General features: G+C 49.5%; 1 protein-coding gene and 2 long non-coding RNA genes across 8 annotated transcripts; 1 reads left to right on the top strand and 2 right to left on the bottom strand.

Annotated features, from left to right (window-relative positions):
• The first annotated feature begins 7,880 nt into the window (after window positions 1-7,880).
• LOC146767238 (uncharacterized) lies at window positions 7,881-9,523 on the top strand. The gene is made up of 3 exons (XR_014955342.1): window positions 7,881-8,396; window positions 8,475-8,917; window positions 8,998-9,523. It is a non-coding gene; the product is annotated as an uncharacterized LOC146767238 (long non-coding RNA).
• Window positions 9,524-27,499: 17,976 nt separating this feature from the next.
• Window positions 27,500-32,844, bottom strand: LOC146767239 (uncharacterized). Its single transcript, XR_014955343.1, has 2 exons — window positions 32,713-32,844; window positions 27,500-32,597 (listed from the first exon to the last, which is right to left on the bottom strand). It is a non-coding gene; the product is annotated as an uncharacterized LOC146767239 (long non-coding RNA).
• A 4,493-nt stretch (window positions 32,845-37,337) lies between these two features.
• LOC146767240 (UBX domain-containing protein 1-like) lies at window positions 37,338-42,061 on the bottom strand. 6 transcript variants are annotated; one of them, XM_085579753.1, is made up of 6 exons: window positions 41,950-42,061; window positions 41,652-41,705; window positions 41,109-41,228; window positions 40,251-40,383; window positions 38,856-39,169; window positions 37,338-37,605 (listed from the first exon to the last, which is right to left on the bottom strand). In XM_085579753.1, the coding sequence occupies exons 1-4, from the start codon at window positions 42,000-42,002 to the stop codon at window positions 40,374-40,376; spliced, it is 237 nt and encodes a 78-aa protein (XP_085435879.1). In that variant the 5' UTR covers window positions 42,003-42,061; the 3' UTR covers window positions 37,338-37,605; window positions 38,856-39,169; window positions 40,251-40,373. The 6 variants fall into 6 exon arrangements, 3 of the variants coding, with proteins under 3 accessions (XP_085435879.1, XP_085435878.1, XP_085435877.1); XM_085579752.1 differs by having other exon boundaries at window positions 38,856-40,017; XR_014955345.1 differs by lacking the exon at window positions 41,109-41,228 and having other exon boundaries at window positions 39,758-40,383; window positions 41,950-42,049.
• Between the last annotated feature and the right edge of the window lie 28,159 nt (window positions 42,062-70,220).

The following is a 70,220-nucleotide window of genomic DNA, read 5'->3' on the forward strand; positions in this document are numbered from 1 at the left end:
TGCCACCATAAAACCCTAACCACAACCACCTTGCCTTGCTCAGAAATCACAACCTTCAGACCAGCATCATGGCACCTTACCCACTGGCCCTCCACTGGCACCTTCCCAAAGCATTCCAGTACATTCCAGTAGTACTCTGCATTTTCAGTGGGCATCCTGTCAGACCCTCACCCTTACCCTAAAAATGCACCAAGGAATCCTAAAATAGCCATTAGAGCGGTATAACAATTCTCTAAAAGACATCAGAGAAAGCCTTCAAAATTCCCCTAAATATTCCTAATAGCCCTGCAAAAAAAAACACTCAAGGAAGCCTGCTCAGCCTCCAAACCCCTTCCTGTTGCTCTCTAGCCCACAGATGTCATCCCTACCTTTTAGCAGCGGGTCCTGTTGTCCTCTGAGGGTTCTGGCGTTGTCCTGCTGCCAGGGTCGCTGCCCTGTCCCACTGGGAGGCTTCCGGTGTGGTCTCGCTGTCAGGCTTGCTGTGCTGTGCTGCTGTTGTTGGGGGTGAAAAGGGAAAAGGCTGCTTAGGGTGAGGTATGGGTGGCATGACGGGTGCCGCACCTGTACCCTAACTTGCCTCCTAAGCTGTACCCTGTAGCCCTGATCTCCACTGGACTGTCCAGCCCTCAAGGCCTCACCCTTTACCCCTGACCCCTCCCTCTGCCCCTCAGCCCTCAGGCTCTGGCGGTCAACCTCGAGTCCCCCCTTGCCCCTCAAGCCCCCTCTCAGCTGCCCCTCAGCTCCTGTGTGCCACCCTTAATCCCTCTCCTCTGCCCCTCAGCCCCCAGCTTCTCTGTGTCACCCTCCAGCTGCCCCTGCCCCCCTCAGCATCTCTCTGTGTCACCCACTGTCCCCTCCCCTGTTCCCCCCTCAGGCCCAGCCTCTGTCACACTCAAGCCCCCACAGTGCCCCTCAAGCTGCCCCTCAGCCTCTATGCCATGAAAAGACCATAAAAACCCATAAAAATGCCCTAAAAAACCCCTCAACTTCAAAATGTCTTAAAACCTTCACAAAAGCATAAAAATAGCCCGAGAACGCCCTTAAAATACAATAAAAACACCCTACTTTAAAACACCCCAAAAATCCCCCAAAGAACCTTTAAAAAAAAAAAAATCCCTAAATATTCCTAAGAGCTTTCAGAACAGCTTCATAATCCTTAAAACACATCAATAAGACCCTAAAAACCAGCGCAGCGAGGGAGGCTGGAAGATGCGAAGCCGCGCTCCCGGCCCCGGGCGCAGCGCGGCTCCGGCAGGAAAGCGGCTCCTCCGGCAAGCAGAGGCGGCGCCGCGCCGGGAGACCCCCGCCCGCTGCCCCCGGCCTGGCGGGGCCGGCACCGCGCCCGGGGGGCCCCGGCGGCGCCCGAGCCCCGCGCCCGGAGCGGCGGCACCGGCCGGCACCGGCCCTGCCCGCGCCGCCTCCCCCGCCCGCCGGCCCGGCCAAAGCTCCGCTCGGCTCCGCACGGCTCGCACCGGCACAGCTCCGGCGGGCCCGCGGCAGCCCAGCCGCGCCCAGCTCCCCTTCCGCCCCGGCCAGCCCCGGCACTGCCGGCAGGGCTCCGCGCCGGACCCTTCGCTGCCGGGCCAGGGGCAGAAGAAGCGCCCCGAATGCAGCGGCACAGCCCGATCCCCGCCCTGCCAGCGCTGCCACGGCTGCAGCTCCCTTCCTCTGAAGCCCCGACACTGATGCCACGCTCCGGCGCTCACCTCACCCCAACGAGGGCACAGAAATGTAGGCTTCCCTTCAATCGCGTCCCCTAGAAGAGAAGAAAAGAAGCGGCTTGCCTCAAACGATGGCAAAAGGGGGCTTTTTACCTCAGTCCAAACCCCTTAAAAGGCGGGACCACAGGACTGCCCCCTCCAATTCAACCTCAGGAGGACGAAATTTCAAAGGGAAAGGAGAAAAGTCCCCGCTAAAAAGGCGCACCGGCTCACCTACTGCTTCTCAGCACAAAGGTTTGTCCCTCGGCTCCTCCTTTGAGCAATGCTCCACGTACCCAAGTGTGTATCCAGGGGATTCCCCGGACCCTGTGCGAAGCGCCCACCGTCCTTCCAGGAGACAGCCCCAGGAACGCCCCATAAACTCATCTTTTCCAGCAGCTCCGTGCAAAAGCCAGCAGAGGCAAACCCTCGCCCTTAAATAACCTCCCCCCCCCCGGCAGGACACGCCCCTCCTCATCATCCTAACAGCTCACACCTGGGGCTGCTCTGAGCCCTCATCATCTTAACAACTCACACCTGGGGCTGCTCTGAGCCCTCATCATCCTAATAGCTCACACCTGTGGCTGCTCTGAGCCCTCATCATGCTAACAGCTCACACCTGGGGCTGCTCTGAGCCCTCATCATCCTCACAGCTCACACCTGCCGCTGTTGCCGCCCTCCAACAGCGTCTCTCCGTCTCCAGCACACAGCCCACTTCTCACAGACACTGATCCAACAGAAAACTGCTACAGGTGTTGGCTTTTCTTAATGCACCTGGTTACACGATTAAAACACATACATGCAGTGATGGTCATTGAGAGAAAGCTTTCCCCTGGAGAAAACAGTCCTTTTGCCGGCACACTTTGACACACCATGGCAAAAAACAGAATCTGCACCAACTCCTAAGACCCCTGCCGAGGAACCCAGCCCTGCCTGGGACACCCAAAGCAGCAGACCTCGAAAAAGGAGGGGAAAAGTCAAGCTTGGAGGGGAAAAAGAGGATAGAAGTACAGCAGCCTTTAAAAATGCCTGCACGGAGCAATAGTGGGAACCAGTCACATTGCTTCTTTCCTTGCTTTCTGTGATGACGTAAATAGGAAGTAAGAACACCTTAAACAAAACGCAAGAGCTAGGATTTGACAGGTATTCATTTTGGCAGGCAGCATGACAAACGCCTCTTCCGGGACTGAGACGCCTTTTGGGGAATGGCAGAGAACGGAGGGAAAAGTTGCCGGGGAGCCCTTTCTGTTCCCTTCAGCTCCTGAAGCTGCTCCGCTGGTTTCAGGGCACTCGCTTGGTTCGTTCATAGAGGAAAAGGCTAGGCATGATTTTCAGAACTACTGCCCGTCCCCAGCCAGCTTCCTACGTTCCTGCACACAAATGAAGGGATAGAGAGATGGCTCATTTCCAAATGCGTTTAGTTTTAGAATCCTATTCTTTACCAATAGCTGTAAAAACGAAACACTTGCCAGGTTTTAGTGTTATACGCACACCCCTCCCAGGGAATTTTGGGGCAGCTTTGGGTTACTCTGCGGGACGGCACCCAGCGTGGCCCCCTCCCCTCATTCGCCACCCACCCGCTCCCCCACCGCAGTGTGCATCCCTCTCCTGGGGACCTTGGGGTGCCCCAAATGGCATCAGAGCCCCGAGTCTTCAGCCCCTTTTCCTGACCCCCGAAGAAGGCACAGGGCAAGTCCAACTGCCCCGGAGAGCAGCCAAAAGGACTGTTTTCTCCAGGGGAAAGCTTTCTCTCAATGACCATCAATGCACGTGTGTGTTTTAACCGTGCACCCAGATGGATTAAGAAAAGCCGACACCCATAGCAGATTTCTGTTGGATCTGTGTCTGTGAGAAGTGGGCTGTGTGCTGGAGACGGAGAGACGCTGTTGGAGGGTGGCAAGAGCGGCAGGTGTGAGCTGTGAGGATGAGAAGGGCTCAGAGCAGCCCCAGGTGTGAGTTGTGAGGATGAGGAGGGCTCAGAGCAGCCCCAGGTGTGAGCTGTGAAGATGAGGAGGGCTCAGAGCAGCCCCAGGTGTGAGCTGTGAGGATGAGGAGGAGGGGGCGGCTCCTCCGGTGGCTGATTTAGGGGGTTTTCCTTGCAAGGCTTTTGCATGGAGCTACTGGAGGAGGAGTTTATGGGAGGCTCCCGGGGCTGTCTCCTGGAAGGACAGCGGGTGCTTTGGACAGGGTCCGGGGGATCACCTGGAAACCCACCTGGATACGTGGAGCCTTGCTCAGAGGAGGAGCCGAGTGACAAAGCTTTGTGCCAAGAGGCAGCAGGTGAGCCGGTGCGCCTTTTCAGCCGGGACTTTTCTCCTTTCCCTTTGAAACTTCGTCATCCTGAGGTTGAATTGGAGGGGGCAGTCCTGTGGTCCCGCCTTTTAAGGGGTTTAGACTGAGGTAAGAAGCCCCCTTTTGCCATCGTTTGAGGCAAGCCGCTTCTTTTCTTCTCTTCTAGGGGACGCGATTGAAGGGAAGCCTACATTTCCGTGCCCTCGTTGGGGTGAGGTGAGCGCCGGAGCGTGGTGTCAGTGTCGGGGCTTCAGAGGAAGGGAGCTGCAGCCGTGGCAGCGCTGGCAGGGCGGGGATCGGGCTGTGCCGCTGCATTCGGGGCGCTTCTTCTGCCCCCGGCCCGGCAGCGAAGGGTCCGGCGCGGAGCCCTGCCGGCAGTGCCGGGGCTGGCCGGGGCGGAAGGGGAGCTGGGCTGCCGCGGGCCCGCCGGAGCTGTGCCGGTGCGAGCCGTGCGGAGCCGAGCGGAGCTTTGGCCGGGCCGGCGGGCGGGGGAGGCGGCGCGGGCGGGGCCGTTGCCGGCCGGTGCCGCCGCTCCGGGCGCGGGGCTCGGGCGCCGCCGGGGCCCCCCGGGCGCGGTGCCGGCCCCGCCGGGCCGGGGGCAGCGGGCGGGGGTCTCCCGGCGCGGCGCCGCCTCTGCTTGCCGGAGGAGCCGCTTTCCTGCCGGAGCCGTGCTGCGCCCGGGGCCGGGAGCGCGGCTTCGCATCTTCCAGCCTCCCTCGCTGCGCTGGTTTTGAGGCGCTCCCGAGGAATTTTTTGGGTTGTTTTCTTTTGTTCGTAGTTGGTGTAGGAGAAGGGTCACGGTGTACTTGTTGGTTGTTACGGTTCATGGTTCAGGTGCTGTGACAAGGGTTTTTTTGGATTGAGTTGGTTGTTGGATTTTTTTTTTTTTGTGTGATATGTTGGATGTTTTGTTTTGATTATTTTCATGTTGTGAAAATATAATTGTAGTTATCTTCTTAAAGGATATGTTTTTTTAAGGTTTACACTGATTTTTTTGGGTCGTAGCATGAAGTACAGGGTTGGTTTTTAATTAGGATGTGGTGGCTTTTATTAGCATGAATATGTAGTGTTAGTTTTGGTGGGCTTGAGGTAGTGTGCTGTAGTGAATTAGTGAGGTTTTTTTTTAATCTTGGTAATTGCATTTTTTAGATTTTCCTATAGTGGTTTTATTCATTTGGTTTGTTTAATTGTTGTGGACGTTTTATTGTTACCGGTAATTTGGGACTTATTGTTTGTGGTTACATTTCTCTTTTGGTGATGTGTTTATTTCTAGGTGGTATTTGTATTTTGATGGTTTGAGGCATTATGGGTTTATTGAGTTAGGAATAATTTTTTTGTTGTTACTGTATTTATTTGGGTTTTTGTTTCAGTTTGATGTATTTGTTGGTTGCTTTTTATCAGTGTTTTTTTTAGGAACTTGTGTATTTATACAGTGGATTTTTTTAGGTAGCTATTTATTTGGGTGCTTCTCTTTTTATTGTCTAGTGGTTTAGGTTTTTGTTAATCTCCTTTATTAGTTTGGTTTTTAAAGCTAACTTAGCAGAATGCTGGCTAATCTTTGAGTTAGTGTAGAGGTATGGTTTTAATTTTTAGCAGCTTTCAGGGTCTGTTGTAAGGTTTGAAGTTTAGTAAGTTGGTTGGACTTCTTTTTCTAGTGGGTTTTGTGATTTGTTTTGTGGGTTTCTCTAGGGCTGTTTTTTATTTTTGTTTCATTTTTGTGATGTGTCTCACTGACAACTGTTAGTGAAAAGAGTGTAGTGTGGGGTTGTTTTTGCTGGTAGGTAGTTCTATGGTGGTGTATTTTTAGTTTCTGTTGTTTGTTTTTGGGTTTCTTTTGTTAAAGTTTTCATTTTGGGGTTAATTTGTAATTATTTTTAAGGTTTTAGGGCGATTGAGATTTTTTTTTATATGGATGTCCTGTATGATAACAGTTAATTTATTTGCTTTATGTGGCATTGATGGAAGGGTAGAGGACATTTTTGTATAGAATGTGTATTTTAATCATAGTACTAAAATAATACCATGGTAAGAGGGGCTGTGTTTTATTGTTTGTTTCTGAGGTGGTTTGGCATTTTCTTATAAGTTGGGGTTTTTTTTTGTTGGCTCGTGGAGCCATTCTGGCTGTTTTTTATTAAATTGGTGGGACTTTGATGCTTTTTGATTTTGCTTTCTTTTTTTTTTTTTTCTTTTTTGTGGTATAATAGTGTTTTAGAAGAATTTGGATGATTTAAAAAATATTTTTGTTATACTTTTCATCTAATGTTGTTGGATTATTACAGATGTTTTGGAGCTTTATTATTTGAAGTTTCATTTGGATGAATTTATGCTGGATGGTAGGACTGTGTTTTTATTTTTGGGGCAGTTGGTTGTAGGTGTATTGTATGTTTTTCAAGTGAAGGTAAATCGAGGTTTGTATTTGGTTGTTAGAGGAATGGAGAAAAATGTTTTGGTGATGTTAACAGTGGTGTGTTTTTTTGGGGTTTTTGATTTATAGTAAGTCTGGTACAGTAGTGTTTAATGGTGGAGTTCTTTAAGGTATGATAGTTTATAGTTAATTCTTATTGGTTTTAGATTTGTGTGTAGGTTAGAGGAGGTTATTGAAGGGTAAGTGGGTGTTTTAGATGAGTTTTAGTGTTTCAGTTTATAGAGCATTTTTTGGATGGGAGTTACAGTATTTTGAGTTGTTTGGTGTTGCTGGTGATGTATTGTTGAGGTGGTAAGAAGTATTTGTTGGGTTTTTTTAAAGAAGCTTTATTGTAGATAGTTTTAGATAGTTGTGGTGGGTTGCTTGATTGTTTTATGTTTTTTAGCCTTTTTGTAGTTATTTGAAATATGTTAGAGTTTTTTGCGTTTATTGAAATACTTGATTTTGAGGAAGTTCCTGTTTAGAATGTATGAATTTTTCTTGGCTTAAAATAAAAAATTTATATTCTAGTTATAGTGAGGATTATTTTTCTTTTCTTACTGCTATATTTTGTGATATTTGTGTTAGGTTAGTAGTAGGGATAGCTTTACTTTTATACGTTGAAACGAGGGTCGTGCGTACTGGTGTTCATAAAGGTTTAATATTTTTATGGTTCTGATGTGTTAGGTTAATGAATTTATAACGTTTACAAGACCTTTTTTTTGTTTTTATTTCAATACAGGCAGGGTTTTCTTAGTTTTCGGGATTTGTTTGGCATAGATTTTAGAGGCGTTATTGAGGGGATAGGACAGGGTGTCTCTGTTAATCTATTTGGCAATTTGGATACTGGATAAATAAAATTAATATTTTGGTAGAATTTTTGGGTTTTGTTATTTTAATTATTTATGAATTTGTGTGCCTGCAGCTGTAGTGTCTCTGCTGCAAGTCTCAGTATCCCTTCATGTTTGTGTGCATCAGGCAGTCCACTCGTGTACCAGCGAGTCCCCCCTGCAAGCGGCCGCAGAGCCGCTCCTTCGCTCTCCTGGGAATTCGGGGAGCGGCACACGGCTCTGCGACGAAGCCTTGATCTTGGTCACTTGAAGGTGGCACCAGGGAGCCTCAGGAGCGGCCGAGGAGTTGCTGTAAGTCGGGGAACTACTAGTGAGGGGGACCAGGGTCCACTCGAGTTTTGGGAACGCCACCTCACCTCGCCTGCTCTTCAGCCAGGCAGACCCTGCCAGGAGGGCGTGGGCGAAGCGTGCGGCCCGAGGAGCCCGGCGTTCTCAGGAGAATAATGGTGAGCAGAGAATTGCTCAGTTGTGGCTGCTGTGCGGCTGAGATCGTGCAGTGATGTTTGGTGTTCTCGATTGTAGCTGAGCACGGGACCACAGCCCGGTGACCATAGGACATTCCCCGCTGGCGAGGCAGCCTCCATTGCCAGGCGACATGGATTCTCATCCCCAGATCCTGAGAGATAAGTGGAGGGCTAAGGCCCACAGAGGGGGTGAAAGCGGGGTGCTGGGAGGGCATTTTGAATGAGCTTTGGGGGTGGGGATGTGCAAGAAGTGTCCCCTTAGGCCAGCTAAAGGGAAAGTGTCTGTTTTGATCACAGTGCTGAGGTGCTCAGGGCAGAGCAGTTCTGGTGTGTGTCCTGTCACTTGTCTCTGGTGCACTCTGTGTTCTTTGGGTCTCTCAGCTCTTTCTTCTCCTCAAAAGCTCTCTCTCCCTGTCCTGTGTCACGGGTGTCTGCACGTATTTGTCCCACAACTGCTCTGCCCTGCTGCATAGCCTGTAATAGCACAAGTCCTGGGGACTTGAAATTTGTCATTTGCAGGGTGTAGTTGGGCTCTAGATTGTATGGGGAGATTGACATAACGTGTTTGGTGATGCTAAGTTGTCCTGCAGCCGTTTGATACTAGTCCTAACTTCCTTTCAGATGCTGACAACTCCAATCAGTGGCAGAGAGCCCCAGTCCTGGGTGAGGGTGTTGCCATGATCAGGTCAGTCATTGTTTGCATTTGCAGGGGCAGCCTAAATGGTGACTGTGTTACAGCAGTGTTCTTTGCCTTTATTTTTAGGAGGTCCAGGCAGATAGCAGCAGTCAAGGCCCTGTGTGCCAGGTGAGCAGTGGACCAAAGCAGTTGTTTTTGCTCAGCTTTTAGTTTTTGGTGGAACTGTAAGCATCCACTGTTGTTTGTGTGCTTTAGGGAATCCACTCAGAGTACTTATACCTCTGTCTCCAACTGGCTGATGGACCGGGTTTCATGCACGTGTGGTCTTGCCAGAAGCATTACAGGACCCTGTGACAGAGCTTTCCAATTTTGCATTTCAAGGACCCTTCCTGGTAACCCACAGGAATGGGCAAGGAGTTGTGGTGAGGCAGGGAAGAGGAGCGAGGGTACCCTCAAGTTGCAGCAATGCCATGTCACCTTGTCTGCCCTTAACCTAGGTGTGCCTTGAGATGACGGTGTCAGAATCCAAGCGCGCCTGAGGTGTGTGGCCCAAGACTTCTTGGGAGACGGTGAGTAGCAGAATTGTCAGGTTCTGGCCCATGTGCTGTTAAGGTAGTGCGCTGACATTTGGTTTTCTTTCTCTTGGCAGAGCAAGAGATAACAGCCTGGTGACAACTGGAACTTCCCAGACAGGCAGGAGGCCTCGTTCTGCACCTGATGGGGATTTGCATCCCCAGATATGTGCAAGATAAGTGGAGAGCTACAACCCACAGAGGGGATGGAAGAGGTGCCGGGTTGGGACTCCCCAGGAGGGGTTTTTGAGTCAGTTTTGGAGATGGGGATGTTCAAGAAGTGTCTCCTAAGGCCACCTAAAGGGAAAGTGTCTGTTTTGATCACAGTGCTGAGGTGCTCATGGCAGAGCAGTTTTGGTGTGTGTCCTGCCACTTGTCTCTGGTGCACTCTGTGTTCTTTGGGTCTCTCGGTCCTTTCTTCTCCTCAAAAGCTCTCTCTCCCTGTCCTGTGTCACGGGTGTCTGCACGTATTTGTCCCACAACTGCTCTGCCCTGCTGCATAGCCTGTAATAGCACAAGTCCTGGGGACTTGAAATTTGTCATTTGCAGGGTGTAGTTGGGCTCTAGATTGTATTAGGAGATTGCCTTAATATGTTTGGTGATGCTAAGTTGTCCTGCAGCCGTTTGATACTAGTCCTAACTTCCTTTCAAGATGCTGATGACTCCAATCAGTGGCAGAGAGCCCCAGTCCTGGGTGAGGGTGTTGCCATGATCAGGTCAGTCATTGTTTGCATTTGCAGGGGCAGCCTAAAGGGTGACTGTGTTACAGCAGTGTTCTTTGCCTTTATTTTTAGGAGGTCCAGGCAGATAGCAGCAGTCAAGGCCAAGTGTCCAAGGTGAGCAGTGGACAGAAACAGTTGGTTTTGCTCAGGTCTCAATTTTTGGTGCAATTCTAAGCATTTATTCTTGATTTTGTGCTTTAGGGAATCAACTCCGAGTGCGCATACTTCTGTTACCAACTGGCTGATGGACCAGGTTTCATGCCCTTGTGATCTCGCTGGAAGCATTACAGGACCCTGTGATGGAGCCTTCCAATCCTGCATTTCAAGGTCCCATCCTGGTAGCCCTGAGGGAATGGCCAAGGTGTTGCGGTGAGTGGGGAGGAATCAAATTCCACTCGTGTTTCAGCAATGCCATGTTGCCTTGTCTCCACTTAACCCAGGTGTCCCCTGCAATGACGGTGTCAGAATCCAAGCACGCCCAAAGCGTGAGGGCCAAGAACCCGGGCATTCTGAGGAGGATGGTGAGTAGCAGATTTACCAGGTTTTGGCTGATGTGCTGTTCAGATTGTGCATTGATGTTTAGTTTTCTTTCCCTTGGCAGACCAAGAGGTGACAGCTGGAACTTACCAGACAGGGAGATGGCGTTCTTCTGCACCCAACAGGGATTTGCATCCCCAGATATGTGCAAGATAAGTGGAGGGTTATGACCCACAGAGGGGCGTGATAAGCGAGGTGCCAGGTTGGGACTCCCCAGGAGGGGTTTTTCAGTCAGTTTGGAATTGGGGACGTCCAAGAAGTGTCTCCTTAGACCATCTAAAGGCGAAAAGTGTCTGTTTTGACCTTAGTGCTGAGGCATGCAGGACAGAGCAGTTCCGATGAGTGTCCTGTCACATGTCTCTGGTGCACTCTGTGTTGTTTGGGTCTCTCGGTCCTTGCAGATATTCTTCTCATCAAGAGCTCTCTCTCCCTGTCCTGTCCCCTGGTTTGTCACATCCTGTCCTGTGTCACGGGTGTCTGCACGTATTTGTCCCACAACTGCTCTGCCCTGCTGCATAGCCTGTAATAGCACAAGTCCTGGGGACTTGAAATTTGTCATTTGCAGGGTGTAGTTGGGCTCTAGATTGTATTAGGAGATTGCCTTAATATGTTTGGTGCTGTTAAGTTGTCCTGCAGCTGTTTGACACTAGTCCTAACTTCCTTTCAGATGCAGACAGTTCAGGTCAGTGGCAGAGGGCCCCATTGTTGCGTGAGGATTTTCCCATGATCAGTTCAGTCATTGTTTGCATTTGCAGGGGCAGCCTGAATGGTGACCATGTTACAGCAGTGTTCTTTGCCTTTATTTTTAGGTGGTCCCGGCAGATAGCAGCAGTCAAGACCCTGTGTGCCAGGTGAGCAATGGACCAAAGGAGTTTTTTGCTCAGCTTTTAGTTTTTGGTGGAACTGTAAGCATCCACTGTTGTTTGTGTGCTTTAGGGAATCCACTCAGAGTACTTATACCTCTGTCTCCAACTGGCTGATGGACCGGGTTTCATGCACGTGTGGTCTTGCCAGAAGCATTACAGGACCCTGTGACAGAGCTTTCCAATTTTGCATTTCAAGGACCCTTCCTGGTAACCCACAGGAATGGGCAAGGAGTTGTGGTGAGGCAGGGAAGAGGAGCGAGGGTACCCTCAAGTTGCAGCAATGCCATGTCACCTTGTCTGCCCTTAACCTAGGTGTGCCTTGAGATGACGGTGTCAGAATCCAAGCGCGCCTGAGGTGTGTGGCCCAAGACTTCTTGGGAGACGGTGAGTAGCAGAATTGTCAGGTTCTGGCCCATGTGCTGTTAAGGTAGTGCGCTGACGTTTGGTTTTCTTTCTCTTGGCAGAGCAAGAGATAACAGCCTGATGACAACTGGAACTTCCCAGACAGGCAGGAGGCCTCGTTCTGCACCTGATGGGGATTTGCATCCCCAGATATGTGCAAGATAAGTGGAGAGCTACAACCCACAGAGGGGATGGAAGAGGTGCCGGGTTGGGACTCCCCAGGAGGGGTTTTTGAGTCAGTTTTGGAGATGGGGATGTCCAAGAAGTGTCTCCTAAGGCCACGTAAAGGGAAAGTGTCTGTTTTGATCAAAGTGCTGAGGTGCTCAGGGCAGAGCAGTTCTGGTGTGTGTCCTGTCACTTGTCTCTGGTGCACTCTGTGTTCTTTGGGTCTCTCGGTCCTTTCTTCTACTCAAAAGCTCTCTCTCCCTGTCCTGTGTCACGGGTATCTGCACGTATTTGTCCCACAACTGCTCTGCCCTGCTGCATAGCCTGTAATAGCACAAGTCCTGGGGACTTGAAATTTGTCATTTGCAGGGTGTAGTTGGGCTCTAGATTGTATTAGGAGATTGCCTTAATATGTTTGGTGCTGTTAAGTTGTCCTGCAGCCGTTTGACACTAGTCCTAACTTCCTTTCAGATGCAGACAGTTCAGGTCAGTGGCAGAGGGCCCCATTGTTGCGTGAGGATTTTCCCATGATCAGGTCAGTCATTGTTTGCATTTGCAGGGGCAGCCTGAATGGTGACCATGTTACAGCAGTGTTCTTTGCCTTTATTTTTAGGAGGTCCCGGCAGTTAGCAGCAGTCAAGGCCCTGTGTGCCAGGTGAGCAGTGGACAGAAGCAGTTGTTCTTGTTCAGGTTTCAGGTTTTGGTGCAATTGTAAGCATCCATTGTTGTTTGTGTGCTTTAGGGGATCCACTCAGCATATGCCAAGCCCCTGTCACCAACAGCTGATGGCCTGGATTTCCTGTGCTTGTGAGCTCTCGGGAAGTATTGCAGGACTCTGAGATGAAGCCTTGAAATTTTGTATTTTAAGATTGCATCAGAGTTGCCTTTGGCAATGGCTGAGGAGTTGTGGTGAGACGCCGAGGTAGGGAGGGGGAGCCAAGGTCCACTTAGTTTTCAGCAATGACTAGTCTCTTTGTCTCTTCTTAACCCAGGCAGACCCTGCGATGATGGTGGCAGCCTCTGAGCCTGGCCAAAATGTGCGGCCCGAGCGTTCTCAGGAGAATGGTGAGTAGCAGGATTGCTGGGTTTTGTCCATTGTGCAGCTAAGATCATGCAGTGATGTTTGGTGTTCTCGATTGTAGCTGAGCACGGGACCACAGCCCGGTGACCATAGGACATTCCCTGCAGGCGAGGCAGCCTCCATTGCCAGGCGACGTGGATTCTCATCCCCAGATCCTGAGAGATAAGTGGAGGGCTAAGGCCCACAGAGGTGGTGAAAGCAGGGTGCTGGGAGGGCCTTTAGGATCAGCTTTGGGGGCAGGGATGTGCAAGAAGTGTCCCCTTAGGCCAGCTAAAGGGAAAGTGACTGTTTTGATCACAGTGCTGAGGTGCTCAGGGCAGAGCAGTTCTGGTGTGTGTCCTGTCACTTGTCTCTGGTGCACTCTGTGTTCTTTGGGTCTCTCGGTCCTTTCTTCTCCTCAAAAGCTCTCTCTCCCTGTCCTGTGTCACGGGTGTCTGCACGTATTTGTCCCACAACTGCTCTGCCCTGCTGCATAGCCTGTAATAGCACAAGTCCTGGGGACTTGAAATTTGTCATTTGCAGGGTGTAGTTGGGCTCTAGATTGTATGGGGAGATTGACATAACATGTTTGGTGATGCTAAGTTGTCTTGCAGCCGTTTGACACTAGTCCTAACTTAATTTCAGATGCTGACAGTTCAAATCTGTGGCAGAGAGCACTAGTCCAGGGGGAGGGTTTTCTTGTATCTTGTATCTCTGTCGGCTTACGTTGTATGCACTTATGTTGCACCTACCTGTGTCAGCTTCTATTGTAGGTGTGTATGTTGCGCCTACCTATGTTGCCTTATGTTGTTTGTGCTTATACTGTATGTACCTACGTTGCCTCATGTTGTTTGTGCTTATACTGTATGTACCTACGTTGCCTTATGTTATATGCACCTCTGTTGTGGTAATTATGATCGGAGCTGCCTTGCCCGGGCACATAGTCACGCTCAGGTAGAGCAGTTATAAAGCTTTGCCGTTCATCTGTTCTCTACGGGGTTTGGGGTACAACCCTGATGGGCCCAGAGTTGGTATAGCTCCTAGCTCTCAGATAGTCAGTCACTGACCGCCTCCCCTTGTCTCGTAGGTCCCCGGGTCCCTACAGAATTTCCTGGAATCTACCATTTGACATGGAGGTCCTGCGGTCAGAAGAAGCATTTAAGCATATTCTTCAGTGCAGCGTTTCACGTAAGGGTGGCAGCCAGCGTGTCAGCAGAAGAATGTGTGAGAGTGTGACTGTCTGTGTCTGTCTGTGAGAGTTTGTGTGTGCTTGTGTCTGCAGCTGTGTGTGTGTATGTGTGTGTGGAGCAGTTCCAACCTTGTGTGTATGGCCTTTGCCTTTCAGGGGGGGTTTTCATCAGGCAGGAGGATTTTTTGGGAGTCTCCGGAGCGAGTTGCCATGAATGTGAGTTTGTGCGTAGCGCGAAGGGGGCGTGCACGTCGGCGGAGCGTTTTGCGCCGTTTTTGTTCCGGGTGTGTCATAACAATAAAAGCGTTGTGGACTTTTCTGAAATGGAGACACGGTTATATTGTGTCAATATGTATTTGGCTTGTATTACATTATATTGTTCTGTCTTTGCAGTTGTTCCTGTCTATTGATGTATTTTGCTGTATGTAAATTGGACTTGTACTTGTGTGCCTAGGTATGATGTATTCTTTGTTGTATTTGTCTCTGTACTTGCATTTGTATACGTTGTTTCCCTGTGTATTGCTGAAGTTTAAATTAAGGGAATAAAGATTAATCAGCCCTAATAATGATGCCTCTTACCCTCTGTCCTGCCCACCATTCATCTCCTGTCTTTCTTTGGTGTGGTTGAGTCGTATCATTCTCACCCTTTTTCTCCCTTTGCCTCTTACTTTCCTCTTTAGTCTATTCCTCACTTTATCCTTCCATGTGTAACTCTTTGTCTCTGGCTGTGTTTTCCTTTGTTTCCATTTCTAACACATCTCTATGTTTCTCTAACCCTATTTCCTTCTCACCCTGTCTATTTTCTTCCATTCCTCTACATGTATTTCCCCATGTCTCTTTGTCTCTTTCAATCTAGGTTTCACTATGTTTTCTTCTTTTTTTTCCTCTTTGTCAGCCTTTGTCTTTCTAACACTTGCTATCATTGTCTTTGTCTCTGACCCTTTTTCCTTTTCTGTCCAACTTTAACTTTTTTGTCTAACTCTCTATTTCTTTCTCTCTTGAACCCTACCTTGTGTTCAGTCTCTCCATTTGTTTTCCTGTAGGTTTTCAGCTCTATTTCTTCTTTTTCTTGTCTCTCTATTTCCTTTTCTCTTTCATTTCAAGTGCTTCCTTTTGTTTGTCTTTCACTCTTTTTCTCTTTACCCCACCTTTCTTTCCTCTTTCTCTGCCTTTCTCTTTCTAATCTGACTTTTTTGGTTTTTCTTTTTATCTCTGACTCTTATTTTTCTTGCTTTGTTTTCTTTCTTCTTCTCACTCTCTCCTCTTCCTTTTCTTCTCAGTTTTTCTTCTCGCTCTCTTCTCTTTCTTCTCGCTCTCTTCTCTTTCTTCTCGCTCTCTTCTCTTTCTTCTCACTCTCTTCTCTTTCTTCTTCTTCTCCCTCCCTCCTCTTTTTCTTCCTCTTACTCTCTCCTCCTCACTCTCTCCTCTTTTTCTTCCTCTTACGCTCTCCTCCTCTCCCCTCTTCTTCTTCCTCTTAGGCTAAATACTTGTATCAGACATTTTAAACAGCTCTCTTATACAGAAGTGAATACATTAAAAGAGAAAGGGAAAGAAAATAACTGGTAATATATTTCAAAAGTCAAACCAGTATTTAATTTCTGCATCAAGTATTGCAATCAAAGACACCTAAAAGATTCACCTTTCCATAAAATCAAGGTTTTAGTTATTGAGATGGTGGTTTACTTATTTAGGTGGTTGTTTTTTGTCCTTCTAACAGCTTGTGTTTTTAACTGTTTAGTCCATCAGCAGACAGACACCCTGTCCATCTTAACACAGGCTAAAATGGCCATAAAAATAGTGCAGGTGATGACATTGGTTAGCAGTCTTTTCTTCTTCATCATCATCATCTCACATTAACATAGAGAGACGAAAGGCACAAGGAATTCAAATTATTAGCTTTGAGAACTGAAATAAAAATCTTCTTTCCACAATTAGCCTACATATAGTGGCATTAGAAATACCACTTTAAGTTCTGAAAGTACTGGAAGGAATTTATACCCAAAGGATCCTAATTCTTTGGTAAGTCAAAGCTGCCATTTGTACCTGTGAACACTATCACTTGGAGAAAATGCAACACTTAGGAAGAGTTTTAATTGTTTTTTTTCATTACTTGACTGTGTCATTTTTTCTGAAGTTTTTACAGCTTCTTGCATTCAAATGAAGGAAGATTAAGGCTGGATGGTTAAGGTTGTAATGCAGCATTTCAAAGTAATATTTGTGAAGATGTACTAGAAACTGCATTGCTTAGAAACCTATTATTTCAGTAATCCTTTCTCAGAACTTCACAAAGGTCCTTTTATTGTGTCTCTGATAAATAAAATGTGATTTCTATTTAGAAAGAATTAAGGTAGTGAAGACTAACTAGAGAAGAACATGCAACCTTATAGATACTGAGGCAAAAAATAAAGCAAAATGGTTAGTTGCTGGTTCCAACTGGTATTTTTAAGTCTGTATGGCTAAGCATCTCTATCTTAAATTTGTGATCTTTCTGCAATTTTGTATTTATGGGGCTTATGCCTGTTCAGAGTAATTAGTGTCATTTACATTAGAACAAATACTGAAATACAAAAAATGAAAAGTTATTGGCAAATGGGATACAGAGTAGCAAATCTGGAAATTAGACACTGCTGATATTTATCTGTAATGAAATTTGGCATAGGACCAGCAATAGCCAGAAGTAGGTAGAATATCCTGTGATACAGCATCTGAAATTCATCAAAAGCCCCCCTCCAAATTACCTTCGGTATTGTAAAAGTTTCCATTCTTTTTATTATTTGTACTTTATTAGAGGCATCTTGTCAGTACTACTTTTTCTTAGCCTTATCCGGAGATGCTTTCTTATGTCTGACTCCTGAAAGTCTCTGTGCAGAACCAGAGTTCTGCAGAGCTTTTCCCCCTGTATTCCTTCCCTTTTCTGTCTTCCCAAAAGCTTTTGGGATTTTGGCTTTTACACCATAATTTACTTAATTGCCTTTTCGTGTCAGATAATTCTTATGCATATAACATCTCATTTTTAACTACCTGCTTGGTATTGCTACAACATCAAAGAACTTATAAAATTATTCTTTGTTCCCTTATTAGATTTTTTGCTTTGTCCTTACAGAATCTTCTCTGATAAATAGAAGTGGTAGTGCTTTTTATTTACTGCCTTAATTTCCTGTAATAAAAAAACACTCTATGTTCATTAATCATTCAACGACAAAGGATATTCTGTATTGGAGCCAAAATTGTATACGTTTCTAAGCAACTACAGCATTTTGCTTTATTTTCTTAAATCTGTTTCAGAGCTTTGATCAAATTGCACTCTCCAATTGTTTTCCAAAGGGTGTAATAAGAGAAAAAAATAACCATTTTTATAACGAAATTTCAAGCCAATAAAATCCTTAAAGTAAATTTGATTCTGTAAATGAGGACTAGGAAGAGGAAGGTCATAAGAAGTTGCATCATCTGAGTTTAACCATCCCCTTAGCACACTGATCTAAAACAGGAAAAGCGTATGAAAAACTGCAGAGGTGTCTTCTGAGAAGGTATATGCACATTTCACATACTTCTTGTTCTGTATCTTTCTTCTAAACAGTGATTAAAGCAGCTCCCAGTAGAGATCTGTAACAAATTCATGAGCAAATCTGATAAAACGTGTCTTTGAGTAAACTGTGAACCTAACCTGACAACTAAGATAACTAGTTTGTCAGTTGATCTAACCACACCATTCTTTTCTCCTGTATCTGGTTTCTTTTCTTCAGAATTAACCCAGTACTTTCTCTCCCATCGTGTTTTACAAACAACCTCCCTATCTGCTTTTTGTGCCCTATGAAGCCAAGAGGAGCAGTGATGCACAGGAACACTGAAACTCCAATGTCTGGTCAACTAAATCTGGATGATGCTCTTTAGGAGCAGCAGAATGATTTTCTAACTGCAAAAACTGTTATAATACCACTTATTTAAACTTGATTTCCTGTTCACTTGTGAATTGATTATTTGACCTTAAATTGTTATGGTTTTTTTGACCATAAAGCCAGTTCTGATTTGCTGAGTTGATGCAGTAGAAAATACTTATATTTACATGGTTCAGCTGTTCGCAGGTAAAGTTGCATGATTCAATAGCCACTGGACATGCTGAGTTCTGACAGGCATGTTAAAATTTTTCTAATATGTGGGAACTCAAAATGTCTCTTAGACATTTTTAGAGGTTCCAGGCCTTGGTCAGAGGCATTCTAGACCCTGGCAGACAGCTGAAAAACAGCTGTGATTTTGAGTTTGAGCCATGGAATGAATTGCCAACTTTGGAGGTGGAACAAGCAATCACAAAAGGTTAGATAGTATAGTAAAAGTAGTTACAAAGTAGAGGGGAAATTTCTTTAGTATTGTACAGGGGGGTTTTAACACATGTACATGGGGGTCAGAAGTTCTAAGATGGAGGAAAGTGGGCTGATCCTGTTCTTCCTCCTTCTTTTTCCTTACCTCCATGTTCTTGGTGATGTTGGCACTCACAGATTGGTTTAGAGTAGAAAAACACTTGGCAACGTAGGTAGTAGGTATTGGGAAATAATTGTAAACATGTTATACGTAATATATCTTATAAAAGATAGCAGCAGCCCTGGGCGGAGAGGGAGATGAAGAAGACAGCAGATCGAGAGGATGTCAGGGGGTGTGTGTGCCTCTACCCAGGCCGCTGATCAAACAGCCGCAGTCCAAGAACATAATCTGTTAGATAACTAGCAATAAACTGCCTTGAGACCGAACAGCTAAAGCCTGCGGAGTTTTTCTTTGGAAGCACGGGTTGGAGGAGGAATTTCACCACCACATGAGACCCCAGAGCAAGGCCGGGGTTCTCACAGTAATAAAGATGCACCCTTTGTTTATCCACCTTTGTCATTTATACATCCAGCTGTGAAGCTCTCCAGCTTTGCAGTGCTGTTTACTAGGACAATTGAATACCATAACTTCCCAAATTTTGTGTACGTGACCAATCAATATGCAGATTTTATAGCCATAATTTCACACACAGACAATTTGTTAATCGGGCTGCATGCTAAGCTGAGGAAAGCAACACAGCAAATAGTTTTTGCTTTTTGATAGTTTCTGCCATGTCGAGCTCTCATTCTGTCCATTGGTAATGATTGTACCTCTCATGGGAGGAAATCTGACGGACAAACATACAAAACAATCCACTATTTGGCATAGAGGGAACTAACAACAATAACAGAAGTTTAATATTTTGCTTTCTTTGTCACCTAAGGGGGTGGAAAGTATTCTAGTTCATTGAGTTTATATTCTGCCACTGATCTTTAGCTGAGGGACACAAAGATCTATGTGTTATGCGTGTTTGCATATTTATGTGTTTATATATGCATGTAGATATAGACATATAAAAACACATAAATACACACAGGTGGGGGTGTATGTATATGTATGTATTTATATATATATGCCTGAGGTCATATGTGTGTGGGATTCAGTTTGTGTTCTGTTAAACCCAGCCCTCTGTGTGTGTGTGTTTGCACCTCGTCCACAGGAGCTGGTTACAGTCCTGGCTATTGAACTGTTGTTGTTTTCAAGCTGTAATTTATTTGGTAATGATATACAATGTTTCACAGTGATAAGGAGTCAATAATGAATATGTTATGCTTTAACATCATAAAGACATCCTTAGGAAAAAGTCCCTGTCTTTCTCCAACAGTGATCCATATGGTGTGCTACTAAAAGGAGAAGATCTCTGAGTGAACAAATGTGAAATAGTACAGACTTAATCTTTATTGCTCTTTTCCTATCAAGATAGCCTTTGTTGTCTGGCCTATGAAGACACTGCAAGACTACTCACTCATACAGCATTGTGTTATTGTTCACTTTTATTTTCTCTAAAGCAGACCGGGGTTGTTTTTTTCTTTTTCCTTTGCATATGTCTTAAGAAGTTGACCTTTAGCTTTACTAATGCAATTAATAGTTTTTGCTTCCTATCTCCTATAAATGATGTTGGTGAAATAGGTCACCTGATTTCATGTTCTAGTAGGTACAGTCAGAGAAAATTCTGGCTATGTAAATTATCATATTTAATTAGCATTATTTCTATCCTCTTTATTACACATTTTGCAATACTATTGATTGTTGGACCTAGAGTATCTTTTGTCCTCAAGCCACACACCTAGAAGTCACCTAAATCTTCATTTTTTCTGAGGATAATTCAGCTTGGAATAATTTTTTTTAAATCTAGATTAAGAGTAAATAATTTAAATGGAAGTTTTGACAGGACCACACGTATAAGGTTTTGAAGTATTTCAAGACTACGAAAAATTGCTACCCTGTCATCTGACTTTTTAGTCTTTATCTAAGACATAAACCACGTGTTTGTTTGATGTTTGATTTTTTGTCATAAAAGGAGTAGGTGCTTTATCAATAGACTTTATTTTAATCAATACTGCCTTGATTATTCCCTACATGAATCCAATTTTTATTTCTACTGTCTAGAGTGAGAAAATATGAGAAAGAGTTCCCCACATCAAATCCATCTGCATCATCTCAGAGGCTGCCTTCTGTAGCTTAAACATGACTAAACCCCTCCCACTGTTACACTGGAGTCTTGCTGACTCAAAACTTTAAAAAAACCTTGTAGTTTTCACTCCATTTAAATGTGTCACTTTTAATAGCAAAACAAGTAGAGAAATTCCAATGTGAACTCATTTTAGAGCAATGACCAAGTATTATGAATATTTGACTGTATTTAATCTTTCAGCTCCTTTTCTTATTGCATCCTTAATCCTACTCCTGAAGGGACTTGGATTTAAATACAGTAGAATTTCCAGTGTTGAGCAAATCTCTGGTTTCATACCTGAAGATCTCCTTAGTTCAAAAATCCACTTTGTAATTAATTTTATTTATGCTGTGCAACTCTGCTTTCCCAGATATTAAAAAGCATATTGGCAAAGAATATGACATTATTTATTGAATAAAATGACAGGAAGTAATGCAGCAAGATTTTCTGCCTTGAGAGTCACCTGACTTCTCCATTCAGTGACTTTATATTCCTATTCAGGGATTATTATACCTAAGAGATCCAGAGTATAGCCAAGAGAATAGTAATAGAGAAGTTCTAACTGTAATGCTGATTTTCTACTGTTTGTTACTATTTCCTCACCCATAAAAGGCACTTGTAATTAATTTTCTGTTCCCTAGGACCACCTGTAGAAGTAAACTTCACTATTGGTGATGAGATTTAAACACGAAGAAAAAAAGCTGGGTAAGTATGAAGTTGTTAAACTCGCTGTCACAAGACTGTATTGTTGAAGACTGTTACAGGGATGATGGGAGTCTGGGATAAGTTTAGCTATGAAAACTTATTTTCATTTCATTAAGTAGGCTTAAAAGAAGACCCAAATTGGGTTGGTTTTTTGCTGTTGTTGTTGGGGTTTTTTTGGTATTTTGGTTTTTTTTGGGGTTTTTTTTTGGTTTTTTTTTTTGAAAACTGAATATTTTTGGAAAAAATATGAAGTAGTTATCTCTGACATTTCTATTGACAGGTTGCCAAGACATGTCTGGGGTATCGTAATGATTCAGCATCTCGTTTGGAAGCAGCAGAAACAGAGACAAGCTTTCAGGTATTCTCTTCCAGAGTAATTTTTGGGGTTTTACTAAAAAGTCTCATGCGATTCAGTTACTTAAAGTATACTTACACATTCTTCACCAAGTTCTGTCTCAAAAGAGAAGACTACTTAATTCAGACTTTGACTGTGTCTGATTGCAATTGATCTGTTCAAAATGATTTCTGGCTGGTAACAACTTGCAAACTATGAAATATTTGGAAAGCTGGTAGTCAAATGAATTAGTAGTCAAATTACTTAATTTGACAGTGTGATGTGTATAGCCCTGGAAGCAGGAGTAAGGAGAGTTATCCAAAATAATTAAATATTAAATACCTATGTGGTTGTTTTCATACATATATACATAAAATATGCAGTGATATGAAGCTGTATGTAGCATCAGACTTGTATGGTTTTGCACTGTGAAGGTTGTTAATGATGCTTTCTTAGAGATCAGGACCCTTTTCTAGGGACAATTCCATTGCCATGGAATTTTAACAGACTTTTTTATTTCTGTTTATGTATATATGTATTCTATACACCATGTTTTTACCTTTACAGAAGTTTCACAGCCCTCCATGGACTAAACCTGAAGATGAAAAATCACCTGAAAAAAAAGAGAAAAAAATACGAAGAATCAGTTAGTACACCAGAATAAAAACTCTAAATGCTACTAACCTACATTGAAAAATGCCAATCACTTCTGTTTTCATGTTCTGCTAGCACAAAGGCATGAAATGTCCCAGGTTTCTAAAGCATGCGTTTTTCACTATTCTATGAATGTCTGTAGTCTATAACAGACCATTTAGTACCTTCCAGCAATAATCCAAAATTGATGTTTGAAGAAGTGCTTTGTAAAGCAGTCCAGTTTTTGAACTCTTGTTCTACCTTATCAGTAATTGTATACTATAAATTACCTGTTTTGTAAACAACAGTCATTCTCAAGTATATTTCTCACTGTTTTATTTCATGTAATTTTGTGGCAGATTCGGTTCTAATATTAAGAGGCAGTCAATGTGGAGGGGGGGGGGAAGATATCTGTGTAACCATATTTGAAGTACAATCCTTAAGTGCAACTGCAAAAAGACAACTGTGTGTGTGTGGGGGGGGGGTCCATGTATGCTTACCTTTTAGTAATTCCATCTCAAATCTACTTACTTACACAATAAAATATGCTTATTGTGTTCTTTCTTTCCTCAGTGCTATCTTAACTAGTTCATTTTTGAACACTGAAAACCTGACAGAATTGGATTTTAAGGGATGGAGATGGAGAGAATCATTACTTTAAGGATTCAAGCAAAAAAATGTGCAGGTGGTACTGAGTTACAGTGTCATAGCTTGGATGGCAGCCGTGGGAAGTCGGTTTCATCCCTTGTGTTTGTGCTGATCTCGACGGGATGGAATACACTTCCAAGGGGAAAGCCCTGTTTGGTCCACTACAGTTGGCCTTTGATCACTCCATCGGAGGATTGATTGGAATCAGCTCTGTCACTCATAGATTCTTTTCGTTTCTCCTTAGTCACACTCTATGACAAGAAAGCAAAAAAGAAAGGGAGAAGAGAGAATGTTTTTCTTTTTTGGGTGCATGTCATTATTGGTCTAATTTAAGAATTCATATGCCATATCTTTTTGAGATGCAAATCTTTCAGGAATGGATGCAATGCTATCTATCCCTAGCAAGAAGTGTCTTAAGCATTTGTAACTTGTAAACTTCCACCTTTGTCTTAATGCACACCTCAGCACATTTTCAACTAGATTTGAAGTAGTTATAATAATTTACTTTGTCTTGCTTTGTATCAGTTTAAAAGCAAATAGACAAATCTTTCATTTGACTTAGTGATGCTCTGTCTTCAGTTTTAGCATTTAAGACTTTACCTCTCCTTCAACAGTCTCCTTCAATACCTCCTTGTCCTTGCTGGTGTGAAGAATGCATATTTTATGATTGGCTTTTCACAAAGGCTATAATGAATATTATAAGTGTAATGTTAGAAAGTTATGCTGTGTTCATTCGCTTAAGTAGTGTGTTAAATACAGTTTTAGGTTCTAACATAATGTTAAAATAGAGACTATGTAGGTGGGGAAGTTTTTTTTTTAGGAATGAGATACTTACTTCAAAGAACACCTAAATCTTCCAAAGGAGAGGAATTTATGGCTTCTTATCAGAAGAAGCTAATTTCTTCAGGCCTTACTCGAAGACACCAAGGGATTAAAGGGAACAATTAACATACAACAAACAGAGTTTCTTGTTTAAAATAGAATGCATTCATGACCATAAAGGATATATAAATATGCAACAAGTATATTAGTTTAAGGGTGATTCCTTTATTCACAAGTCATGCTTTTCGTAACTTAATGTCCGAGAACATCCGGACGTCCGTAATTCTTTACTTTTTTTATTGTCTTGTAATTGTCCTAACTCTAAGCTTTAGTACTCTAATGATATTATTATTTTTATAGCCATTTTATTATTATTAAACTTTTAAAATTTTAAAAACCAAGCGATTAGCGTTTTTTTTTCACACTGGTATGAGTAATCTTTCACCCTGACATTTTGTATGTGCTCCTCTACTCAAAGATAGATAGTTGCAGTTTCTCTGCCTCGAGAAAACACAGTTTTAAAAACTAAAAAACCTCATGAGCTGACCAAATGATGACAAAGTACGGCTTAAGACTATCCATGTGAAGAGTCAAAAGACATGAAATCATGGCTACAAAGTTTATTTCTCTTGATTTCCTGATGCCCCTGGAATGATTTGGGTCTCAGGAGGCACCTGGGAGCCTCCGTTTGTGTCCTGGGCGGGGCCGTGGCTCTAAAAGGGGTAAAGGCTGGAGGAAGGGGGGTCCGGGGGGGAGAGGAGCAGGGGCTGGGATCGGCGGTGCCCTGGGCGTTTGCATCTGGGAGCGGCCGCCTGTTTCCCGATGGGAGCCCTGGAAACGGAGCTCGGAGTCCGTGAGAGATGCGAACGCTGCAGCTGGAGCGCTGAGAATGGAGGCTCTGCCGAGAATGTCGTCTGGTGAGTCTCCCGATGTCCCGTAGCTAATGCTGTGCTGGCACCGAGTCGCCTCATTGCGATTTAAACTCTCTTGAAAGACGCTGAAATTACAAACTGGACTACAACATGCGCGCGGGGAGCTTCGTGTCCCTAAGGAAATGCTTTAGGGATGTGCAGCTTCTGAGCTGCAGCAACAATCCCCGCTCCCACAGAAACCTGCTGGGCCGTGGTTCTAGGGCAAGGGTGCCAGAAATGTGGCACCTTCAGTGCCACCCTAACAGGGATTTCCCTGGGAGCTCTCAGGCTCGGGAGGAAATGGTGTTCCTGCCCCTCTGGGAAAGCAGGGAGCGGGATCGGTGCTGCAGCTGTGTCTTTTTCCCGCTCTCCGCAGCTGTTCCAAGGATGCCCTGGAGTGCTCTGGCTCACGGCAGGATAATCGATCTGTGTGCCTGCGTGCGCAGCTGGGTCAGTCACTGGGCTCCCGTGGAACCCCTGAGGTTGGAAAAGCCCTTCGTGCTGCTGAAATGGCCCCAGGACAAACCTTCCCAAGCTGGAAGCAAAGCCAGGGGCAGGGAGGGAAATCCAAGAGGGTGGTGGGAAGGGCTTTCTCCCAGCTCTGGACGCCCTCAAGGCAGGGGTGATTTCTAAGTGTTGTTAAATGCTGCAGCAGCTCTGTCCCTACGTGAGAGCTGCCTCAGCTTGGGCGAGTGTGAGGATGTCCAGCTCTTCCTCAGGGCTTGGAGCACGGCAGGGTGCAGAGCTCAGGTTAAATCTTGTTTAAACACTTTTAATATCAAAATGTGTTAAAACAGAGACCGAGGAAATAACACACGGAAGTCTGTTGCAAGCTTAGGTACCAGCTGCCTTTATTAAAGATCCACGTTGACGGATGTTTTGTCAGACCACTCTGAGGCCAGAATGTGTCCCAAAAGCTTCACTAACCCCTTGTTCTTCTGCTGGTAGGGCAGCGTCTGACCCCAGGTCTCGGGGGCTGCGTGGAGATTCCTCCCTGGAGCAGGTTCACCCCGTGAGGATGAGCCACAGAGGTTCAGTTCTTGGAGCAGGTGAGGATCTCTTTTACTTAGTAATTGCTTTTGCTGGTTTTAATGTCACAGCTCCGGTGTTCCTTCAGGCATTGTGCCCTGCAACAGCACTCGCAGCTCCTGTGCTGGGCAGGGAGCAGTTCTGCTGTGGGAAATGGACTTGCAGAAAATTGTCAGAGTTTGACAGGAGGTTTACATAGTATTTATCTGAATGGAAAATTTGAGATAAGAAACGCTGACTTAGAAATGCCATGGAATAGGACATTGAGAGAGATAAATCTTCCTCGCACAACGCACCAGTTTATCAGATTATGCCCTTTTCTGACCCAGAAATAAGGCAACTGAGAAGTGTTTTTAAAAACTTTTATTTCATTTTCAGTCTCACGTGAAGGGTGAGACAATACAGATGTTATAATTCATGCCACCGCAATCAGAAGCCAACTATTTCCTAATTACAATACATTATAAGCGTTTCTTGGCCTATTAGCTTTTGCTACACTATGCCTTAAAAACCAATCATCTGAAATTACCCCTCATGAATCTTATTACAATGCATCTTTCATAGTTCTATTTCTCTAAAGTATCTAGTCTTATTTACAAACTCATCCTTTAAAACTTGTTTCCAGTTCCATTTCTCTCTCAACAGGGACGTGCAGTGAAGGACGGTGCAGCAGGGAAGGGGAGTCTTTACAAAATGGGGTGGAGCAGAGATGGGGGTGGTTTGGTTTTGTCTGGGCCGGTTATTCCTTGCGCAACGTTTTAAATCTGTTGTAGGATTTACTCTCCAGTATCTTTCTAACAAAAGCTGACAGAAATTTAGGTCCAGGGTTAGAAGTTGGGTCCATTCGCTGCAAAACCTTGCCCAGGCTGGAGGACCGGGGTGATGGCCGCTCTCAGCAAAGGTTACCTATGAATACCGTGTCAGATTTCCCTCGGTGCTGGGCAGGACAGGTGAGGGCTTGGATCAGGAATTCTGCAAACAAGGCCTGTGTGATGTTGGTTTCTTGTGTTTTTCAGGGCGCCAGGGCTGGCACAAGGACTCGTGCAGGTGCCGCTCTGGCACGGGAGCCGTTGCCCTGTGGAGCCATTTTAAAGGTGTGATTATGGAACATTTTGGAGGCCGTTTCTGGAATTCCATTTGTAGCTGGATCTCGCTCTGAGTGCAGCGGTCCAGGTGAGGGTTCTGACCTCTCCAGACTTGTGCTCACCTTGGTACAGCCTGGGGCTGGAGCAGTTTTCCAGGGAAGTGGAGATGGCTGAGGACCTGCGCTCTGGGAAGCAGGGACCTGCTGGGATTTGCATTTGCGAAGCTGACGTAAAGTTTGTAAAAGCGGCCCAAAATTCTAATTCCTGCGGTTTCTGGGGAGGAGGTGCAGGTCACCCCGAGAGCAAGATCAGAACTCGTTTGTGGCGAGGAGTCTGAGGTCTGTAGGTGCCACACCTGGCAGGAGCTGTGTGCTCAAGGCAGTCCCAGCCCCGGAGGGAGGCTGACGGGCTCTGCTCACGGCTGTCCCCAGCTGTCCCCAGCCCGCTGCTCAGCCCTGGAGCTGCTCTGGATCCGGGCTGTCCGTGCTGGAGCGCCCTGCTCCCCGCAGGGCCCTGCCCTAACCCACGCAGAGAGAGCCCTGCCGGCCAGAGTTTCCTTTTTTCCTTTGCGATCGCTGCGCGCTCAGCAGGGAAGGGCCGGGGCTGCTCTTGGGCCGGGGGCACTCGGGGCTCAGGCAAACCCAGCCCCGGCGCGTGGGGGTTCACAGAGCGAGCAGCTGCCGGGGCTCAGGAGCGCTCACGGCTCTTTGTTCCGAGGCAGCCGGAATTTCTGACCCCGGCCTTTATTTGGCTTTTCCAGCCCAGCGCCTTCGCTCGGCTCCGCTGCACCGAGGGGACTTTTGCTCAACGCCTCCTGTCAGAAGGTGCAAACTCTCCGTTCAGCCCACACAGCCCCAGCCCTGCCCTGCCAGCCCTTCCCCATCGTGCCCACGCGGTTTCTCTCTCGCTCAGCCGGGGCAGGCTCTCACTGACAGCCACAGAAACAGAAGGGATTGTCTTTTATTTCATTCTTTTCCTGCTTAATGCCCGCGTCTTGTACTTGCACATCAATCCCAGCTTCTCCCGAGGCTGCAGATCAAATCTTTCAGTGTCCGTGGGAGTTTCTGGTTTTCCCGTTCCCACGTCTCCCCTCTCCCTCTGTATTTAAAAAAAATAAAATTATTAATGGATTTTGTTAAGCATTTGTTGCATATATTAACATAAAGAAGGTGTTATCGTTATTATTATTATTATAATAATATAATTTAAATGTATAATTTTGTTATAAGATTTTAAAATTATGGTGTTAAATTTTATTTATTGTTATATTAGTTATTCTTATTTTTGATATTTCTTAAAGTTGTACACTTTTATAAGTAGATTTTATGTGATTAGATACATTTATAAATTTTATTAAAATTTTATATTTATGTTTGTGTGTTAATAAAAGAAAATTTATTGTTTTTTTTTTTGTAAAACTGCGTATTTAATATTTTATATTTGTTAGAAAGGTATTTAGTGTAAGGGATGTAGAATTAGATCGTTTATTTAGATAATATTTCAATTGATTTAATTATTTTAGTGTTGTTGAAGTAATAGGTGGTATAAAATGTGATCCTACCATTTTTAAGTTTCAAGGCTTAAAATTACTTTTATATTTTGATTACTATTGATGGATAAATGACTTTTTTGTTTTAAATTGGTAACTATTTTTCTATTAAGAGCTAATAATGTAAGGGCTTTTTAATTATATGGATTACTTGTAATGTTTTTTATTGGTATATTAAGTAAGTAGGTAAAGAATGGATTTTTTTGAGAAGCGCTAGATAAATACAAAGTATTTAAACTTGAAACTTTAGTTAAAGTTACTTAAATGTTTGTTTTAGGTTGGTTAATTGGTAAAGTGATATAATTAAAAGTAAATAAAGTAAATAGAGTAGAAGTATAATATTTGATAGAATTTTATACTTTGTAAGTTATTAAATAAGATGTTTATAATATTGATTTTTATATTTATAAAGAAACCTAAAGTTTCTATATTTTGGTGGGTGCAGTACAAGACGTCAGGTGTATGTTGCAATTCTTGCGTAATCTACATTTGTATTTACATAGTGTAGTGTATCTTTGTATTTACATTGGTGTTTTATTTGTGGAGTGGCGAGTGTGTTTTTTGTGTGATCTGGTTTTATGTTCCTTATTGAAATTTACTTGGGTTTTTGTACTTGTTGAGATATAAGTAAACTTTATGTTTTGACATGAGAAATAAGTCTTGTTAAGTTTTGTTTTATAAAATTGTATAGAGACTGGCAAGATAATGGTATAGGTTGTTATAATTTTTCAGTTATAAGCATGAAGAAATATAAGAATAAAATAATGTACGTAGTAAAGAAGAAATTGACAATAATTAGGAATTACTTAGATAACATCTATAATTAGTAACATAGGTGAAATTATATCATTACTAAGTATTAAAAGATGGTACGTTATTTTAGAGTTTTTAACAGTTGATAAATGTTAAATTAGTAGCAAGTTAAATAATTATGTGTGGATAATGATTTTTTAAGTTTAAAATAAAAATAAGTTTATTTGTTATATCGATAAAGTTAAATTGTTAAGTTAAAATTATTTGAATTTTATTTTTGACGTAGAAAATATTTGGGTTTCTTGTTAATTATTTTATTTAGGTAGAGTTAGGGTTAGGTTCTAGTTTAAATTTTAATTGGTGAATGTTACTTAATGTATTTTTATATAATGTTTCTAAAAATAGTAGTTAAGAGTAAAAATGTTAGGATTAAAGATGAATTACATTATTTAATAATTGGATTTTTTAGAAGTGTTTTTAGAATAGATTTGAGTATAGTAAACTTTTTTTTAAAGATTTCAAAGTGGTTATGGACAGGATTGTGAGTTTGGATTTGGATATTGAGAGTGTGAAGGTGGAGAAAATGTATGAGAGAGCGATTACTTAGTGTGAAACTTAGAAATAGAAATTCATGTTGTAGTTGGGTTTTATATTAAAGTGATTTTGTAATAATAACTGAGGAAAGTGATAAGATTAACAGTTTGGAGGAGGTTTTTAATGAAATATATTTTTTTTTAGTCTTGAAAAATATTTAAAACTGTGAGATAACATTAGGTTAAATTATAGAGTTAGTGTAGAGATTAGTTAGAGGGTTAACTTGTTTCAAGAGCTGTATAAGTAGAGAATAAAAAAGTAGGAATTAGAAATTTTATGTGTTTTTTAGATCATTATATAAAGAGATAATAAAGTATATGAAAGTTGGTTGTAAATATTATAATAATATTTAATAAATATTGTTTATTATAAAAATTATTATATAATTAGTATATTAGTAGTAAGTGTTTGAAGAAGTTAGGATAACTTTAAAAATATATATTAAGGAAATAGAGTAAAATTCTTAAATAGCATGATATGAATAGTAATTGCTATTTTTTGGTGTTACTTATAAAAGATAAAAAGAGTAGAGATTGTAATGAAGAACAGAATTTTTGATGAAATTGATGACATAATACACTATATTTTTTTAACTTCTGAATAGGTATTTGTTAGTGTTTTCTTTTAGTTGTTGTAATTTGAGTAGTTTCATTTTTTTAAAAGAAAATTAACCGTATAGTTTAGAGAAGTGATTTTTAATAAAATTTAGGATAAGTTATATTACATAACATTTAAATTTAGACTGAATGAATTTTGATAGTAAGGAATAATGAACTTAATTTTAATAGATAAAAAGAAACTTAATGTATTTATTTAAATGTATTGACATTTAAGTTTGTTTGATTTTATTAACACTTAACATATTGAATGTTATTATTTATAAGTATTGAAGGTTTTGTAAGTCTTTTGGTTTTGGGGAAATTTTAGCTTGTTGAGTTGAGATTATTACTTATATCTTTACAGGGTGGTTTTATTTATTGGGAGATATGTTTCTTAGTCATAGATTTTTATTTATGTTACATTTCAAATGGTACTAATTTGTGTAGTGGGTTTTGTTAAATGTAGGATATCGATTGGATTGTTTTATATTTTTTGTGGGCTTGGACAAATGGTTTTTGTTTTTTAAGAGTTTTTGATTTAGAATTTGAAGAGTATTTGGCATTTGGAAGAAATAAAATCGGGGTTTTTTTGGATACAGTCGAGCTGTATTTTTAATGTTAGCAAGGACTAGTTTTGGTACGTTATTTTGATTTTTTTGTTTGCTTACGGGGAGGGTCTCCTGTTAGATGTGGAAGCCTGAGACTGGCACAAGGACTTGTTGTCTAATGCTTGATGAGTCTGTTTTATGGGGAGGAGGTGTTATTTTAAGTTTTATAAAATACACTGAGAATTAGTTAAAATCATGGAAGAAACATTATGGTAATTAAAGGGCGCTACGTTTAAAGAGCTATAAATCTTTTTAAATAGCTGCTTGACGTAAGGCGAGCTTAATCTCCTTTTTCTGCCCCAGAAAGCATCGGGCACGTCCGCATCAATGGCACCACCTCTGCCCACTGCTCCTGCTCCACCCGACCAAAAGCAAGAGCAAAAGTTGGTCGGGCTTTAAGAACTTGCAATAACTTTGAAGCAAAAGAAATCACGTTTGTCTCCCGCGCTTTTTCCTTTCGGGTGCCGCACTCACCTCTGCGGACACGCGCCGAGCTCTCGCTGCAGGAACCCGTCAGGCCTCGGTGGCTGTGAGTTCACGCTCCTCTCCCCGGGGAATTGAAAGAATTGCTGAGGAATCGCAGAAATGTTTTCTGGAGCCTTTCCCCTTCGGTGCCCCTGTGCTGTGTGGGACGAGGGCAGAGGAGCCTCGGGCTGGAAAGGGGCAGGAGAAAGGCAAAGGGACCCCCCGGTGTCCCCAGGGCACCGTGGGGAACACAACGGACACCGCGCGGGCACGGGGAGGTGAGGAGTGACAGTCTGGGCCAAAATCCCAGCTCACCCCAGGGAAATAAGTGAGGGACATTTTGGAGGGTAAAGCTGAGGTCACGAGTTCACCCAGCCCGGCCACGTTGTGTTTGCGCAAAGCGGCACCAGAGGTGAAGGTCAATCCTGAGCCAACCCTGCTCAACCTCTAAGTCCCAGAATAAATTCTACAAGCTGTCCACTGAGGGACTAAAAATACACAAAAGTTCCGAGAGCAAACCAGAAGGTTCCTGGCAATCCCGTTGCAGTGATGTCACAGCCTTTTTGACAGAGCTGTAAGATTTTTATTTCAATGCTGCGTTTCTCTGCTGGGATCATTCACTCCGTGGGCTGTGGGGATTTTTAGGGTTTGAACTCCCTCACGGTGGCCCTGACACTGCTCAAGAGCTGGAGGAAGAGCAGAGCCAGCGCTCCTGGCAGGGGCAGGGAGTTTTCCCCCACAGCAGATCCAGCAGCTGCCCTCCAGCCCGGCCAGGAGGGATCTGCTTTGGCTCCTGGCTGCTCCAGGTGACATTCCAACAGCCTCATCTCCCATCCAGCCCGGCCAGGAGGGATCTGCTTTGGCTCCTGGCTGCTCCAGGTGACATTCCAGCAGCCTCATCTCCCATCCAGCCCGGCCAGGAGGGATCTGCTTTGGCTCCTGGCTGCTCCAATGACATTCCAGCAGCCTCATCTCCCATCCAGCCCGGCCAGGAGGGATCTGCTTTGGGCTCCTGCAGGGACAGAACATGTTCAGCTGCTCCAGGTGACATTCCAGCAGCCTCATCTCCCATCCCTGCTCCTGCCCCTCCTGCTCTCAGCTCCCTCCCCACCCGGAGCTTAGGCTCCAGTTGATGTTTTAAAGCAGGACAAGGCGGTGGCTGGATGCGCTCCCGGCCTGTGCTGAGGCAGAACATCTCTCCTGCAGAAGCTCAGCTCCTTTCAGAGCCTCGGCATGTCCTTTTTCCTCAGGAAAGGGATGCACATCCCTGCCTGCAGCACACCTCCAGTGGGACCCACCTGTGAGGGTTTTCCATCCCTTCTGCACCTCCAGCTGGCTCCCTGGAAATCTCCCAACATCATCGCACTCGAACCTCTGATTTCAAGGCATCTCCGAGGCTCTTGCTTGGTATTTAGTACCCATGAAGGAAGATTGCCTTGGCTGAAATGCTGCTGGTGAATGATGGCCTCAGGCTGGAAAAGAGGGAGGAGATTTGGGGTGGCTGGAACATACCTGGCAGCTGTGTGGGAGCTCGGGGAGGTCGGCAACAGGGATTGCTGTCAGAGCCCCTCTGCAAACGGCCCGTGCCTCCATTCCCAGGTAATGCCAGCCGTTCCCTGGGGTCCCTGTGGGCTGTCGGTGGCGTCTGTCCGGGCTGAAGCATCTCTGCGTGCCTGTGGGGAGCAGCTCCTGGCCGAGGAGCCGCGGGCAGCCTTTCAGCCGTGTCCGTGCCAGCGCTGTCCCGGTGCGCCGGTGCCCGTGCCGGGACGTGCGTTCGGCACGCTGCGAGCCACGGGCAGGGCACGGCAGCTCCCGCCCTGCAGAGCCAAGGACAGGAGGTGCTCTCTGCCCTTCGGGGGCTCCGGCGCCTCCAGCCCCGCACCGGGCACAGCCGGAGCGGGAGCAGCGGCCCCGGCGGAGCGGCTGCTCCCGGCCGCGGCGCCGCAGCCCCGCTCGTCCGGCGGGGCTCCCCCGGGGATGCGGACACGGGTCGGGGGAGGCGGGCGCTGCTGCTCGCAGGGGAGCGCGGTGGCCACGGGGCTACCGGGGCGGGGGGGCTCGGCATCCCGCGGGGGCTGCGGGGCGGCTCCGTGTCCGCCCGCGGGGCCGGAGGCGGCGCTGCGGGAGCGGCGGTGCCGATGGGGTCCCGGCCCCGACGCAGCCCCGGCTCCCCGCGGCCACAGCGAGAACGGGACCCGAGCCCCGGCGGGACCCGAGCCCCGGGCCGGCCGCAGCTGGAGCGGCGGCGCCCGTCCCGGAGCGGCTCCTCCCGGCCGCGGCGCTGCCGGTCCGGATCCCAGCCCCGATCCCGCCTCGATCCGCCGGCCCCGGCACCCCCTCCCTGCCCGCCGAGGAAGGAGCGGCTCTGCCCGGCTCCCCCAGCAGACACCGGCGGGCCCAGGACCCAAATCCCGATCCCGATCGCAGCCGAGCGCCTCGGACGCCGCGCAGGCCGGGAGCTGCCCCGATCCGATCCCCGCACGGAGCTCCGAGCGCCGGTCCCGCCGCAGTCCGCCCGAGCATCCACACAGAACACGGGGCGGGCGCGGAGCCGCCGCCATTTACGGGCGGGGGGCGGGCCCGGGGGCGGGGCCAGCACAGGTGCGCGCACAGGTGCGCGGGGCCCCAGCGCGCCTGCGCGGGGCGGGGCCGCGGCTATTTAAACCGCGGGGCGAGCCCGGCGGAGCCATTTGGTGCTGGGCGCTCGGAGCGGGAGGTTGCGGCTGGTCGGGCTCTATATCTCTGTTTCTTTTGCTTTTCTTGCGCATTTCTTTTCTTTTGTATTTCTTTTTCTCTATACCTCTCCTATCGACCCTCCTTTCCTCCCCTCCCCCACCCCCTACACCCTCCCCCCCCCCAAACCCCCCCCCCTCCCTCTCCCCCCTAGCCCTCCCCTCCCTCCCTCCCGGGCGGGCCCCCCTACACCCCTTTCCTTGTCCTCCCTCTCTATTCCCCTACTCACCCCTACACTACCCTGTCCCTCCATCCTGTCCCTGTTCCTTCCCTCCCCAGCCGGGCTCCCCCGTGCCCCCTCTCCCTGCTCCCCCCCACGCGCTCCCGGTTCCTCCTGCCGCCTTTCCGTGATACCTTTCCCCCTCCACACATTCCGCCTCCTTCCCCAAAGCTGCCTTCAATCTTTCTTTCCCTTCACCCTGCCTTCCCCCCAGGCCCCTCCCCACCTGCCCTGCACACCCCGACCTCTCCCCACCGGCCCCCTGTCCTCGTCCCCTTCCCCTCGACTGCCGCTCTGCTCCCCTGTTCTCGTTCCCCGTTCCCCTTTTCCCTCTTTCCTTGCAGCCGCGGGGCTCGGGGCGCCGCAGAATAAAGCCCAGAGGGCCGGAGCCGGCGCCCCCCGCCCTCGCTGGGGTCCCCACACGGGGCCGGAGCCGCTCTGCGGGTCCCCCCATTGCAGTCTAATACACGGCCCGACACTGCCGGGGTGCGGCTTTCCCGACATCACACTGGGGGTCGGGCTGGGGGTCGGGAGGGGGTCCTGGGGAGAGGAGGGTGGGGGGGTTTGGAAGGGCCCCCTCATTAGGAGGGGGTCCCGGGAGGGTGGGGGGATTAGGAAGGGCCCCCTCCGGAGGAGGGGGTCCCGGGGGGGGGGCCAGGGTGGGCCCCCTCCGGAGGAGGGGGTCCGGGGGAGGGGGGCGGGGTGGAGGGGGGACCTTCCCCCCTCCAGCCCCGCCCCCTCTCCGGGACCCCCTTCTCGGGAGGGGGACCAGGGGGGAGGAGTGGGGGGGAGGGGGGGGGTAGGGCGGGTGGGGGGGAGGGTGGGGAGGGGAGGGTGGGGTGGGGGGGGGGGTGGGGGGGGGTGGGGTAGGGGGGTGGGGTGGGGGGGGGGGGGGGGGGGGGTGGCTGGAGGGGACAGCCGGTCGTGTGTTTTTTTTATTTCTGTTCACGGCGCAGAGTGACGTGACCACCTCTGCTCCCCCCCCCCCCCCACCCCACCCTCCCACCCCCCCCTTCCCACCCCACCCACCCCCCCTCCCACCCCCCCTAACCCCCCTCCCACCCCCCCTACCCCCCCCTCCCACCCCCCACCCCCCCCCACCCCTCCTACCCCCCCCACCCCCCCTCCCACCCCATCCACCCCCCCCCCACCCCCCCTCCCACCCAACCCCCCCCCCACCCACCCATTCCCACCCCCCTCCCACCCCGCCCCCCCCCCCCGGACCCCCTCCTCCGGAGGGGGCCCTTCCTACCTCCCCACCCTCCTCTCCCCAGGACCCCCTCCCGACCCCCAGCCCGACCCCCAGTGTGATGTCGGGAAAGCCGCACCCCGGCAGTGTCGGGCCGTGTATTAGACTGCAATGGGGGGACCCGCAGAGCGGCTCCGGCCCCGTGTGGGGACCCCAGCGAGGGCGGGGGGCGCCGGCTCCGGCCCTCTGGGCTTTATTCTGCGGCGCCCCGAGCCCCGCGGCTGCGAGGAAAGAGGGAAAAGGGGAACGGGGAACGAGAACAGGGGAGCAGAGCGGGGCATGCGGGAAGGTGGGGAGGGAGGTCGGGCTGCGGAGGAAAGCGGGCGAGGAAGGGAAAGGCCGGCAGGGGGAAAGAGGGACGGGACAGAGGAGGGAAGAGAGAGGGAATGGAACGGAGCAGCGGGGCAGGGACAGGTGAGGGACGAGTGGGGGGGTCGCGTTTGGGGGAGGAGGGAGAGTGGGTTTAGGGGAGAAAAAACAGAAATATGGAGAGAAGGAAGGAAGGGTAGATGGTGGGACGGGAGGGGAGGCCGAAATGGGGCGAGAAGGAAAAGGAGGAAGACAAAGAAGGGGAATAGGAGCAGAAGGAAGGAAGAGTAGAAGGGGGCACAAAAGGGGAGCGAAAGCAGTCGGCTTTGGGGAAGAGAGGAAAACGGGGGAAAGGCAGGGAAAGAAGGGGAATGGGAGCAGGAGGAAGGAAGAGTAAAGGGGGGGAAGGAGAGAAGGGCGAAGCTGCGGAGCCCGCACAGAACCCACCACCCGCACTGCGCTCCGAGTGAGCAAATGGCGGCTGCAGCGATTCCCGGCACTTAAATAACCTCGGCCCCACCCCACGCAGGTGCCCCGCGGTCCCGCGCACCTGAGCCAGCGCCGGCCCCGCCCCTGAGGCTCCGGCCCGGCCCCGCCCCTGAGGCTCCGGCCCGCCCGGGATGGAGGCGGGGCCATCGCTCCCGGCCCGCCGGGATGGGCCCGGGGCTGCCGCTTCGGCTCCCGGCGGTGCCGCCTCTGCCCCGGCGGGCGGGTCGGGGTCTCTCTCGGGCCGGAGCACCGGGGCGGCGCCGGGGCCGAGCCGGCGGCGGCGGCGATTTCCCGGGGCTGACCGAGACCGGCCGGGGCGCGGGGACCCCCGTGCCGCCCCAGCACCCCCAAACCCCGCCGCTCCCCGCCGTGCCAGGGAATTTTCTTTTTCCCGGTGCAGGCCGAGACATTTCTGTGAGAAAACTCAAAAGTCAGGGGTACGGGGTCTGAGGGGAGAGAAGAGATTCTGGTATAAATCCAAAACGCGTTGTGAAAAGCAACATGGAACAGCTCATTTGCTCTCCCGGCCCGGTTTCTGTGTGACCGTCTGTGATTCCAGCTGCTCCGCTGGCACTGGCAGCCTGCGGGGCTCGAAGGACTTGCCAGGTGCCCAGCACGACAGAAAAGAACGGGAGAACTCCCCGGCTCTGGCAGCGGAGCCTCTCGGCAGTGTCCCGAAAGCCCCGCAGTGCCAGCATCTCTGCATGGAAGCTGAGGGGCTCCAGCGCAGCCCCTCTGCAGCGTTCCTCTGGAGCTGGCACTGCCCAGCGCCCCTGACCAGGGTTTGGGGTCCCTGCACAGCCCCCGGCGCAGCCCCCTGGCTTCTTCCAGTTCCCTTCAGCCAGGATGATTTTCTCGGGGGTAGGAGCACCCAAAGCCAGCGGAACTGGCCTCAGCCACTTTCCGTGGGATCTCTCCTCTTCCTTCCTCACCAAATTCCCACTGTCAAAACCCAGCTTGAGGCACAGATCCCCATCCCCTCAATCTCTCCAAGGAATTGGGCTCGGATTTCCCAATCCAGCAGGGCAGAAATGCTCTTGTCCTTACCGTGCATCCTAATTGCAGTAATGGCTTAAGAAATAATTGAAAGAAATTAAAGGAATGAAGAGAAATTAAATAAGAGCTGCCAGCTCCAACTAAGGGATGCTCAAACTCCTTACCAACAATTCGCTTTAATTAACCGACTCAAACAAAGTAATTAACACCACATTGATACAGTAGGATTCTTTTTAATCGAGTTATAGATAAATATTGCAGAATGTAAAAACCTTTGTAAATCCAGAAACTCTTTCAAGAGATAGACAGGGCACAGCTGCAGAGAGTCTTGGGGAGTTCAGGGGAAAAACCCCAAAGTTTTCAGTGTTTAGCATCTCCCACCCTGTCGTCACTGACAGCAAACACGGCTTCAGCCTCGGGAAAACACAGAGAGTCAGGGATTTTACAGATCCTGGTCTCACCTCAGCCTCTCAGCAGGTACAGTCTGCAGGGAGAGGGAAGAAAAAGGGTCAGAATGGACAGCCTACTTCCAGAAAATCATCACCATTCATAAAGCACTAAGCAGAGCTGTAAGAACTTCCCCAAAGGTTCATTTCCCTGCGGACTGAGGGCTCTCAGTTGAAGCACGGGCTGGACCTGCCACGGACAGACTCCAGGAAGCCCAGAAGTAAAAGGCACTGGGCCAATTCCATAAAACATTCCAAAATCAGGCTCCTAGGATGTGACCATCTCCTCTCTCACCTGGAGGTGGAAGCACAAGGAATGATCTTCCCTCCTGTGGGTTTTCTGGGATCTGCAGTGAACCGCAGGGGGAAGAAAACAAAGCCTGAATATTTCGTACGACTGGAACAGAAAAGTGGGGAAAAGGGAGGCAGGGGCACTGCTGGGGTGATAACTGGGATCCAGCCTCTCCACACCAATGGAAGCAGAGACTGAGTGACAGAGCCTTTGGGACCACTTTGATGGGATTCATAGGAAAACGGGTGAGCTTTATTTTGGCAATAAAGCCAAGCTGCTTCTCACCTCATCAGCCGGGTACAGCAGCAGCACCCGCAGGAACCTGGCCAGGTGGCTCTGCCTGGCAGAGGGCTCCCCACTTCCTGGGAATTGTGTGCTACAGGGCTGTGCCACTGGCCATTAAAACAGTTCCCACCTGGCCCTTCACAAAGGCAAGGTGCTTTTTCCATACAGCAAATGGTTTTTGAATTAAGAAGGTAACACTATACTCAACTGGAGAAGAAAAAAGTGAGAGCTGTAAAATTTTCCCACGCCAGGCAAAAAAGAAAGCCAAATCAAACCAAAACGAAAAGTAGCATAACAATGAAAAAAACCCCAAAACATATCAAGCATATTTCAAGAGAGTTTAAATCTGAATGAAGTGATTTACTTAGAGGCTTGAAAATCTGCCATGCTGCAAAAATCTAATTGCTGCAATAAAAGCCTTTTCTTACATCACATTTTAGCCCTGAATTTGCAAAAACCCCCGCCAAACTAACAATTCACCACATACAGTTCTTGAGTCATTCCTGTCCTTGAGCACGAGTCAAGCTAAAGTTATGGAGACAAGAAAAACACAAGTGACTCAATGCTGCTCCTTTGGAAATTACAGAATCAGAGGGAGGGTTTTCCTTAGCTTAGGAAAAATGCACAGCCAGTTCAGCAGATACTGAATAGCAGGGAAGTCAGGAGATACGTGCTTTGCTGTCAGAGACAAACATATAAATAAATATTTACATTAAGCCAGAGGTCTACAGATGGTCTGATCAGAAGTCTTGATGCAGAAAACCAGCCCTGGGGTATCCTCTTAAGGGACACAGGAGGAACTCCTTGGCTGGGACACAGCCTCGCTCAGCGCTGCTCCCATGGCTCTCGGCTCTTTGCCAGTGCTTGCAGTGTCCCCGGAGATCCCAGAGGATGGCAGGGCCAAGGCTCCCGTTCGCTCCTCCGGCACTCAGCGAGTGTTTCCTGCCACGCCCCCTGTGCAGAGCAGCCACGCGCGGCTCGCCGGTGCTCAGCCCTGCCTCCAGGGCTTTGAATGGCACATCCACCTGCAAAAGAGGCAGGGAGAGCTTCTGCCTCACACGCGGGATTTGACAACACAAAGAGCACGCGTGGGTGTCAGAAAGGGCTCAAATCTCATCTCACACCACCGAGAGGGGGAATGGAACGGAGCAGCGGGGCAGGGGCAGGGACAGGACAGGACAGGAAGGAGCCGGGTTTGGGGGGGACACGGAAACGGGGGAAAGAGAGGTAACTGAGCACGGGCAGGAGCATGGAGCGGGAGAGAGAGGGACAGGAGGGGATCCTCCCGGCGCCCCGGCTCCGCCCCGGCTCAGCCCCGCCCGGGCTGCTGCGCTCGGCAGAGCTCGGCTCCGTTCGGCTGGACTCGGCTCCTCGGCCAGCTTCGGCTACTTTCGGCCACGCTCGGCTATTTCCGGCCGCATTCGCCTCCATTCGCCTCTTCGGCAAAGCTCGGCTCGCCTCGGCTGAACTCGGCAAAGCTCGGCTCCGCTCGCCTCCTCGGCCCCTTTCGGCCGCTTTCGCCCACGCTCGCCTAGTCCCGCCCGCTCCCGCCTCCATTCGCCCATTCCCACAGCTCGGCTCCCTCCGCCCGGCCCCGGCTCCCTCCGGCTCACACATTTCCTCAGGGCACCTCAGCACAGGTTGCCCACAGAAGCTGTGGCTGCCCCCGGATCCCTGGAAGTGTCCAAGGCCAGGCTGGACAGGGCTTAGAGCACCCTGGCATGGTGGAAGGTGTCCCTGCCCATGGCAGGGGGTGGAACGGGACGAGCTTTAAAAAAAGGTGCCTTCCCATCCAAACCCTTCTGGGATTCCACGAATCTGTGAACAGCTCCCGGCAGAAGGGCTAGATTTCCATTGTGGTTCGAAAATGCTGCTGCAAGAACACGAAGAGAGATTTCAAATACTGTTAAAGTGGCACAACCACATCAAAAATTACGTCTGGAGGCAAAGTGGCAACTCTGCAATTCCAACCTCTGATACCAAGGACACATGGAGGGCTGAATCCTGGAGGTCCTTACATGACAGGATTTCTAGAGTTATCCATCCCCAGTTTGCTGCTTAGGGTTAAAAAAGGTGGAATTCTGTTCTTAAGGGGTTACCACATACCATCAACGTGAGAGACGGGGATGCTGATGTTTGATCAGAGTCCTGGAGCAGCCTGGAGCACGCTGGCTTCCCGAACCAGGTCTGCTGCCTTGTCCGTGTAGGGGTAGGGCTTTGTCCTCAGCCTCAGCAGGATCTGTCAGCAAAGGAGGAGAGAAAAGTAGAGTGCACCGGCTCCCAAGTGTGGGGCAACCATGTGCTGCTAAGGAAGACCACGTGCTGAAAGTGGTTGGAAGCCGGGCGGGTTTTGGGAGGACAAATTCCATATTACTTCTGCAGGATTCTGTCTACAGTTCCTGCTCTACAAACCAAATACATCAAACGACAACAACAAACAAACAAACAAAAAAACCCCACATTAAATCAACAACAACAAAATAATCACTCCTACCTCAATAACCCCATACTGCCCCAAACCATTCCAAGGAGGGCGGCAGGAGGGGCTGGCAAAGGCAGGGCCCCGCCGGGCCCCCCTCGCCGCTGCCATCCTTCTCCAGCGCCACCGCTGAGCCGCCTTCAGCCCAAAACCCACCCAAAAATACCCCAAAATCGTCCTAAATGCCCCCAAAAAACCCACCCAAAATTACCCAAACCCTCCTAAAAATATCCAAAAAACTCACCATAAAATGCCCCGAAACCAGCCCAAAACCCTCCCAAAAATACCCCAAAAAATCCACCCAAAAATATCCTAAAACCCACCAAAGAATACCCCAAAGCCCTCCCGAGAATACCCAAAAACCCTTCCCATAAACACCCTGAAACCCCGAATTAACCACTCTGAACCCCAAAATATCCCTGAGCTCCTCATACCCCAAATTTTCCTCCCCAACCCCCAAATTCCCCCCGACCCCCAAAATTCACTTCTGGGTCTCGTCCTCGGGGGCCGGCGGCTGCCGGGGCCCCCCCAGGCCCGCGGGCGGCGCCCCCAAACCCGGGGGGAGTTCGGGGTCCGAGTCGGGGTCGTCCTCATGAGCCACCAGCCTGGGGACCCAAAAACCGGGGGGAACCCCGAATCGGGGGGGGACCCAAAATTGGAGGGGGTTCTGGGGGGTTCTGGAAGGATTTTGGGGCATCCCAGGAGGACTTTTGGGGTCTCAGGGGGTTTTGGGAGTCCCAGGAGGAATTTCAGGGGTCCTAAAGGGAAATTTGGAGGTCCCAGGGGGAGTTTTGGGGTCCCAAAGAGAATTTTGGGCGTCCCAGGGAGGGCTTTGGAGTCCCGGGGAGAAGTTTGGAGGTTTCAGGGGGTTTTTGGGAGGAATTTTGGGGGTCCTGGGCGGGGGTTTGGGGTCCTGAAGGGAATTTTTGGGTTCCCGAGGCTGTTTTTGGCGGTCCCGGGGCTGTTTTTGGGGGATCCCGCCGGGTATTTTTGGGGGTGCCGGGAGTGTTCTTGGGGTCCCCCCTCACCAGTCCACGGCCGGCTCCACTCCCCGGTTCCCGGTCAGCGCCAGCGCCTTCGCCCTGCGGGAACGGGGGGCTCCCGGTTATTTTTGGGGGGTCCCAGAGGGTTCTGAGGGGTCCCGGGGGGTTTTTTGGGGGTCTCAGTGGAGTTTTGGGGGTCCCGGGGGCTCCGGGGCCTGTCCGTGTGTCCCGCCCCCCCCCAATCCCATTCCCGGTGCCGGGTCCCCTCCGGCTGCTCCCGCCCGCCCTCCCCCGCTGTCCCCCCGGTGCCGCCGCCCTCAGCGCGCCGGGCCCCGAATCCCACCTCCAGCAGCGCCTCCAGAGCCGCCCGAGCCCGGTCCCACCGCCCGCCGCCATCACGGCGGCGCCGGGCTCCCGACACGTGGGGGACGGCGGCCGGCGAGGGACAGAAAGGCACAAAGCGTTCCGGTACGGACGGCGGCCGGAACGGGACAGAAAGCCTCCCTCGCCGCTGCCATCCTAATCCGGCGCCGCCGCGGAGCCGCCTCCAGCCCTCCCCTCACTCACAGACACCGCCCCGCTCGCCGCTCGCTCCCGCCCCTCGCCCCGTCTCGGTGATTTTGCCGGGCGCTGGCTGGGGGGCCGCAGTACCGCCCTGTGTCCACAAGGCGGCAGCACTTTTCAAGCGAGTCCGCGCCAAGCCACTCCCAAGAGGGCGGCCGGGCTGCAGTACCGCCCTGTGTCCACAAGGCGGCAGCACTTTTCAAGCGAGTCTGCGCCAAGCCACTCCTAAGAGGGCAGCTGCGGGCGGCGGGGCCGCAGTACTGCCCTGTGTCCACAAGGCGGCAGCACTTTTCAAGCGAGTCCGCGCCAAGCCACTCCCAAGCGGCCGGTCGGGCTGCAGTACCGCCCTGTGCCCACAAGGCGGCAGCACTTTTCAAGCGAGTCCGCGCCAAGCCACTCCCAAGATGGCGGCCGCGGGCGGCGGGCTGCAGTACCGCTCTCTGCCCACACGGCGGCAGCACCGCGCCGTCCCCGCCGGCACGGCCTCGGCAGCGAACGCCCCAAAGCGTCCGCGCGGGAAAGAACGGAACAAAAAGCCTGCCTGCGACCCGATAGGAACCGAAAGAAAAAAGCTTTACTCTTAAGCTGCATTTCAATACGCTTTATTTTTCTATTTTTCATATTTATATTCACATTCGGATTTGTAATGGATATTGATGGAAAATTATATTTTCATAATTTCTTACATTTATTCCTATTATATTTTATTTCAGATTTTTATACGTATCCTAATGGATATCTTAATAGAAGTCAGGGGAGGGTGTGTGGCTGGGGGCGGGGCCAGGGGAGGGGGTAAGGACAGGGGTGGGGGTTAGGGGGAGGGGTCAGCATTGGGGGAGGGGGGTCAGCATTGGGGGCGTGGTTAGGGGTGGGGTCAGGGTGTGGGGGAGGGGGTGGAGGGTGGGTCAGGGAAGGGGTTAGGGTAGATGGAGGATTCAGAGTGGGGGTGTGGCTACCAGACAGACCCCTCCCCTACCCCCCCTATACATATATATATAAATATAAAAATGTCAGGCGCAGCAGTAGAAAATTTGATGCTACCAAGGAGTAAAAATTTTTATTTTTACTTTGATGCTCCCAGGGAGTAGAAATTTTTATTTTTAAAGTTGTTTTTCTTTTTTTTACTTCCTCGGAGCACGGTATTTTCTACTCCTGCTTTTTTATTCTAAGTACAGAAAGGGGAAAAAGAGAAAGAGGAGGAGAGAGTGAGAAGAAGAGGAGAGAGTGATAAGAAGAGGAGAGACAAGAAGAAAAGTAGAGAGGAGGAAGATGAGAGCGAGAAAAGGAAAAAGAGAGAGGAGGAAGACGAGAGAGTGAGAAGAAAAAGAGGAGAGAGGAGGAAGAGGAGTGAGAAGAAAGGGAGAGAGATGAAGAAGAGTGTGAGAAGGAGAGAGCAAGAAGAGGAAAGCGTGAGAGGAAGAAGAGAGTGTGAGAAGGAAAGGAGAGAGTGACAAGAGGAAGAGAGAGGAGGAAGAGGAGTAAGTGAGAGGAAGAAGAGGAGAGGGAGAGGAGGAAGAGGAGAGAGAGAAGAAGAATAGGAGAGAGGAGGAAAAGCAGCGAGTGAGAAGGAGAGAGGAGGAAGAGCAGCAAGTGCGAAGAAGTGGTGGAGAGAAGAGGAAGAGGAAAGAGTGAGAAGGAAAGGAGAGAGTGAGATGAAGAAGAGAGTGTGAGAAGAAGAGGACAGTGAGAAGAGGAGAGAGTGAGAAGGAGAGAGGAGAAAGAGGAGAGAGGAGAAAGAGGAGAGAGGAGAAAGAGAGAAGAAAAGGAGAGAGAGATGAAGCGAGTGTGAGAAGAGAGGAGAGAGTGACAAGAGGAAGAGGAGTAAGTGAGAGGAAGAAAAGGAGAGAGAGAAGAGGAAGATGAGAGAGAGGAGAGTGAGAAGAAGAGAGAGGAGGAAGAGGAGAGAGTGAGGAGAAAAGGAGAGAGAGATGAAGAAGAGAGTGAGAAGACGAGGAGAGAGGAGGAAGACGAGGAGAGAGGAGGAAGACGAGGAGAGAGGAGGAAGAGGAGAAAGTGAGAAGAAGGAGAGAGTGAGAACAAGAAGAGGAGAGAGGAGGAAGAAGAAGAGAGGAGGAAGAGGAGAAAGTGAGAAAAGGAGAGAGGAGGAAGAAGAGCGAGTGAGAAGAAAAGGAGAGAAGAGGAAAAGGAGAGAGTGAGAAGAAAAAGAGTGTGAGAAGTGGAGAGAGTGAGGAAGAAGAAGAGAGAGGAAGAGGAGAAAGTGAGAAGAAGAGGAGAAAGTGAGAAGAAGAGGAGAAAGGAGGAAGAGGACAGAGTGAGAAGAAAAGGAGAGAGTGAGATGAAGAAGAGGAGAGGGTGAGAAGAATAAGAGGAGAGAGTGAGAGGAAGAAGAGGAGAGAGGAGGAAGAGGAGAGAGTGAGGAGAAAAGGAGAGAGAGATGAAGAAGAGAGTGTGAGGAGAGAGTGTGAGAAGAGAGCGTGAGAAGAGGAGAGAGTGAGAAGAAGAGGAGAGAGTGAGAAGAAGAGGAGAGAGTGAGAAGAAGAGGAGAGAGGAAGAAGAAGAGAGGAGGAAGAGGAGAAAGTGAGAAGAGGAGAGAGGAGGAAGAGGAGCGAGTGAGAAGGAGAGAGTGAGATGAAGAAAAGGAGAGTGTGAGAAGAAGAGGAGAGAGTGAGATGAAGAAGAGGAGAGGGAGAGGAGAGAGTAAGAAGAAGAGGAGAGAGTCAGAGCAAGAAGAAAGAGGAGGAAGAGGAGAAAGTGAGAAGGAGAGAGATGAAGACAGTGTGAGAAGAAGAGGAGAGAGCGAGAAGAAGAAAAGGAGAGAGGAGGAAGACGAGAGAATGAGAAGAAGAGGAGAGTGTGAGAAGAAGAGGAGAGTGAGAAGAAGAAGAGGAGAGAGTGAGAGGAGAGCAAGAAGAAAGAGCGAGAAAAAGAAAAGGAAGAGAAGAGAGTAAGAAGAAAACAGAGCAAGAAAAATAAGAGTCAGTGATAAAAAGAAAAACCAAAAAAGTCAGATTGGAAAGAGAAAGGCAAAAGAAAGGAGGGGTAAAGAGAAAAAGAGTGAAAGACAAAGAGAAAAGGAAGCACTTGAAATGAAAGAGAAAAGGAAATAGACAAGAAAAAGAAGAAATAGAGCTGAAAACCTACAGGAAAACAAATGGAGAGACTGAACACAAGGTAGGGTTCAAGAGAGAAAGAAATAGAGAGTTAGAAACACAAAAAATTAAAGATGGACAGAAAAGGAAAAAGGGTTAGAGACAAAGAAAATGATAGCAAGTGTTAGAAAGACAAAGGCTGACAAAGAGAAAAAAAAAAAGAAAACATAGTGAAACCTAGATTGAAAGAGACAGACAAAGAGACATGGGGAAATACATGTAGAGGAATGGAAGAAAATAGACAGGGTGAGAAGGAAATAGGGTTAGAGAAACATAGAGATGTGTTAGAAATGGAAACAAAGGAAAACACAGCCAGAGACAAAGAGTTACACATGGAAGGATAAAGTGAGGAATAGACTAAAGAGGAAAGTAAGAGGCAAAGGGAGAAAAAGGGTGAAAATGATACGACTCAACCACACCAAAGAAAGACAGGAGATGAATGGTGGGCGGGGCAGAGGGTAAGAGGTATCATTATTAGGGCTGATTAATCTTTATTCTGTTAATTTAAACTTCAGCAATACACAGGGAAACAACGTATACAAATGCAAGTACAGAGACAAATAAAACAAAGAATACATCATACCTAGGCACACAAGTACAAGTCCAATTTACATACAGCAAAATACATCAAAAGACAGGAACAACTGCAAAGACAGAACAATATAATGTATTACAAGCCAAATACATATTGACACAATATAACCGTGTCTCCATTTCAGAAAAGTCCACAACGCTTTTATTGTTATGACGCACCTGGAACAAAAACGGCGCAAAACGCTCCGCCGACGTGCACGCCCCCTTCGCGTTACGCACAAACTCACATTCACGGCAACTCGCTCCGGAGACTCCCAAAAAATCCTCCTGCCTGATGAAAACCCCCCCTGAAAGGCAAAGGCCATACACACAAGGTTGGAACTGCTCCACACACACACACACACACAGCTGCAGACACAAGCACACACAAACTCTCACAGACAGACACAGACAGTCACACTCTCACACATTCTTCTGCTGACACGCTGGCTGCCACCCTTACGTGAAACGCTGCACTGAAGAATATGTTTAAACGCTTCTTCTGACCGCAGGACCTCCATGTCAAATGGTAGATTCCAGGAAATTCTGTAGGGACCCGGGGACCTACGAGACAAGGGGAGGCGGTCAGTGACTGACTATCTGAGAGCTAGGAGCTATACCAACTCTGGGCCCATCAGGGTTGTACCCCAAACCCCGTAGAGAACAGATGAACGGCAAAGCTTTATAACTGCTCTACCTGAGCGTGACTACGTGCCCGGGCAAGGCAGCTCTGATCATAATTGCCACAACAGAGGTGCATACAACATAAGGCAACGTAGGTACATACAGTGTAAGCACAAACAACATAAGGCAACGTAGGTACATACAGTATAAGCACAAACAACATAAAGCAACGTAGGTACATACAGTATAAGCACAAACAACATAAGCCAACATAGGTAGGCGCAACATACGCACATACAATAGAAGCCGACACAGGTAGGTGCAACATAAGTGCATACAACGTCAGCCGACAGAGATACAAGATAAGTGAGGACTTGATATAATTCTCCAGAAGACTAATTTTTGAGCCCTATATCCTTTGAGAAGGCAGATGCTACGGAACTACTGTGGTCAGGTGATGAAGGGCTAATAAGATCCGTACGGAAGTCCAAGAGAAGGGCTACCAAAACTGAGAATGAAGATGGATGAGAACATCTTGTGTACATCGTCCGGTCCCAAAAAGTAAATAAGTAAAGATGCCAGAATAATTGATATCCAGGAAGGTACGTGAGCAAAATATGGCCGATACGGCACAAAATGATGTTGCTAAAGCATGGAGATGTAACAAAGGCCTAAGACACAGACAACGTGACACGGACACAGACAACGTGACACAGACACAGACAACGTGACACAGACACAGACAACGTGACACAGACACAGACAACGTGACACAGACACAAGTGGAAACTGCCTGGCAATTTCACCTTATGGACCCAAGATTCCTCGCCCAAGATGAGCCATGGGCTGATGATGCCAAAGAAAAGAAAGCCCTAGGGCAGTAGCACTTGATGATGACATGCAACTCCTTTCAAGATGTTAGTGCCAAAGCACTTAAGAGAAAGCCTAAGAAGCTCAGTAGGCCTAGAGAAGGAAGAAATGACTACAGGGTGACTCTAGCTATAGCTCCAGACATGAAGGCGGGCTCCTATGGTGAAAAGATCCACGACAACGTCGAGAGTCAAAGAAGGCCGCCGATGCGAACGTCACGAGAACGCGGAGAGGGATCGGAACTGCCCTGCCCGGCGAAGACTCTGGGGGGGCTGAGGAGAAACCCTCTCCCTCCCGAGGGGCCCGTCCCACTATGGGCCTCTTCTCCAAGCTAACATCAAATAGCCTCCTGTGATAGTGAAGGTTTTTCCCCCATCTCCCACCTACTGGCCCCAGCACTTAGCTTTTGCAAGACAACCGGATGGAATCCCATGTCAGTTGGATGTGAACAGCGAGACGTTCTGTACATCCGCTTCGGTGCTGCCGTTTCCAAACTTCAGCTACGCTCCTCCTCAGGGTACCTAAGACAAAACAGAAAATGCAACTAGTGCCCACGGAAAGAGGAATCCCTGAAACTCCGACACACCGCTGCCCCAGCCCACCTGAAGTCTCAATTTGACTCCACAGGCTGCCTGGAGGATACCTGAAAAACAAAAAGGTACACACTTAGCATGCTGCTGCATAAGGGCCACCTGTGAGTCACCGTGCCAAAATGCCAACTCTCCCGCTCGCCTCTGTTCCTTCACACAGCTAGGGCAGCGACAGCACCTGCAAAAAAAACAAAGCAAAAAAACCCACACTGAGATTCTGTGAAAACAACATCCCCCTGCCCTGAAAAGCACACCCACCCAGACCTTACGCTTGCACCCACCTGGCCTTCGACATCCGGACCAGAGATATCTTGCAAGATGACTGACTAAAATAAAACAAAGTAACTAAGAGTGGATGCTTAGAATTGCACCAGAAATGGAGACATGAGCCAGAACAACTCCTTCTGTCCACTGCTCACTTGGCACACAGTGCCTTGACTGCTGCTAACTACCGGGACCTCCTAAAAATAAAGGCAAAGAACACTGCTGTAACATGGTCACCATTCAGGCTGCCCCTGCAAATGCAAACAATGACTGACCTGATCATGGGAAAATCCTCACGCAAGAATGGGGCCCTCTGCCACTGACCTGAACTGTCTGCACCTGAAAGGAAGTTAGGACTAGTGTCAGACGGCTGCAGGACAACTTCACAGCACCAAACATGTTATGTCAATCTCCCCATACAATCTAGAGCCCAACTACACCCTGCATTAACAATTTCACGTCCCCAGGACTTGTGCTATTACAGGCTATGCAGCAGGGCAGAGCAGCTGTGGGAAAAATACGTGCAGACACCCGTGACACAGGACAGGGAGAGAGAGCTTTTGAGGAGAAGAAAGGACCGAGAGACCCAAAGAACACAGAGTGCACCAGAGACAAGTGACAAGACACACACCAGAACTGCTCTGCCCTGAGCACCTCAGCACTGTGATCAAAACAGACACTTTCCCTTTAGCTGATCTAAGGGGACACTTCTTGCACATGCCCACCCCCAAAGCTGATCCTAAAGGCCCTCCCAGCACCCTGCTTTCACCACCTCTGTGGGCCTTAGCCCTCCACTTATCTCTCTGGCATCTGGGGATGAGAATCCACGTCGCCTGGCAATGGAGGCTGCCTCGCCTGCGGGGAATGTCCTATGGTCACCGGGCTGTGGTCCCGTGCTCAGCTACAATCGAGAACCCCAAACATCACTGCATGATCTTGGTGCACAATGGACAAAACCCAGCAATTCTGCTACTCACCATTCTCCTGAGAATGCTCGGGCCACACACTTTGGCCAGGCTCAGAGGCTGCCACCGTCATCGCAGGGTCTGCCTGGGTTAAGAAGAGACAAAGAGACTCAGCATTGCTGAAACACGAGTGGACCTTGGCTCCCCCTCCCTACCTCGGTGACTCACCACAACTTCTCAGCCATTGCCAAAGGCAACCCTGATGCAATCTTGAAATACAGAATTTCAAGGCTTCATCTCAGAGTCCTGCAACACCTTCCAGAGGGCTCACAAGCACGGAAATCCAGGCCATCAGCTGTTGGTGACAGGGGCTTGGCATACTCTGAGTGGATTCCCTAAAGCACACAAACAACAATGGATGCTTACAATTGCACCAAATCTTGAAACCTGAGCAAGAACAACTGCTTCTGTCCACTGCTCACCTGGCACACAGGGCCTTGACTGCTGCTAACTGTCGGGACCTCCTAAAAATAAAGGCAAAGAACACTGCTGTAACACGGTCACCATTCAGGCTGCCCCTGCAAATGCAAACAATGACTGACCTGATCATAGCAACACCCTCACCCCAGGACTGGGGCTCCCTGCCACTGATCTGAACTGTCTTCGTCTGAAAGGAAGTTAGGACTAGTGTCAAACAGCTGCAGGACAACTTAACAGCACCAAACATGTTATGTCAATCTCCCCATAAAATCTAGAGCCCAACTAAACCCTGCACTGCCAATTTCAAGTCCCCAGGACTTGTGTTGTTACAGGCTATGCAGCAGGGCAGAGCAGCTGTGGGAAAAATACGTGCAGACACCTGTGACACAGGACAGGGAGAGAGAGCTTTTGAGTAGAAGAAAGGACCGAGAGATCCAAAGAACACAGAGTGCACCAGAGACAAGTGACAGGACACACACCAAAACTGCTCTGCCCTGAGCACCTCAGCACTGTGATCAAAACAGACACTTTCCCTTTAGCTGGCCTAAGGGGACACTTCTTGGACATCCCCATCTCCAAAACTGACTCAAAAACCCCTCCTGGGGAGTCCCAACCCGGCACCTCTCTTCCATCCCCTCTGTGGGCTGTAGCTCTCACCTTATCTTGCACATATCTGGGGATTCAAATCCCCATCAGGTGCAGAACGAGGCCTCCTGCCTGTCTGGGAAGTTCCAGTTGTCACCAGGCTGTTATCTCTTGCTCTGCCAAGAGAAAGAAAACCAAACGTCAGCGCACTACCTTAACAGCACATGGGCCAGAACCTGACAATTCTGCTACTCACCGTCTCCCAAGAAGTCTTGGGCCACACACCTCAGGCGCGCTTGGATTCTGACACCGTCATCTCAAGGCACACCTAGGTTAAGGGCAGACAAGGTGACTTGGCATTGCTGCAACTTGAGGGTACCCTCGCTCCTCTTCCCTGCCTCACCACAACTCCTTGCCCATTCCTGTGGGTTACCAGGAGGGGTCCTTGAAATGCAAAATTGGAAAGCTCTGTCACAGGGTCCTGTAATGCTTCTGGCAAGACCACACGTGCATGAAAACTGGTCCATCAGCCAGTTGGAGACAGTGGTATAAGTACTCTGAGTGGATTCCCTAAAGCACACAAACAACAGTGGATGCTTACAGTTCCACCAAAAACCAAAAGCTGAGCAAAAACAACTGCTTTGGTCCACTTTGACTGCTGCTATCTGTCTGGAGCTCCTAAAAATAAAGGCAAAGAACACTGCTGTAACATGGTCACCATTCAGGCTGCCCCTGCAAATGCAAACAATGACTGACCTGATCATAGCAACACCCTCACCCCAGGACTGGGGCCCTCTGCCACTGACCTGAACTGTCTGCACCTGAAAGGAAGTTAGGACTAGTGTCAGACGGCTGCAGGACAACTTCACAGCACCAAACATGTTATGTCAATCTCCCCATACAATCTAGAGCCCAACTACACCCTGCATTAACAATTTCACGTCCCCAGGACTTGTGCTATTACAGGCTATGCAGCAGGGCAGAGCAGCTGTGGGAAAAATACGTGCAGACACCCGTGACACAGGACAGGGAGAGAGAGCTTTTGAGGAGAAGAAAGGACCGAGAGACCCAAAGAACACAGAGTGCACCAGAGACAAGTGACAAGACACACACCAGAACTGCTCTGCCCTGAGCACCTCAGCACTGTGATCAAAACAGACACTTTCCCTTTAGCTGGCCTAAGGGGACACTTCTTGCACATGCCCACCCCCAAAGCTGATCCTAAAGGCCCTCCCAGCACCCTGCTTTCACCACCTCTGCGGGCCTTAGCCCTCCACTTATCTCTCTGGCATCTGGGGATGAGAATCCACGTCGCCTGGCAATGGAGGCTGCCTCGCCTGCGGGGAATGTCCTATGGTCACCGGGCTGTGGTCCCGTGCTCAGCTACAATCGAGAACACCAAACATCACTGCATGATCTTAGCTGCACAATGGACAAAACCCAGCAATTCTGCTACTCACCATTCTCCTGAGAATGCTCGGGCCACACACTTTGGCCAGGCTCAGAGGCTGCCACCGTCATCGCAGGGTCTGCCTGGGTTAAGAAGAGACAAAGAGACTCAGCATTGCTGAAACACGAGTGGACCTTGGCTCCCCCTCCCTACCTCGGCGACTCACCACAAATCCTCAGCCATTGCCAAAGGCAACCCTGATGCAATCTTGAAATACAGAATTTCAAGGCTTCATCTCAGAGTCCTGCAACACCTTCCAGAGGGCTCACAAGCACGGAAATCCAGGCCATCAGCTGTTGGTGACAGGGGCTTGGCATACTCTGAGTGGATTCCCTAAAGCACACAAACAACAATGGATGCTTACAATTGCACCAAATCTTGAAACCTGAGCAAGAACAACTGCTTCTGTCCACTGCTCACCTGGCACACAGGGCCTTTACTGCTGCTATCTGTCTGGAGCTCCTAAAAATAAAGGCAAAGAACACTGCTGTAACATGGTCACCATTCAGGCTGCCCCTGCAAATGCAAACAATGACTGACCTGATCATAGCAACACCCTCACCCCAGGACTGGGGCTCCCTGCCACTGATCTGAACTGTCTTCGTCTGAAAGGAAGTTAGGACTAGTGTCAAACAGCTGCAGGACAACTTAACAGCACCAAACATGTTATGTCAATCTCCCCATAAAATCTAGAGCCCAACTAAACCTTGCACTGCCAATTTCAAGTCCCCAGGACTTGTGTTGTTACAGGCTATGCAGCAGGGCAGAGCAGCTGTGGGAAAAATACGTGCAGACACCTGTGACACAGGACAGGGAGAGAGAGCTTTTGAGTAGAAGAAAGGACCGAGAGATCCAAAGAACACAGAGTGCACCAGAGACAAGTGACAGGACACACACCAAAACTGCTCTGCCCTGAGCACCTCAGCACTGTGATCAAAACAGACACTTTCCCTTTAGCTGGCCTAAGGGGACACTTCTTGGACATCCCCATCTCCAAAACTGACTCAAAAACCCCTCCTGGGGAGTCCCAACCCGGCACCTCTCTTCCATCCCCTCTGTGGGCTGTAGCTCTCACCTTATCTTGCACATATTTGGGGATGCAAATCCCCATCAGGTGCAGAACGAGGCCTCCTGCCTGTCTGGGAAGTTCCAGTTGTCACCAGGCTGTTATCTCTTGCTCTGCCAAGAGAAAGAAAACCAAACGTCAGCGCACTACCTTAACAGCACATGGGCCAGAACCTGACAATTCTGCTACTCACCGTCTCCCAAGAAGTCTTGGGCCACACACCTCAGGCGCGCTTGGATTCTGACACCGTCATCTCAAGGCACACCTAGGTTAAGGGCAGACAAGGTGACTTGGCATTGCTGCAACTTGAGGGTACCCTCGCTCCTCTTCCCTGCCTCACCACAACTCCTTGCCCATTCCTGTGGGTTACCAGGAGGGGTCCTTGAAATGCAAAATTGGAAAGCTCTGTCACAGGGTCCTGTAATGCTTCTGGCAAGACCACACGTGCATGAAAACTGGTCCATCAGCCAGTTGGAGACAGTGGTATAAGTACTCTGAGTGGATTCCCTAAAGCACACAAACAACAGTGGATGCTTACAGTTCCACCAAAAACCAAAAGCTGAGCAAAAACAACTGCTTTGGTCCACTTTGACTGCTGCTATCTGTCTGGAGCTCCTAAAAATAAAGGCAAAGAACACTGCTGTAACATGGTCACCATTCAGGCTGCCCCTGCAAATGCAAACAATGACTGACCTGATCATAGCAACACCCTCACCCCAGGACTGGGGCTCCCTGCCACTGATCTGAACTGTCTTCGTCTGAAAGGAAGTTAGGACTAGTGTCAAACAGCTGCAGGACAACTTAACAGCACCAAACATGTTATGTCAATCTCCCCATAAAATCTAGAGCCCAACTAAACCTTGCACTGCCAATTTCAAGTCCCCAGGACTTGTGTTGTTACAGGCTATGCAGCAGGGCAGAGCAGCTGTGGGAAAAATACGTGCAGACACCTGTGACACAGGACAGGGAGAGAGAGCTTTTGAGTAGAAGAAAGGACCGAGAGATCCAAAGAACACAGAGTGCACCAGAGACAAGTGACAGGACACACACCAAAACTGCTCTGCCCTGAGCACCTCAGCACTGTGATCAAAACAGACACTTTCCCTTTAGCTGGCCTAAGGGGACACTTCTTGGACATCCCCATCTCCAAAACTGACTCAAAAACCCCTCCTGGGGAGTCCCAACCCGGCACCTCTCTTCCATCCCCTCTGTGGGCTGTAGCTCTCACCTTATCTTGCACATATTTGGGGATGCAAATCCCCATCAGGTGCAGAACGAGGCCTCCTGCCTGTCTGGGAAGTTCCAGTTGTCACCAGGCTGTTATCTCTTGCTCTGCCAAGAGAAAGAAAACCAAACGTCAGCGCACTACCTTAACAGCACATGGGCCAGAACCTGACAATTCTGCTACTCACCGTCTCCCAAGAAGTCTTGGGCCACACACCTCAGGCGCGCTTGGATTCTGACACCGTCATCTCAAGGCACACCTAGGTTAAGGGCAGACAAGGTGACTTGGCATTGCTGCAACTTGAGGGTACCCTCGCTCCTCTTCCCTGCCTCACCACAACTCCTTGCCCATTCCTGTGGGTTACCAGGAGGGGTCCTTGAAATGCAAAATTGGAAAGCTCTGTCACAGGGTCCTGTAATGCTTCTGGCAAGACCACACGTGCATGAAAACTGGTCCATCAGCCAGTTGGAGACAGTGGTATAAGTACTCTGAGTGGATTCCCTAAAGCACACAAACAACAGTGGATGCTTACAGTTCCACCAAAAACCAAAAGCTGAGCAAAAACAACTGCTTTGGTCCACTTTGACTGCTGCTATCTGTCTGGAGCTCCTAAAAATAAAGGCAAAGAACACTGCTGTAACATGGTCACCATTCAGGCTGCCCCTGCAAATGCAAACAATGACTGACCTGATCATGGCAACACCCTCACCCAGGACTGGGGCTCTCTGCCACAGATTTGAATTGTCAGCACCTGAAAGGAAGTTAGGACTAGTGTCAAATGGCTGCAGGACAACTTCACAGCACCAAACATGTTATGTCAATCTCCCCATACAATCTAGAGCCCAACTACACCGCAAATTACAAATTTCAAGTCCCCAGGACTTGTGCTATTACAGGCTATGCAGCAGGGCAGAGCAGTTGTGGGACAAATACGTGCAGACACCCGTGACACAGGACAGGGAGAGAGAGCTTTTGAGGAGAAGAAAGGACCGAGAGACCCAAAGAACACAGAATGCACCAGAGACAAGTGACAGGACACACACCAAAACTGCTCTGCCCTGAGCACCTCAGCACTGTGATCAAAACAGACACTTTCCCTTTAGCTGATCTAAGGGGACACTTCTTGCACATCCCGACCCCCAAAGCTCATTCAAAATGCCCTCCCAGCACCCCGCTTTCACCCCCTCTGTGGGCCTTAGCCCTCCACTTATCTCTCTGGCATCTGGGCATGAGAATCCACGTCGCCTGGCAATGGAGGCTGCCTCCCCAGCGGGGAATGTCCTATGGTCACCGGGCTGTGGTCCCGTGCTCAGCTACAATCGAGAACACCAAACATCACTGCACGGTCTCAGCCGCACAGCAGCCACAACTCAGCAATTCTGTGCTCACCATTATTCTCCTGAGAACGCCGGGCTCCTCGGGCCGCATGCTTCGCCCACGCCCTCCTGGCAGGGTCTGCCTGGCTGAAGAGCAGGCGAGGTGAGGTGGCGTTCCCAAAACTCGAGTGGACCCTGGTCCCCCTCACTAGTAGTTCCCCGACTTACAGCAACTCCTCGGCCGCTCCTGAGGCTCCCTGGTGCCACCTTCAAGTGACCAAGATCAAGGCTTCGTCGCAGAGCTGTGTGCCGCTCCCCGAATTCCCAGGAGAGCGAAGGAGCGGCTCTGCGACCGCTTGCAGGGGGGTCTCGCTGGTACACGAGTGGACTGCCTGACGCACACAAACATGAATGGATACTGAGACTTGCAGCAGAGACACTACAGCTGCAGGCACACAAATTCATAAATAAATAAACTAACAAAATCCAAAAATTCTACCAAAATATTAATTTTATTTACCCAGTATACAAATTGCCAAATAGATTAACAGAGACACCCTGTCCTATCCCCTCAATTACGCCTCTAAAATCTATGCCAAACAAATCCTTAAAACTAAGAAAACCCTGCCCGTATCGAAATAAAAACAAAAAAAAGTCTTGTAAACTTCTTAATTTCATTAACCTAACATATCAGAACCATAAAAATATTAAACCTTTAAGAACACCAGTACGCACGACCCTCGTTTCAACGTATAAAAGTAAAGCTATCCCTACAACTAACCTAACACAAATATCACAAAATATAGCAGTAAGCAACAAAAAAAATAAACCTCACTAAAAATAAAATATAAATTTTTTACTTTAAGCCAAAAAAAATCATACATTCTAAACAGAAACTTCCTCAAAATCAAGGCATGTGCCCAGGGGACCCTGGTCCTGAGCTGGGACCTAACTGCAAAGAACCCATACATCCAATTACATATCTCAGGCCGAAGTTGTCCCCATCTCAAACTTGTGCTGCCCTGATAGACCAAAGGGAGCCCAACAAACTGATATCAGGAACCTGGACTGGTGAGTTTTCTTTCCCAGGCAAAATGGCCAAAGGATGTGCCCAGGGGCCCCTGGCCCTGGGCTGGGACCTGACTGCAAAAGGTCAATACATCGAAAGAGGTACCCCAGACCGAAGTTGTCCCCACCTCCAACTTGTGCTGCCCTGAGAGTCCCAAGGGAGCCCTACAAACTGATATCAGGAATCTGGACTGGTGAGTTTTCTTTCCCAGGGAAAAGGGCCTGTGTTTCTGCCCAGAGCCCCCTGGGACTTAGGGTGAGGCTGACTGAAAATAATCCAAACATGGAAGGATATGTTCAGACCCCAGCTGCCCCCGCTCCAAACTTGTGCTTCCCTGACAGTCCCAAGGGAGCCCTACAAACTGACGCCAGGAACCCGGGCTGCTGAATTTGCTTTCACCATGTAGATATCCCTCATTTATTTCCATGGCCCTGCAATCCCCCTGTTTTGTCAGGTCCCAGGTTTCCTTTTGCCTCCCTAATGTCAAAACGGCCCAGGATTTCTCCCAGTCCAAATCTCCCACCCCCAAGTACTCAGCCTTTTTTTTTTTTCATGCCGAATATGCGTTGCAAACTGACAGTACAAAGCTTGGGGCTTGGTTTTTTCTGCGCTGGAATTCTCCTCGAGAAATCTGCCACCATAAAACCCTAACCACAACCACCTTGCTTTGCTCAGAAATCACAACCTTCAGACCAGCATCATGGCACCTTACCCACTGGCCCTCCACTGGCACCTTCCCAAAGCACACCAGTAATACTCCACATTTTCAGTGGGCATCCTGTCAGACCCTCATCCTTACCCTAAAAACGCACCAAGGAATTCAAAAACAGCCATTAGGAAGGTATAACAATTCTCTAAAAGACACCAGAGAAAGCCTTCAAAATTCCCCTAAATATTCTTAATAGCCCTGCAAAAAAAAAAACCACTCAAGGAAGCCTGCTCAGCCTCCAAACCCCATCCTGTTGCTCTCTAGCCCACAGATGTCATCCCTACCTTTTAGCAGCGGGTCCTGTTGTCCTCTGAGGGTTCTGGCGCTGTCCTGGTGCGAGGGTCGCTGCCCTGTCCCACTGGGAGGCTTCCGGTGTGGTCTCGCTGTCAGGCTTGCTGTGCTGCGCTGTGCTGCTGTTGTCGGGGGTGAAAAGGGAAAAGGCTGCGTAGGGTGAGGTACGGGTGGTGTGAGGGGTGCCACACCTGTACCCTATCTTGCCTCCTAAGCTGTACCCTGTAGCCCTGATCTCCACTGGACTGTCCAGCCCTCAGACCCTCTCCCTTCACCCCTGACCCCTCCCTCTGCCCCCCAGCCCTCAGGCTCTGGCTGTCACCCTCGAGCCCCCCTTTGCCCCTCAAGCCCCCTCTCAGCTGCCCCTCAGCTCCTGTGTGCCACCCTTAATCCCTCTCCTCTGCCCCTCAGCCCCCAGCTTCTCTGTGTCACCCTCCAGCTGCCCCTGCCCCCCTCAGCATCTCTCTGTGTCACCCACTGTCCCCCCCCTGTTCCTCCCTCAGCTCCCAGCCTCTGTCACACTCAAGCCCCCACAGTGCCCCTCAAGCTGCCCCTCAGCCTCTATGCCAAGAAAAGACCATAAAACCCCATAAAAATACACTAAAAAAACCCCTCATCTTCAAAATGTCTTAAAACTCCCACAAAAACATAAAAAGAGCCACAGAATGCCCTTAAAATAAAATAAAGATGCCCTACTTTAAAACACCCCTAAAAAACCCCAAAGAACCTTTAAAAAAAAGCCCTAAATATTCCTAAGAGCTCTTAGAATAGCCCCAAAATCCTTAAAACACATTGATGAGATCCTAAAATAATACCACAGCGAGGGAGGCTGGAAGATGCGAAGCCGTGCTCCCGGCCCCGGGCGCAGCGCGGCTCCGGCAGGAAAGCGGCTCCTCCGGCCGGCAGAGGCGGCGCCGCGCCGGGAGACCCCCGCCCGCTGCCCCCGGCCCGGCGGGGCCGGCACCGCGCCTGGGGGGCCCCGGCGGCGCCTGAGCCCCGCGCCCGGAGCGGCGGCACCGGCCGGCACCGGCCCCGCCCGCGCCGCCTACCCCGCCCGCCGGCCCGGCCAAAGCTCCGCTCGGCTCCGCACGGCTCGCACCGGCGCGGCTCCGGCGGGCCCGCGGCAGCCCAGCCGCGCCCAGCTCCCCCTCCGCCCCGGCCAGCCCCGGCACTGCCGGCAGGGCTCCGCGCCGGACCCTTCGCTGCCGGGCCGGGGGCAGAAGAAGCGCCCCGAATGCAGCGGCACAGCCCGATCCCCGCCCTGCCAGCGCTGCCACGGCTGCAGCTCCCTTCCTCTGAAGCCCCGACACTGACGCCACGCTCCGGCGCTCACCTCACCCCAACGAGGGCACAGAAACGTGGGCTCCCCTTCAACTGCGTCCCCTAGAAGAGCAGAAAAGAAGCGGCTTTCCTCAAATGATGGCAAAAGGGAGCTTTTTACCTCAGTCCAAACCTCTTAAAAGGCGGGACCACAGGACTGCCCCCTCCAATTCAACCTCAGGATGACGAAATTTCAAAGGGAAAGGGGAAAAGTCCCCGCTACGCTTTGAGCTATGCTCCACGTATCCAAGTGTGTATCCAGGTGATTCCCCGGACCCTGTCCGAGGCGCTCACTGTCCTTCCAGGAGACAGCCCCGGGAGCCCCCCATAAACTCCTCTTCTCCAGCAGCTCCGTGCAAAAGCCAGCAAAGGTAAACACTCGCCCTTAAATAACCTCCCCCGGCAGGACCCCGCCCCTCCTCATCATCCTAACAGCTCACACCTGTGGCTGCTCTGAGCCCTCATCATCTTAACAACTCACACCTGGGGCTGCTCTGAGCCCTCATCATCCTAATAGCTCACACCTGGGGCTGCTCTGAGCCCTCATCATCCTCACAGCTCACACCTGCTGCTGTTGCCACTCTCCAACAGCGTATCTCCCTCTCCAGCACACAGCCCACTTCTCACAGACACAGATCCAACAGAAATCTGCTACAGGTGTTGGCTTTTCTTAATCCACCTGGTTACACGATTAAAACACATACATGCATTGATGGTCATTGAGAGAAAGCTTTGCCCTGGACAAAACAATCCTTTTGCTCGCACGCTTTTATATACCTTCAGAAAAAGCAGAATCTGCACCAACTCCTAAGACCCCTGCCGAAGAACCCAGCCCTGCTTGGGACACCCAAAGCAGCAGACCTTGAAAAAGGAGGGGAAAAGCCCTGCTTGGGACACCCAAAGCAGCAGACCTTGAAAAAGGAGGGGAAAAGTCAAGCTTGGAGTGGAAAAAGTGGACAGAAGTACAGCAGCCTTTAAAAATCCCTGCACGGAGCAATAGTGGGAACCAGTCACATTTCTTCTTTCCTTGCTTTCTGTGATGACATAAAAAGGAAGTAAGAACACGTTAAACAAAAGGCAGAGCTAGGATTTTACAGGTCTTTATTTTGGTAGGCTGCATGACAAATGCCTCTTCCAGGACTGCAAGCCTTTTGGGGAATGGCAGAGAACAGAGGCAAAAGGTGCTGGGGAGCCCTTTCTGTCCCCTTCAGCCCCTGCAGCTGCTCCACTGGTTTCAGGGCACTTGCTTGGTTCGTCCCTAGAGAAAAAGGCTAGGGCATGATTTTCAAAACTACTGCCTGTCCCCAGTCAGAGTTTCCTACATTCCTGGGTACAAATGAGTGGATGGAGAGAGTGGATGGATGCTGTCCAGCAGTGTCCCCAGGGGCATCTGGAGTGTTCACACTGCTGAGCTGAGAAAAACTCACCAAACCCAGCCCAGGGGCCTGTGATCCCCCACCCACCCGGGGGAACTCTGGGCGCTGTAAACAGAGGCCACAGCACACACCAGGCTCTGCTGTGCCTGCTGAGGAGTCTCTGTATGAGCCCTGAGCCCTGGCATCGCCTCCCAAACACCACAGAGACCTCTTGTGTCATCAGAGAAAAGCCCTGGAGCAAACGTGTGTCCCCAGCATGATCAACAAGAGATGCAGAATTACCTCCTCAATAAAAACGCTGTTTCTGAGGGAAATGTTACCTCTGTCGACTGCGAGGATTTTATAGGAATACTGGCTCAAGAATTCAGTGACTTCAGGGATTCCATACCACAGGTTCCTGGGACTGCTTGGGCATCCAGAGCCTATAGTATCGGTTAAACTGGTAGAGCTGAGGATACTTAGCAGCTTTGTCACAGAGCTGGAACATCAAGCAGGGAGCAAGGGGTTCTCTCAGAGAGTGCAGGAGGCCAGTGAAAACAGCACCAAGGTCCTCCACGACGTCTGCTCCTAGAAAAGCCAAATAAATTAAACTATTGACATGAGCACGGACACTGGGGCAACCTTCCTTACTTTGGGCCTGGCCAGCAGCCTGCAGAGCCTCACAAGGAAAAGAACTGAACGAGATCAAAAAGTGTTCCAAGTGACCTAGACACGTGCTCCTGGCCGCTGAGGTACCTAAAAACCCCATCAGACATCATCAGCTCTTGCTAAAGCAAATAATCCACCTTCACCGTGTTGGGCCAAAAACACACCCGGCCCTTAACAGAGAGAGACCCTGCCAGGCACCGCCTCAGAGAAGAACTGAGCTGTACTGGGGGGACACACCCAGCCAACGTGTACGAGTTAAACAGAATTTTCTCTCAGAACTGGGACTTTCAGAACCCCCCAGGTGCAACTCGACTGCATCAGAAACACAGAGGGCTTTGTGAGGTGCTCTGGGGTTGGCCAGTCCTGCCCCAAGCCCTGCTGATACCCGGTGGTTTTAATGCTGTCCACAAGGAGACACCTTGCGCGAAGCACAAACTTGTGCTCCCATGATAGACCCAAGGGAGCCCTACAAACTGACATCAGGAACCTGGACCTGTGAGTTTTTTTTCCCAGGGAAAAGGGACAAAGGATGTGCCCAGGAGCCCCTGGGCTGGGACCTGACTGCAAAAACTCCATATATCGAAGGATGGAGCCCAGACCGAAGTTGTCCCCACCTCAAACTTGTGCTGCCCTGATAGACCCAAGGGAGCCCTACAAACTGACATCAGGAACCTGGACTGGTGAGTTTTCTTTCCAAGGGAAAATGGCCAAACGATGTGCCCAGGGGCCCCTGGGCTGGGCCCTGACTTCAAAAAATCCTTATATCGAAGGATGGAGCCCAGACCAAAGTTGTCCCCACCTCAAACTTGTGCTGCCCTGATAGACCCAAGGGAGCCCTACAAACTGACATCAGGAACCTGGACCTGTGAGTTTTCTTTCCCAGGGAAAATGGCCAAAAGGTGTGCCCAAGAACCCCTGGGCTGGGCACTGACTGCAAAAACTCCTTATATCGAAGGATGGAGCCCAGACCAAAGTTGTCCCCACCTCAAACTTGTGCTGCCCTGATAGACCCAAGGGAGCCCTACAAACTGACATCAGGAACCTGGACCTGTGAGTTTTCTTTCCCAGGGAAAATGGCCAAAGGATGTGCCCAGGGGCCCCTGGGCTGGGCCCTGACTGCATAAAATCCTTATATCGAAGGATGGACCCCAGACCAAAGTTGTCCCCACCTCAAACTTGTGCTGCCCTGATAGACCCAAGGGAGCCCTACAAACTGACATCAGGAACCTGGACCTGTGAGTTTTTTTTCCCAGGGAAAAGGGACAAAGGATGTGCCCAGGGGCCCCTGGGCTGGGACCTGACTGCAAAAACTCCTTATATCGAAGGATGGAGCCCAGACCGAAGTTGTCACCACCTCAAACTTGTGCTGCCCTGATAAACCCAAGGGAGCCCTACAAACTGACATCAGGAACCTGGACCTGTGAGGTTTTTTCCCAGGGAAAAGGGACAAAGGATGTGCCCAGGGGAGCCTGGCCCCGGGCTGGGCCCTGACTGCAAAAAATCCATATATTGAAGGATGGAGCCCAGACCAAAATTGTCCTCACCTCAAACTTGTGCTGCCCTGATAGATCCAAGGGAGCCCTACAAACTGACATCAGGAACCTGGACTGGTGAGTTTTCTTTCCCAGGGAAAATGGCCAAAGGATGTGCCCAGGGGCCCCTGGCCTGGGACCTGACTGCAAAAACTCCTTATATCGAAGGATGGAGCCCCGACCGAAGTTGTCCCCACCTCAAACTTATGCTGCCCTGATAGACCCAAGGGAGCCCTACAAACTGACATCAGGAACCTGGACCTGTGAGTTTTTTTTCCCAGGGAAAAGGGACAAAGGATGTGCCCAGGGGCCCCTGGGCTGGGACCTGACTGCAAAAACTCCTTATATCGAAGGATGGAGCCCAGACCGAAGTTGTCCCCACCTCAAACTTGTGCTGCCCTGATAGACCCAAGGGAGCCCTACAAACTGACATCAGGAACCTGGACTGGTGAGTTTTCTTTCCAAGGGAAAATGGCCAAAGGATGTGCCCAGGGGCCCCTGGGCTGGGCCCTGACTGCAAAAAATCCTTATATCGAAGGATGGAGCCCAGACCAAAATTGTCCCCACCTCAAACTTGTGCTGCCCTGATAGACCCAAGGGAGCCCTACAAACTGACATCAGGAACCTGGACTGGTGAGTTTTCTTTCCCAGGGAAAATGGCCAAAGGATGTGCCCAGGGGCCCCTGGGCTGGGACCTGACTGCAAAAAATCCTTATATCGAAGGATGGACCCCTGACCAAAGTTGTCCCCACCTCAAACTTGTGCTGCCCTGGTAGACCCAAGGGAGCCCTACAAACTGACATCAGGAACCTGGACTGGTGAGTTTTCTTTCCCAGGGAAAAGGGACAAAGGATGTGCCCAGGGGTCCCTGGCCCGGGACCTGACTGCAAAAAATCCTTATATTGAAGGATGGAGCCCAGACCAAAATTGTCCTCACCTCAAACTTGTGCTGCCCAGATAGACCCAAGGGAGCCCTACAAACTGACATCAGGAACCTGGACCTGTGAGTTTTCTTTCCCAGGGAAAAGGGACAAAGATTGTGCCCAGGGGCCCCTGGGCTGGGACCTGACTGCAAAAATCCTTATATTGAAGGATGGACCCCTGACCAAAATTGTCCTCACCTCAAACTTGTGCTGCTCTGATAGACCCAAGGGAGCCCTACAAACTGACATCAGGAACCTGGACCTGTGAGTTTTCTTTCCCAGGGAAAAGTGACAAAGGATGTGCCCAGGGGCCCCTGGGCTGGCACCTGACTGCAAAAAATCCTTATATCGAAGGATGGATTCCAGACCAAAGTTGTCCCCAGCACAAACTTGTGCTGCCCTGATAGACCCAAGGGAGCCCTACAAACTGACATCAGGAACCTGGACTGGTGAGTTTTCTTTCCCAGGGAAAAGGGACAAAGGAAGTGCCCGGGGCCCCTGGGCTCGGTCCTGACTGCAAAAAATCCTTATATCGATGGATGGACCACAGACTAAAGTCGTCCCCACCTCAAACTTGTGCTGCCCTGATAGACCCAAGGGAGCCCTACAAACTGACATCAGGAACCTGGACCTGTGAGTTTTCTTTCCCAGTGAAAACGGGAGAAAGTATGTGCCCAGGGGCCCCTGGGCTGGGCCCTGACTGCAAAAAATACTTATATCGAAGGATGGACCCCAGACCAAAGTTGTCCCCACCTCAAACTTGTGCTGCCCTGGTAGACACAAGGGAGCCCTACAAACACACATCAGGAACCGGGACCTGTGAGTTTTCTTTCCCAGGGAAAAGGGACAAAGGATGTGCCCAGGGGCGCCTGGCCCGGGACCTGACTGAGGAAAATTCTTATATCGAAGGATGGAGCCCAGACCGAAGTTGTCCCCACCTCAAACTTGTGCTGCCCTGATAGACCCAAGGGAGCCCTACAAACTGACATCAGGAACCTGGACTGGTGAGTTTTCTTTCCCAGGGAAAAGGGACAAAGGAAGTGCCCGGGGCCCCTGGGCTCGATCCTGACTGCAAAAAATCCTTATATCGATGGATGGACCACAGACTAAAGTCGTCCCCACCTCAAACTTGTGCTGCCCTGATAGACCCAAGGGAGCCCTACAAACTGACATCAGGAACCTGGACCTGTGAGTTTTCTTTCCCAGTGAAAACGGGAGAAAGTATGTGCCCAGGGGCCCCTGGGCTGGGCCCTGACTGCAAAAAATACTTATAACGAAGGATGGACCCCAGACCAAAGTTGTCCCCACCTCAAACTTATTCTGCCCTGGTAGACACAAGGGAGCCCTACAAACACACATCAGGAACCGGGACCTGTGAGTTTTCTTTCCCAGGGAAAAGGGACAAAGGATGTGCCCAGGGGCGCCTGGCCCGGGACCTGACTGAGGAAAATTCTTATATCGAAGGATGGAGCCCAGACCGAAGTTGTTCCCACCTCAAACTTGTGCTGCCCTGATAGACCCAAGGGAGCCCTACAAACTGACATCAGGAACCTGGACTGGTGAGTTTTCTTTCCCAGGGAAAAGGGACAAAGGATGTGCCCAGGGGCCCCTGGCCAGGGACCTCACTGCAAAAACTCCTTATATCGAAGGATGGAGCCCAGACCGAAGTTGTCCCCACCTCAAACTTGTGCTGCCCTGATAGACCCAAGGGAGCCCTACAAACTGACATCAGGAACCTGGACTGGTGAGTTTTCTTTCCAAGGGAAAATGGCCAAAGGGTGTGCCCAGGGGCCCCTGGGCTGGGACCTGACTGCATAAAATCCTTATATCGAAGGATGGAGCCCAGACCGAAGTTGTCCCCACCTCAAACTTGTGCTGCCCTGATAGACCCAAGGGAGCCCTACAAACTGACATCAGGAACCTGGACCTGTGAGTTTTTTTTCCCAGGGAAAAGGGACAAAGGATGTGCCCAGGGGCCCCTTGGCTGGGACCTGACTGCAAAAAATCCTTATATCGAAGGATGGAGCCCAGACCAAAGTTGTCCCCACCTCAAACTTGTGCTGCCCTGATTGACCCAAGGGAGCCCTACAAACTGACATCAGGAACCTGGACCTGTGAGTTTTCTTTCCCAGGGAAAAGGGACAAAGGATGTGCCCAGGGGCCCCTGGGCTGGGACCTGACTGCAAAAATCCTTATATCGAAGGATGGACCCCTGACCAAAATTGTCCTCACCTCAAACTTGTGCTGCCCTGATTGACCCAAGGGAGCCCTACAAATTGACATCAGGAACCTGGACCTGTGAGTTTTCTTTCCCAGGGAAAAGGGACAAAGGATGTGCCCAGGGGCGCCTGGCCCGGGACCTGACTGAGGAAAATTCTTATATTGAAGGATGGAGCCCAGACCAAAGTTGTCCCCACCTCAAACTTGTGCTGCCCTGATAGACCCAAGGGAGCCCTACAAACTGACATCAGGAACCTGGACTGGTGAGTTTTCTTTCCCAGGGAAAAGTGACAAAGGATGTGCCCAGGGGCCCCTGGGCTGGGACCTGACTGCAAAAAATCCTTATATCGAAGGATGGATTCCAGACCAAAGTTGTCCCCACCTCAAACTTGTGCTGCCCTGATAGACCCAAGGGAGCCCTACAAACTGACATCAGGAACCTGGACTGGTGAGTTTTCTTTCCCAGGGAAAAGGGACAAAGGATGTGCCCGGGGCCCCTGGGCTCGGACCTGACTGCAAAAAATCCTTATATTGAAGGATGGACCCCAGACCAAAGTTGTCCCCACCTCAAACTTGTGCTGCCCTGGTAGACACAAGGGAGCCCTACAAACTGACATCAGGAACCTGGACCTGTGAGTTTTTTTTCCCAGGGAAAAGGGACAAAGGATGTGCCCAGGGGCCCCTGGGCTGGGACCTGACTGCAAAAACTCCTTATATCGAAGGATGGAGCCCAGACCGAAGTTGTCCCCACCTCAAACTTGTGCTGCCCTGATAGACCCAAGGGAGCCCTACAAACTGACATCAGGAACCTGGACCTGTGAGTTTTCTTTCCCAGGGAAAATGGCCAAACGATGTGCCCAAGGGCCCCTGGGCTTGGCACTGACTGCAAAAAATCCTTGTATCGAAGGATGGAGCCCAGACTGAAGTTGTCCCCACCTCAAACTTGTGCTGCCCTGATAGACCCAAGGGAGCTGTACAAACTGACATCAGGAACCTGGACTGGTGAGTTTTCTTTCCAAGGGAAAATGGCTAAAGGATGTGCCCAGGGGCCCCTTGGCTGGGACCTGACTGCAAAAAATCCTTATATCGAAGGATGGACCCCAGACCGAAGTTGTCCCCACCTCAAACTTGTGTTGCTCTGGTAGACCCAAGGGAGCCCTACAAACTGACATCAGGAACCTGGACCTGTGAATTTTCTTTCCCAGGGAAAAGGGACAAAGGATGTGCCCAGGGGAGCCTGGCCCTGGGCTGGGACCTGACGGCAAAAAATCCTTATATTGAAGGATGGAGCCCAGACCAAAATTGTCCTCACCTCAAACTTGTGCTGCCCAGATAGACCCAAGGGAGCCCTACAAACTGACATCAGGAACCTGGACCTGTGAATTTTCTTTCCCAGGGAAAAGGGACAAAGGATGTGCCCAGGGGCCCCTGGGCTGGGACCTGACTGCATAAAATCCTTATATCGAAGGATGGACCCCAGACCAAAATTGTCCCCACCTCAAACTTGTGCTGCCCTGATTGACCCAAGGGAGCCCTACAAACTCACATCTGGAAACTGGACCTGTGAATTTTCTTTCCCAGGGAAAAGGGACAAAGGATGTGCCCAGGGGAGCCTGGCCCTGGGCTGGGCCCTGACTGCAAAAAATCCTTATATTGAAGGATGGAGCCCAGACCAAAATTGTCCTCACCTCAAACTTGTGCTGCCCAGATAGACCCAAGGGAGCCCTACAAACTGACATCAGGAACCTGGACCTGTGAGTTTTCTTTCCCAGGGAAAAGGGACAAAGGTTGTGCCCAAGGGAGCCTGGCCCGGGACCTGACTGAGGAAAATTCTTATATCGAAGGATGGAGCCCAGACCAAAATTGTCCCCACCTCAAACTTGTGCTGCCCTGATAGACCCAAGGGAGCCCTACAAAGTGACATCAGGAACCTGGACCTGTGAGTTTTCTTTCCCAGGGAAAATGGCCAAACGATGTGCCCAAGAACCCCTGGGCTGGGCACTGACAGCAAAAACTCCTTATATCGAAGGATGGAGCCCAGACCAAAGTTGTCCCCACCTCAAACTTGTGCTGCCCTGATAGACCCAAGGGAGCCCTACAAACTGACATCAGGAACCTGGACTGGTGAGTTTTCTTTCCCAGGGAAAATGGCCAAAGGATGTGCCCAGGGGCCCCTGGGGTGGGCCCTGACTGCATAAAATCCTTATATCGAAGGATGGACCCCAGACCAAAGTTGTCCCCACCTCAAACTTGTGCTGCCCTGATAGACCCAAGGGAGCCCTACAAACTGACATCAGGAACCTGGACCTGTGAGTTTTCTTTCCCAGGGAAAAGGGACAAAGTATGTGCCCAGGGGCCCCTGGGCTGGGTCCTGACTGCAAAAACTCCTTATATCGAAGGATGGAGCCCAGACCGAAGTTGTCCCCACCTCAAACTTGTGCTGCCCTGATAGACCCAAGGGAGCCCTACAAACTGACATCAGGAACCTGGACCTGTGAGGTTTTTTCCCAGGGAAAAGGGACAAAGGATGTGCCCAGGGGAGCCTGGCCCTGGGCTGGGCCCTGACTGCAAAAAATCCATATATTGAAGGATGGAGCCCAGACCAAAATTGTCCTCACCTCAAACTTGTGCTGCCCTGATAGATCCAAGGGAGCCCTACAAACTGACATCAGGAACCTGGACTGGTGAGTTTTCTTTCCCAGGGAAAAGGGACAAAGGATGTGCCCAGGGGCCCCTTGGCTGGGACCTGACTGCAAAAACTCCTTATATCGAAGGATGGAGCCCAGACCAAAGTTGTCCCCAATTCAAACTTGTGCTGCCCTGGTAGACCCAAGGGAGCCCTACAAACTGACATCAGGAACCTGGACTGGTGAGTTTTCTTTCCAAGGGAAAATGGCCAAAGGATGTGCCCAGGGGCCCCTGGGCTGGGACCTGACTGCATAAAATCCTTATATCGAAGGATGGAGCCCAGACCGAAGTTGTCCCCACCTCAAACTTATGCTGCCCTGATAGACCCAAGGGAGCCCTACAAACTGACATCAGGAACCTGGACCTGTGAGTTTTTTTTCCCAGGGAAAAGGGACAAAGGATGTGCCCAGGGGCCCCTGGGCTGGGACCTGACTGCAAAAACTCCTTATATCGAAGGATGGAGCCCAGACCGAAGTTGTCCCCACCTCAAACTTGTGCTGCCCTGATAGACCCAAGGGAGCCCTACAAACTGACATCAGGAACCTGGACCTGTGAGTTTTCTTTCCAAGGGAAAATGGCCAAAGGATGTGTCCAGGGGCCCCTGGGCTGGGCCCTGACTGCAAAAAATCCTTATATCGAAGGATGGACCCCAGACCAAAATTGTCCCCACCTCAAACTTGTGCTGCCCTGATAGACCCAAGGGAGCCCTACAAACTGACATCAGGAACCTGGACTGGTGAGTTTTCTTTCCCAGGGAAAATGGCCAAAGGATGTGCCCAGGGGCCCCTGGGCTGGGACCTGACTGCAAAAAATCCTTATATCGAAGGATGGACCCCTGACCAAAGTTGTCCCCACCTCAAACTTGTGCTGCCCTGGTAGACCCAAGGGAGCCCTACAAACTGACATCAGGAACCTGGACTGGTGAGTTTTCTTTCCCAGGGAAAAGGGACAAAGGATGTGCCCAGGGGTCCCTGGGCTGGGACCTGACTGCAAAAATCCTTATATTGAAGGATGGACCCCTGACCGAAATTGTCCTCACCTCAAACTTGTGCTGCCCTGATCGACCCAAGGGAGCCCTACAAACTGACATCAGGAACCTGGACCTGTGAGTTTTCTTTCCCAGGGAAAAGGGACAAAGGATGTGCCCAGGGGCCCCTGGCCCGGGATCTGACTGCAAAAAAGACTTATATCGAAGGATTGGTCGTAAAACAAAGTTGCCCCACCTCAAACCTGTGCTGCCCTGATAGACCAAAGGGAGCCCTACAAACTGACTTCAGGAACCTGGACTGGTGAATTTTCTTTCCCAGGGAAAATGGCCAAAGGATGTGTCTAGGGGCCCCTGGCCTTGGGCTGGGCCTGACTGCAAATAATCCTTATATCGAAGGATGGACCCCAGACCAAAGTTGTCCCCACCTCAAACTTGTGCTGCCCTGATAGACCCAAGGAAGCCCTACAAAGTGACATCAGGAACCTGGACCTGTGAGTTTTCTTTCCCAGGGAAAAGGGACAAAGCATGTGCCCAGGGGAGCCTGGCCCTGGACCTGACTGCAAAAAATCCTTCTATCGAAGGATTGACCCCAGACCGAAGTTCTCCCCACCTCAAACATGTGCTGCCCTGATAGATCCAAGACAGCCCTACAAATAGGCATCTGGAACCTGGACATGTGAGTTTTCTTTCCCAGGGAAAAGGGACAAAGGATGTGCCCAGGGGAGCCTTGCCCTGGGCTGGTCCCTGACTGCAAAATATCCTTATATTGAAGGATGGAGCCCAGACCAAATTGTCCTCACCTCAAACTTGTGCTGCCGAGATAGACCCAAGGGAGCCCTACAAACTGACATCAGGAACCTGGACCTGTGAGTTTTCTTTCCCAGGGAAAAGGGACAAAGTATGTGCCCAGGGGCCCCTGGGCTGGGACCTGACTGCAAAAAATTCTTATATTGAAGGATGGACCCCTGACCAAAATTGTCCTCACCTCAAACTTGTGCTGCCCTGATAGACCCAAGGGAGCCCTACAAACTGACATCAGGAACCTGGACTGGTGAGTTTTCTTTCCCAGGGAAAAGGGACAAAGGATGTGCCCGGGGCCCCTGGGCTCGGACCTGACTGCAAAAAATCCTTATATTGAAGGATGGAGCCCAGACCAAAGTCGTCCCCACCTCAAACTTGTGCTGCCCTGATAGACCCAAGGGAGCCCTACAAAGTGACATCAGGAACC

The sequence above is a fragment of the Lonchura striata genome, chromosome 5, assembly GCF_050655825.1.
Source record: "Lonchura striata isolate lonStrDom1 chromosome 5, ASM5065582v1, whole genome shotgun sequence".
NCBI lineage: Eukaryota > Metazoa > Chordata > Aves > Passeriformes > Estrildidae > Lonchura > Lonchura striata.

Bases quoted from the DNA above. Each gene is read 5' to 3' on its own strand.
- LOC146767240 (XM_085579753.1), bottom strand. From the start codon at position 42,002: ATGGCGGCGGGCGGTGGGACCGGGCTCGGGCGGCTCTGGAGGCGCTGC. The intron at 41,706-41,949 runs GTGGGATTCGGG...CCGTTCCCGCAG, and splicing joins CTCTGGAGGCGCTGCTGGAG to GGCGAAGGCGCTGGCGCTGA. The intron at 41,229-41,651 runs GTGAGGGGGGAC...TTGGGTCCCCAG, and splicing joins GTGGAGCCGGCCGTGGACTG to GCTGGTGGCTCATGAGGACG.